The following is a 72089-nucleotide window of genomic DNA, read 5'->3' on the forward strand; positions in this document are numbered from 1 at the left end:
CACACTAATGAATGAATTGTTGTAAAAATTCTATGGTATAGAGTATCACAGTCATATTCATAACACAGTATAGAAAACTGTGTTGTTATTAAAAACAACTTACCTGTGATGATAGGCTGATACGAAGTTTCTACAATTCAATAGAGAAAGAGGCATATAGTACTTGTAATTGTTTGAAAGCAAAGTTATAAAACAACAAGAAAACTAACACATTATTAATTTTACATTAAATATCACTCACTTTATGTTTATGTAAGGACAGGCAATCCACTTCAATACAAATCTTGCACATGATGTTCTACACAATGGACACTTAGGTGATGATGATGAAGATGACACAAAAACATCTCATACAGTTTTTGCCAGACAGTTATTAGATTTCCACATGAGACGCTCACACACAGAAATAACAGATTAAGTGTATGAACTGTGCTTCATGGTGATTATATATTATTTGTTAACCAGAAGTGGATCATCATAAAGGTCTTCAGGTTGAGCAGGCTGGGGAGGAAGGGGAGGGGTTGGTCCAACTGTCTCAGGGATGGTAGAGATGGAAAAAGTAGAGGAGGTGGAAGGGGAGGTAGGACAGGCAGCCTCACTCAGTGTAACTTTACAGAAATATATTGCAATGTCTGTCTTTTCACTTTTTCACTTATCTAAAAATATTTCTATATAGACCAGTTCTCTTTCCCTGTTTACTTTAGTCTCAGTGCTCATGTCACAGAAGGGTCCATGTCATAAAAGAAGTCAAAAGCAGTCGAACAGCCAAAACCTTTGTATCAGACTCTACCGTCAATCTGTTTCCTGGCACTGCTTATTCAACACGTTCATCCTCACTGTCTGGAGCTGGTTCAAAGCACTCATCTCCATCAAACTGTCTTCTGTTAATTCCTCTGGTGTGGTGTCTATTAGCTCTTGAAGTTCTCCAAGATCTGTATCTTGAAACCCTCTACCTTTTCTGACACATCCACAAGTTTCTTCATCATGTCCTTGATTGGTTCTGTAAATCCTGTGAAGTGATGCACAACGTCTGGACACAGTTTTCTGTGAGAGTTTATCTGAGGGGTGTGGTAGGCGAAGGAGTCGATGGCTTTCACAGTTTTCCTTTTTCCTTCACAACAATGATGGCATCTTTAATGGTGTAATCCTTCCAGAATTTCATAATGCCCAAAGTTCTCTCCTAAAGCATTAATCATCCTTTCCACAGAGCCTCAAAGGTGCTTACAAGCTCCTGATCTAGAGGCCGAAGCAGAGACATTGTATTTGGGGGCAAGTAGACCACTATGACTTTGGTGTTGAAGTCATGCAGTTCTGGTGGGCAGAGGCATTGTCTCCACTACCAAAAGAACTTTACAGGCAATGCTTCCCTGGCAAAATACTTCCTGACTTCAGGGACAAAGCATCAGTGGAATCAATCCCCCCCCCCAAAAAAAAAAGAGTTCTCATACTCCAGGCTCTCTTGTTGTCCAATCAAAAGACTGGCACCTGGTGTTTATCTTCTGCCTTAGGTTTTGGAGGTTAGCAGCTTTATAGGAAAGGGCAGTTCTGACCACAACCTTGACTACATTTGCAAAAAACAGAGTTGGTGTTGTTCAGTCACTCAGTCATGTCTTACTCTTTGTGAACCCATGGACTGCAGCATGCCAGTGTTCCCTGTTCTTCACCATCTCCCGGAGTTTGCTCAAACTCATGTCCAGTGAGTCAGTGATGCCATCCAACCATCTCGACCTCTGTTGTCCCCTTCTCCTGCCTTCAATCTTTCCCAGAATCAGGGTTTGTTCCAAAGAGTCCCTTCTTCCCGTCAGATGGCTAAAGTATTGGAGCTTCAATTTCAGCATCAGTCCTTCCAGTGAATATTCAGGAATGATTTCCTTTAGGATTGAATGGTTTTATCTCCTGCAGTCTAAGGGAGTCTCAAGAGTCTTCTCCAACACCACAGTTCAAAAACATCAGTTTCTCAGCGCTCAGCCTTCCTTATGGTCCAACTCTCACAACCATACCTGACTACTGGAAAAGCCATAGCTTTGACTGTACAGACCTTCGTCAGCAATGTAATGTCTCTGTTTTTAATATGCTATCTAGTTTGGGCATAGCTTTTCTTTCCAAGGAGCAAGCGTCTTTTAATTTCATGGCTGCATTCACCATCTGCAGTGATTTTGGAGCCAAAAAAAAAAAAATCTTTCTCTGTTTCCATTGCTTTACCATCTATTTGTCATGAAGTGATCAGACCGGATGCTATGATCTTAGTTTCCTGAATGTTGAGTTTTAAGCCAGCTTTTTCACTCTTCTCTTTCACCTTCATCAAGAGTCCCTTTAATTCCTCTTGACTTACTGACATGAGGGTGGTGTCATCTGCATATCTGAGGTTATTGATATTTCTCCTGACGATCTTGATTCCAGCTTGAGCTTCATCCAGCCCAGAATTTGGCATGATGTAATCTACATATAATTTAAATAAGCAGGGTGACAATATACAGCCTTGATATACTCCTTTCCCAATTTGCAACAAGTCTGTTGTTTCATGTCCAGTTCTAACCATTGCTTCTTGACCTGCAGACAGATTTCTCAGGAGGCAGGTCAGGTGGTCTGGTGTTCCCGTCTCTTTAAGAATTTTCCCCAGTTTGTTCTGATCCACACAAAGACTTTAACATAGTCAATGAAGCAGAAATAGATGTTTTCCTGGAACTCTCTTGCTTTTTTTATGTTCTAACAGATGTCGGCAATTTGATCTCTTGTTCCTCTGACATTTCTAAATATAGCTTGTACATCTGGAAGTTCTCAGTTCATGTACTGTTGAAGTGTAGCTTGGAGGATTTTGAGCATGACCTAGGTAGCATGTGAAATGATCATTCTTTGGCATTGCCCTTCCTTCCCATTGGAATGAAAACTGACCTTTTTCAGTCCTGTGACCACTGCTGAGTTTTCCAAATTTGCTGGCATATTGAGTACAGCACTTTAACAGCATCATCTTTTAGGATTTGAAACAGCTCAGCTGGAATTCCATCACCTCCATTAGCTTTGTTCATAGTGATGCTACCTAAGCACAAAACAGTAGAATTAACCTATCCCTCCTGCCTTAAATCTTAGGGCTCACTTCTCTACTTTACTAATAAATGTCCTTTGTCAACATCTTTTTCCAAAGTAAAGCACTTCTATCTGCATTAAAAGCCTAACAGGCAGATATTCTTTCTCCTCACTGATTTTCTTAATGGCATCTGGAAATTGTCTGCTGTCTCTTGGTCAACAGAAGCTGCTTCTCTTGTCATCTTGATGATTTTTTAGGCTAAGCATCTTTCTGAAATTATCAAACCATCCTTTGTTGGCATTAACTTCTCCAGCTTTAGATTCTTCACATTCCTTTTGCTTTAAGGTGTCATAAAGTGACTTTGATTTTCCTTGAATCATGTTAGAGCCTTTCGATATACCTTTCTTAAAAGAATCCTGCACTCACATAAAAGCTGCATTTTCAATTGAGATAAAAACTTATTTCACAAAGAGTGCCAGGTTCTCATGCTTGCTGGTGTAAGTGCAGCCACAGTTTCACAAATTTCCTTTTCTTTTTCCATTTTAGTAGTCCCTATACTGGATTCATTTATCTTGAAATGGTGGGAATCGCAGCTGCAGACCCCAACCCATCATATATAAAAAGTAGTTCAATGTTTCCTGTAATGTCATGACTTTTCACTGCTTCCTGGGAGCTCTTCCACCGCCACTAGTAGCATTCCATGGGTCCCATGGTGCTATTCAAGGTTTACAATATTACATTAAGCATGATGAAAATTGTGCAAGGATAGCAAGAGGTCACTTTTTACTGTGATACACAGCCTATGGGAGAGATGAACTGCTCATGTGGAGGTGATGAGTATCACATGCATTTCAAGTGGATCCTTACGACAACTGAACTCAGCACACTAGTAACACAGGTGACTAGAAAGTTACTACTGTAGAACAGTGTGCCCCATGTAAATTTAGCGAGGTGTGATTTAATATCACGTCTTTATACTTTTTTTTAATGGAAGCTGAGAAAACTAAAAACTATCTCCAGTTATGAGTGGTTCTGTAAAGAGGCCACTGGGGCAAAAGTTACTTTTAGAAAATGTTTTCTCCATAAAACCATGGATCTGTCATAGTGCATACTCACAGAAGGTGCTCAAAAACATGACTGAATGAAGACTTAAATAGACATTTCTCCAGACATACAGATGGCCAACAGGCACATGAAAAGGTGTTCAACATCACTAATTATTAGAGAAATGTAAATCGGGTTATATATGGTAATATATGATAATAATAAATAGTCATTATTTAAAAGTCTATAAAAAATAAATGCTGGACACAGTGTGGAGAAAAGGGAACCTTCCTACACTGTCAGTGAGAATGTAAATTGATGCAGCCACTATGGAGAACAGCATGGAGGTTCCTTAAGATACTAAAAGTAGAGCTACCATATGATTCAGCAATTCTATTCCTGGGTGCATATCTAGAGAAAACCATAGTTCAAAAGGATACATGTACCAGAGCATCACTGCAGCACTCTTCACGATAGCCATTACATGGGAGCAACATAAATATCCATCAATAGAGAAATGGATAAAGAAGACGTGGTACATTTATACAAAGGAATATTATATTCAGCCATTAAAAAGAATGAAATAACGCCATTTATAGCAACATGGGTGGACCAAAAGATCATCATACTAAGTGAAGTAAGTCAAATAGAAAATGACCAATATCATATGATATTGCTTATATGTGAATTTTTTTTTAAAAAAAATGATACAATTGAACTTATTTACAAAACAGAAACAGAGTCACAAAGTTAGAGAATGAATTTATGGTTTCACCTTCAGCATCAGTCCTTCCAATGAACACCCAGGACTGATCTCCTTTAGGATGGACTGGTTGGATCTCCTTGCAGTCCAAGGGACTCTCAAGTCTTCTCCAGCACCACAGTTCAAAAGCATCAATTCTTCAGCTCTCAGCTTTCTTTCTTTCTTTTTAATATAAATTTATGTGCTTTAATTAGAGGCTAATTATTTTCCAATATTGTGTTGATTTTGCCATACATTGACTTGAATCCTCCATGGGTGTACATGCGTTCCCCATCCTGAACCCCCCTCCCACCTTCCTCCCGATCTCATCCCTCTGGGTCATCCCAGTGCACCAGCCCCGAGCACCCTGATTCATGCATTGGACCTGGACTGGCGATCCATTTCATATATGATAATTTACATGTTTCAATGCCATTCTCCCAAATCGTCCTACCCTCATCTTCTCCCACAGAGTCCAAAAGTCTGTTCTATACATCTGGGTCTCTTTTGCTGTCTCACATACAGGGTTATCGTTACCATCTTTCTAAATTCCATATATATGCATTAGTATACTGTATTGGTGTTTTTCTTTCTGACTTACTTCACTCTGTATAATAGGCTCGTTTTATCCACCTCATTAAAACTGATTCAAATGTGTTCTTTTTAATGGCTGAGTAATATTCCATTGTGTATATATATACCACAGCTTTCTTATCCATTCATCTGCTGATGGACATCTAGGTTGCTTCCATGTCCTAGCTATCATAAACAATGCTGTGATGAACATTGGGGTATACGTGTTTCTTTCAATTCTGGTTTCCCCAGTATGTATGCCCAGCAGTGGGATTGCTGGGTCATATGGCAGTTCTATTTCCAGTTTTTTAAGGAATCTCCACACTGTTCTCCACAGTGGCTGTATTAGTTTGCATTCCCACCAACAGTGTAAGAGGGTTGCCTTTTCTCCACACCCTCTCCAGCATTTATTGCTTGTAGACTTTTGGATAGCAGCCATCCTGATTGGCATGTAATGGTACCTCATTGTGGTTTTGATTTGCATTTCTCTGATAATGAGTGATGTTGAGCATTTTTCATGTGTTTGTTAGCCATCTGTATGTCTTCTTTGGAGAAATGTCTGTTTAGATCTTTTGCCCATTTTTTGATTGGGTCGTTTATTTTTCTGAAATTGAGTTTCAGGAGTTGCTTGTATATTTTTGAGATTAATTCTTTGTCAGTGGCTTTGTTTGCTATTATTTTCTCCCATTCTGAAGGCTGTCTTTTCACCTTGCTTGTAGTTTCCTTTGTTGTGCAGAAGCTTTTAATTTTAATTAGGTCCCATTTATTTATTTTTGCTTTTATTTCCAATATTCTGGGAGGTGGGTCATAGAGGATCCTGATGTGATTTATGTTGGAGAGTGTTTTTCCTATGTTCTCCTCTATGAGTTTTAAAGTTTCTGGTCTTACATTTAGATCTTTAATCCATTTTGAGTTTATTTTTGTGTGTGGTGTTAAAAAGTGTTCTAGTTTCATTCTTTTACAAGTGGTTGACCAGTTTTCACAGCACCACTTCTTAAAAAGACTGTCTTTTCTCCATTGTATATTTTTGCCTCCTTTGTCAAAGATAAGGTGTCCATAGGTGCATGGATTTATCTCTGGGCTTTGTACTTTGTTCCATCGATCTATACTTCTGTCTTTGTGCCAGTACCATACTGTCTTGATGACTGATGACTGTAGAATCTGAAGTCGGGCACGTTAATTCCTCCAGTTCCATTCTTCTTTCTCTAGATTGCTTTGGCTATTCAAGGTTTTTTGTATTTCCATACAAATTGTGAAATTATTTGTTCTAGTTCTGTGAAAAATACCGTTGGTAGCTTGATAGGGATTGCATTGAATCTATAGATTGCTTTGGGTTCAGTTCAGTTCAGTTCAGTCGCTCAGTCGCGTCCGACTCTTTGCGACCCCATGAATCACAGCATGCCAGGCCTCCCTGTCCATCACCAACTCCTGGAGCTTACTCAAACTCATGCCCATCGAGTCAGTGATGCCATCCAGTCATCTCATCCTCTGTCATCCCCTTCTCCTCCTGCTGCCAATCCCTCCCAGCATCAGGGTCTTCTAGTACACTCATTTTCACTATATTGATTCTTCCGATCCATGAACACGGTATATTTCTCCATCTATTTATGTCCTCTTTGATTTCTTTCTCCAGTGTTTTATAGTTTTCTATATACAGGTCTTTTGTTTCTTTAGGTAGATATATTCCTAAGTATTTTATTCTTTTCATTGCAATGGTGAATGGAATTGATTCCCTAATTTCTCTTTCTGTTTTCTTGTTGTTAGTGTATAGGAATGCAAGGGATTTCTGTGTGTTGATTTTATATCCTGCAACTTTACTATATTCATTGATTAGCTCTAGTAATTTTCTGGTGGAGTCTTTAGGGTTTCCTATGTAAAGGATCATGTCATCTGCAAACAGTGAGAGTTTTCTTTATAGTTTATGGTTACCAGAGGAGAAAGCTGGGGTGAGGGAGGAGGATAGATTGGGCGTTTGATATTGACATGTAAACACTGTTATGTTTAAAATAGATAACCAATAAACACCTACTATATAGCACATGGAACTCTGCTCAGTACTCTGTAATAAACTAAATGGGAAAAGAATTTCATAAAGAATAGTTACACATATATGCATAACTGAATCACTTTGCTGTACACTTGAAACTAACCCAACAATGTTTATCAAATATACTCCAATATAAAATAACAATTAAAAAGAATAAAAATCCCTGTGTAAAAATGAAATATATCATGTCTTTATGTGGGCTTATATTTTTCTCAGCTGTGAGTGGTATTATGTACATTCTATGTGTGCTTAAATTTTGATAACTTTTGATACTAGATTTGTGTATATTGATAGTTGATAAAATACACAAGTTTCTACATCCATTTTACACATTCACAACACACAATTTTTCCAATATTTCTAGGTTATATAGTTTTCAAATTTCTTCAAATTATCTCAAAAAACTTTTTCCAATATGTTTACTGAAAAGAAAATCATGTATGTATGGACCCATGAAGTTCAAACCCATATGGTTCAAAGATCAATTGTAATATAAATCAACAATTTCTTACCTTTGGTAATAATTGTTCTTAAAGTCTTCTGGGCCAGTTACTTTTTTTCTTTATTTATTTTTAATTGAAGGATAATTGCTTTACAATATTATGTTGGTTTCTGCCATACATCGACATGAATAACCCATAGGTATATGTATGTCCTTTCCTTCTTCAACCTCCCTTCCACCTCCCATCCCATCCCACCCCTCTAGGTTGTTACAGAGTCCTGGTCTGTGTTCCCTGAGTCATACAGAAAATTCCCACTGGCCATCTATTTTATATATAAAAGTGAAAGTGTTAGCCATCCAGTACTGTCCGATTCTGTGACCCCATGGACTCTAGCCCGCAGGCTCCTCTGGGATCCTGAGAGATCCCCTGAGAGAATCCTCAAGGGATTCTCCAAGCGAGAATACCTAAGTGGGTTGCTATTTCCTTCTGCAGGGGATCTTCCTGACCCAGGGATCAAACCCAGGTCTCCTGTACTGCAGGCAGATTCTTTCTCATCTGAGCCATCATTTTACCTATTGTAGCGCATATGCTTCCATGTCACTCTCTCCACACCTCCCAACTTCACCTTCCTCAACCCTGTGTCCATAAGTTTGTTCCATACGTCTGCCTCTTCACTGCTGCCCTGCAAATGGGCTCATCAGTACCATCCTTCTAGATTCCATATATATGCCATAATACACAACATTTGCTTTCTCTTTCTGACTTACTTCATTCTGTATAATAGGCTTTAGCTTCCTCCACCTCATTAGAACCAACTCAAGTGTGTTTGCCTTTTTGACTGAGCAATATTCCACAGCTTCTTTATCCATTCATCGGTCAGTGGACATCTAGGTTCCTTCCATTTCCTAGCTATTATAAATAGTCCTGCAAAGAACACTGGGGGCACATGGGTCTTTTTAAATTTTGGTTTCCTCAGGGTATATGGCTAGTGGTGGGGTTGCTGGGTCATATGGTAGTTTTATTCCTAGTTTTTTAAGGAATCTCCATAGTGTCTTCCATAGAGATTGTATCCATTTACATTCCCACCAACAGTGCAAGAGGGTTCCCTTTTCTCCACACCATTTCCAGCACTTATTATTTGCAAATTTTTTGATGATGGCCATTCTGACCAATGTGATGTGATATCTCACTGCAGTTTTGATTTATATTTCTCTAATAAGGAGCAATGTTGAGCATCTCTTCATGTATTTATTAGCCATCTGTATGTCTTCTTTAGGGAAATGTCTGTTTAGGTCTTTTGCCCACTTTTTGCTTGGGTTGTTTGTTTTTGTGGTATTGACTTACAGATGCTTGTATATTTTGGAAACTAATCCTTTGTCAGTTGTTTCATTTGCTATTATTTTCTCCCATTCTGAGGGGGTTGCCTTTTCACATTGTTTATAGTTTCCTATGCTGCACAAAAGCTTTTAAATTCAATTCAGTCTCAGTTGTTTATTTTTGTTTTTATTTTCATTACTCTAGAAGGTCTGTCATAGAGGATCTTGCTGTGGTTTATATCAAAGAGTCCTCTGCCTGTTTTCCTCTAAGAGTTATATAGTTTCTGGCCTTACATTTAGGTCTTTAATCCATTTTGACTTTATTTTTGTGTATGGTATTAGGAAGTGTTGTAATTTCATGTTGTTGTTTTTTTTTACACAAAGCTGTCCAGTTCTCCCAGCACCAACTATTGAAGAAACTGTCTTTTCCCCATTGTATATTCTTGCCTCCTTTCTTTGTCAAAGATAAGTTTAGGCCAGGTTCTTTTTACATGGATACAATTAATGACTAACTTCTTTAATATAAAGAACTATTTCTAATAAGAAGTATCAATTCTTCTAAATTCAGTTGGGTAACATTTTTCTTAGAAAATATTCCATTTCATATAGATTTTCTTATTTCTTGGCACAGAATTGTACATAATGGTGGTTGAACAGCTCCGGGGTGGGGGGGGGGTGGTGCTGGGAAGCATTTAATCTATTTAATATGATTTAAAATTTATTAGTTTAAATATATAAAATAGTCTCTCGGTACTGTGATCACCAAGAAACAGAAGAATTAGTGTTTTGATCACATTATGTTAGTATGCTAAAATTACCACAGCAGACTGCAATAAAGATATTGGAAGTATGAATCTAATCACTGAAAACAAGCAAAATAATATATTTAAAATAATACTTTTTCAGAATTACTTTTTTTACAATGCAAACAAGAATATCTTTAATATTCTGAAAAAGGATAAGCATACTGGTTTTTATTTTTAAATGAAAGATGTATATTTTCTAATTAGTATTTTCATATTTAACCACAAGTAATAAAATTTCCATATTGATATCTGCTCCTACACGTCTATTTTTTTGAGATCATGTTTACCAAACTATAAGCATCTTGGTATCAAAGAATATGTCCTAATACCTAGAAAAATGTCCAGAGCATAAGCACATAGGGTCACAGTTTAATGAATGAATGAAAAAATATGTGGAGATCACCAGAGCAAGTGGTATTTATTCATCATTTCACTGTGCCCTACTTGCTTATATCAAATGACAACTGATCTGTGATCCAAAACAAATGGAGAGGGAGCTCTCCAAAGTATGGTCTTTGGTTACTATTTATTGAAGGATACCTTTGGTTAATTCAATTGTGTATTTAAATAAACTATCCCATAAAAAAGTCAAGTTTAAGTGAGATTTAACTTTGTCATTAACTTGCTTCATGAGTTTCAATATGACACAGGTTACTCTTCTATGTAGTTCTTGGAGGCAGGTGAAACTGTTACAAATATTTAGATACATCAGGAAACTAGGCATCTGTTTCCACCCCTGTACTTAGAACTCAGCATTTATATGACATAAGACTTAAGTGTTTTCAGGTAAATGGCATCAGAGTCTATTCTCATCATATCCCACTGAAGACATGATTTCCTAATTTTCTTCTTACCAGTTCAAAAATCCTCAGTTCTGAAGTTTTACATGTAGGGAAGTGCAACCAACTGTCCCTCCTTTTTAGATCTCCCAAGCCCTGTAATCTTCTCTGGCTCCTTCTTTCACTTGCATTGCCTAAACCACAGCATCCCCATCCCTGCGAATGTTACCACAGGCTTCAATCTGATCTAATGCCTGTCATTCCCCCCTAAGTGGATTGTCCAGAAATCAAACTTCTACAATAACTTCCTGCTTAAAACTGTTGGCCATTCCCCTTTGGCAAGATTGAGGTAGGAGAACTCTATAGCCTATCCTACAAGGCATTTTTCAGTCTAGATATGACCCAACTTTCCAGGGTCATCTCCTGCCATCTCCTTGCCATAAATCCACTTCACTGACCTTGTAGCCAGATTCTCAGCTGTCTAAATGCTAAAGTCTCTTCACGCCTGCCTGCCTTAGGAGGCTGTTATTATGCAATCCTGTTTGTCAGACTTTTATCATTCAAGCTCCAAATTTAACTCTTACTTTTTCTGTGACCATGCCTGAATGAACCTCTCTTTCCTCAACCAGAAAACATAATACATTAATATTAGTTTTGTTTATTTATTGCCTTACTCCACCCACTCTCCTATTACACATTGAAATGGAAGCATTTCAAGTTCAGAGACCAGGTCTCACTCATCCTTGTACTTGGCAGCTTATACAATGCCTAATATATAGCGGTGATCCAATAAACACATGCTGCTGAGTACTGTTAACTCTTATTGTGTGTAACAGGGGTAGGGAAAAGAGAAACAACCCAAAGTTGCCATTAAAACAAACAGACATCCTCTGAAATGTCTAGTTTAGATTACCTCTGGTTTCATTAGCCAATCTCTTCCCCAGTGGGGCTCAGCATTGAAAGAGTGGCTCATGGGGAGTCAGAGGAGAACAGCAAGTCTTGAAACCAGGCAACCCCAGAGGACCCGGAGACAAAGCATGCCTGGGGAAGTGTTGGGTGGGGACGGGGAGTAGGGCTGGGCCGGGTCCACCTACACTCTGCCACATCAGCCCCTGGGACCAAATTACTCCTCTCCTCCCAGCCCCCACTGCGCTGAACTCGACTTCAGAGAATCCAAAACTTTGTCAGAGTTGCCCATATGTGAAAACGGTGAGTTCTTCTTCAGCGTCTGAGTCCCCATTATTTTAAAAACAAAAAATTTAAAAACCAGTCTCAATAAGAAGGAGATCCAAGATAAGATAAATGATGGGCATTGATGAAGGAGAGAGCAGGATTCACAGTCTGCTCCTTTGTGAGTCATAATTTGTGTGTGGTGGGAGGTGGAGGTGGGTCCACCTCAACCTGTCATCAGCTGTGACATGGAAGACCGCAAAGGTCGTAATGTAAAAACTGCTACACTTGAGTTTCCCCTCACCATGCCAGGTTCACACACACACACACACACACACATTCTCTCATGGCCCCTGTCCTTGTCAGCTCAGGCTGACATATAAAATACAAAAGCTTGGACAGCCTAAACAACAGAAATTTATTTCTCACAGTTCTGAGGGTTGGGACTCCAAGATCAAGGTGTTGGCAGGGCAGGTGTCATCTTCTCTCAGCTCATAGCTGGGTGCCATCTCGCTATGTGCTCAGATGGCTTCCTTGTGTGCTGATGGAAAGGAGAGGGGGAGAGAGAGAGATAATGGGGGGTGGAAGGGTTGCTCTAGTGTCTGTTGCCAGAGCACCAACCCCATCATGAAGGCTCCACGCTCCTGACCTCCTAACCCTAGTTACCTCCCAAAGGCAGTCTCTCCAAACTACCATCACATTGAGGGAAGGCCCTTCACACGTGAATTTTGAACACAACCATTCAGCCCATAATGGCCCCCAACCCATAAGATAAATAGCATTCAACGCTTTGCAAGCTTTGCATGGCTTGAGCTCTATAAATCATGTCCTCTTCTCTGGAAAGTTCTGTCACTAGTGAGACGACATCCTCACTCTGTGGTTATATAAAAAAAGATTATACATGATCCATAGTTCTTTTCATACTCCTATTGTCTCCCTTCCATTACTACTGCTTGTTAGACTTGTCACACTAATGCACACGGCTCCTTCACATCAGACAATGCCACTTCCAGTATCTAGCTTCCACGCAGTCCATCTGCTGCTGCTGTTTACAATTACCAGCACGCTGGTTCCAGTGATGCTTTTCAGGGGCTATTTTCATCCTTAAAAAAAAAAAAAAGCTCAATGTTTGCAAAAACTCTTCATGCAAATGTAGAAAAAGTCCACCTGAGGCAGGATGCATCCTTTTCTTGGGCATGATACAAATGCACAGTACTCCTAGCTGTTAAAACACAAGACATCAAAGCAACCTTACATGAAACAAAATTGATTGTTACAGAAATTCTACAGGGAACATATTTTTATGGAAGTTTTAAATTCCCTTGAAGCAGAAAGTTAATTTCTGTTTGGTTTATTTTCAGAAAAGGAGAAAAAAACAACTCCTATAACCAGCTTAGAAGAGACAAGATAGAAAGGAAATTATTGAAAACAGGGATGAACAGAAGTGCATCCCTTTGAACTAAGTAAAGGAACAAATCCTATAGTCCTGTGACATGAAAAGAAAAATCCATCATTGACAAAAGAGACTGTCTAAGGACACTGGTCTCCTTTGAAAATCTGGAGAAACAGCTCAGAATAACAATGATGGCCACTGCAATGACTACAATCTGTGCATTATAAATGGTATATTTTTAATAAGTTCTTACACTGATATATATCTTCGTTAGAAAGACCCTATTTCTCCCTAGGTCATTTTTCATGTTCTTCTCCCTGAATAGAGTCTTCTTTTTCTAGCAAAACAACAATGTCCATATTAAGGGTATAAAATGGATCCAAATAAAAAACAAATTATGCAACGTAGCTGTAATAACTCTGTTCCTGTCAATTCAACTACACTTGACTTTGAAGGGAAAGTTAGGTATTATATCCCTGAGGACACTCATTCAAGCTTAAAAAGCTGACTGTGGAGGCAACAGCACAGAGAGGAAGATGGACAGAACGACAGATGTTTGTGCCACCAGTCTGAATGCTGCATGATTCACTGTTCAGAAAGTGCTGCCCACCTCCAAGAGAGTCAGGAGCCATGGAATGGCCTCCCTTTGACAACAAACACCCCTGCTTGGCAAGAAAAGTCACCACCTTTATTTCCAGAAGCTAGGAGTCACTAGAAGTCACTGTGGCTGCCTCTCTAACCTATGACAGGTACATCCAAATGGGGGTCAGCTCTCAGGGGACCCCTGGGAGCTTCACACATTTGTTCTGCTAGAGACATTATTCAAACCACTTTAAGTTCATCCACCTCACTAGAACTCACTCAAATTCATTCTTTTTTATGGTTAAGTAATATTCCACTGTATATATGTACCCAGGGGTGGGATGGATGGAGGGGAGGAAGGCTCAAGAGGGAGATGATATATGTATAATTAATTACGGCTGATTTGTGTTGTAGTAGGACAGAAATCATAAACATTGTCAAGCAATTGTAAAGCAGCATTGTAAAGCAATTTTCCTCCAATTAAAAAATAAATTTAAAAAATTTAGGATAAAATGGGGCAATTTATTTCAAATGAGGGGAAGAACAGATGGGACACACCATCTGGGGGGCATCAAGGCCTATGTGGGTAGCTGGGGGGTGCAGGCAGGAGAGGCTGGCAGTCGGGGGGTGGCACCAGGATGCACTATGGGACCTGAGCAACGTGAAGGAGAGTTTGGAACTTATTCTCAGTTTGATGGGAAAACATTAAAATTTTTTAACCAGAGCAGTGATGAATTTGTAATCTATCTGTGGCAGGAAAGAGAAGGAGCAGTAAGCAGAAAAGAAAAAGCAAAAAGAATGTAAAACAATAGATATTTTGTTACTCTTGCAAACACTGAAGATATGAGATCAGGAGACTCTAACTCCTGCATTTCTCCACAAATAATTGCCTCTACTTTACTTAAAGAAAAATTAAGAAAAATTTAAATGAATAAATATAGTGCTGGTTTAAGCTTATAATATAATTTGGCCCCAGTTTCTCTGCAATTCAGAATATCCATCTGTTCACTTATTCCACCATTATTTACTGACATGTACTGCAAGTATAGTGCCAGGCTAAGTAACAGCAACTCAAAGATGCGTGTACCTACTGTGCCACCTCATGCGAAGAGCTGACTCACTGGAAAAGACCCTGATGCTGGGAGGGATTGGGGGCAGGAGGAGAAGGGGACGACAGAGGATGAGATGGCTGGGTGGCACCACCGACTCGATGAGCATGAGTTTGAGTAAACTCCGGGAGTTGGTGATGGACAGGGAGGCCTGGCGTTCTGTGATTCATGGGGTCGCAAAGAGTCGGACACGACTGAGCAACTGAACTGAACTGAACTGAAGTGTACAGTAGAGTTCAGCAGTGTCAAAACACAAAACTGTCATCCAGGTCACAAATATAAACACTACCTCACAGAGGAATCCACCACCATACGTCAAATTGCACCCCAAATGTGTATTTTTCCCGTGTGATAAATCCATGGACATTGCAGTAGGACAATAATCATGTGAACAATTGGTTTACGTTCAGTCTCATAGTTATATGAAAAAGGGGTAATTGAACTTGAGGTATAACTCAATTTTAAAAGGCAAAATATCTTAATAGACACTTCACCCAAGAAGATACATGGATAGCAAATAAGTACATTCAAAGATGCTCCATGTCACTAGTCATAGGGAAATGAAAACTAAAACTACAACTGGATGATACCACACAGCTATTGGAGCATCTGAAATTAAAGCTTGATCACAAGTGTTGGCATGAGGAGGAGTTAGAACTCACTATATTACTCCACTACTAAGTGGTAACATAAAATGGAACAAACACCCATGAAAGAGCCTAGACTTTATTAGAAAGTTAAATATACACGCACCCTAGAACTCATTGTACACCCACAGCTGTTTTCCCAAGAGGAAAGAACACATATGTGACCACAAAGACTGATACACAAGGGTCATAACAGTTTTATTTGTGATTGCTCATAACCGGAAACAATTCAAATTTCCACCACCAAGAGGATGAATAAACAAAGTGTGGTATATTCTTACCATGGAACACTACTCAGCAATAAAAAAAGAAATGCCATGAAGTGGTTGATTTTCAAAATAATTGTTCTGAGTGAACAAAGACCAAAAGGTCACATGCTATATAATTTCATGTATATAAACCTTATAAAATGCCAACTTATCTCTATAGTGACAGAAAAAAATGGTGGCTTCCTGGGGATGAGGACTGGGTGGGAAAGGAGGGGGATTTTGGGGGGCATAAGGAGACCCCTGATAGTCATAGAAATACTCACTATGCGGGTTGTGTAGATGCTTCCACTGGTGCAAATGCATGTCAAAACATATCAACATATACACTACAAATGCATGCTGTTAACTATATGTCTATTATACTTCCAAACAGTTGTTAATTGTTTTAATATAAAAGCAAACATAAAACTGCCATGTGACCCAGCAATCCCACTGCTGGGCATACACACTGAGGAAACCAGAATTGAAAGAGACACGTGTACCCCAATGTCCACTGCCGCACTGTTTACAATAGCGAGGACACAGAAGCAACCTAGATGTCCATCGGGACATGAATGGATAAGGAAGCTGTGGTACACATACACAATGGAATATCACTCAGTTATAGAAAAGAACGCAAGTCAGTTCTAATCAGGTGGATGAAACTGGAGCCTACTATGCAGAGTGAAGTAAGCCAGAAAGAGAAACACCAATACAGTATACTAATGCATATGCATGGACTTTAGAAAGACGGTAACAACAACCCTATACGCAAGACAGCCAAAGAGACACAGAGGTAAAGAACAGACTTTTGTACTATTTGGAGAAGGCAAGGGTGGGACAATATGGGAGAATAGCATTGAAACATGTATGTTACCATATGTGAAATAGATGATCAGTGAAAGTTCAATGCATGAAGCAGGACACACAAATCTGGTGCTCTGGGACCACCCAGAGGGATGGGGTGGGGAGGGAGGTGGGGGGGGGGCTTTCTGGACGGGGAGCACATGTACACCCATGGCTGATTCTTGTCGATATATGGCAAAAACCACCACAATATTGTAAAGTATTTAGCCTCCAACTAAAATAAATTAGTTAATTTTTTTAATTAAAAAATAAAACAAAAGCAAAAATAAATAAAAGAAACTGAGTTTTTAAAACTAGGATTGTCTTTTTGGAGTAGTTACAGAGTCACAGCAACATTAAGCAGAGGTGCGTACACCCCGTGCCCCTGCGCATGCACAGGCTCCCTCATTATCAATGCCACCCCGAGGTGGCACGTATGTTGCGATCAAAGAACCCACGCTGACATGTCATAATCACCCAAACTCCAGAGCTGATGTTACAGTTCACTCAGTGTTGTCTATTCTATGCCTCTGCACAAATGCATAGTGACAGGCATCCATCATCTTATTATCATAGAAAAATAATTTTGCTGCCCTAACATACTTCTCTTCTCCATCTAGAAAATGAATTTTTATTTAACTTCTTTTAATACTTTAATTTTATGCATATCTTAAGTGGTAATTTTTATCTCTTTGGTTAACTGCCTTTTAGAAAATGAGTTAATGGTCAAAGAATGGCTTCCCCCATGGCTCAGTGGGTAAAGAATCTGCTTGCGATGCAGGAGACACAGGAGATGTGGGTCAAAGAATACATATTTTGCCATACTTGGAAAAGTCATCTTTAGGTGACATATGTTTAAGTGCATTAAATGTAAAACTTTATACACACGAGTTCAGTAGTTCACATGTCTTTTAAGAATCTTGTCATTGCTCAATTGATCTCCTGCATGCTTTAGGCTTTTCGACTCAGTGTTGAAATGAGTCTTGATGTGAAAAGATTTCATACTGAGACTCCCTAGTGAACACAATAATAAAGGTTATTTGGTTGATTTTTTTTTTTTAATTTTATTTTGTTAGTTGGAGGCCAATTACTTCACAACATTTCAGTGGGTTTTGTCATACATTGACACGAATCAGCCATAGAGTTACACGTATTCCCCATCCCGATCCCCCCTCCCACCTCCCTCTCCACCCGACTCCTCTGGGTCCTCCCAGTGCACCAGGCCCGAGCACTTGTCTCATGCATCCCATCTGGGCTGGTGATCTGTTTCACCATAGATAATATACATGCTGTTCTTTCAAAACATCCCACCCTCACCTTCTCCCACAGAGTTCAAAAGTCTGTTCTGTATGTTTATTTTTTCAAACTTTACCAGCACTGACCTCCAAGTATTAAATCTCAGTATGAATATGTTTATAAGTTATACACTGTACAACTTGTATACACTTGTAAGTTATACACTGTAAGTTATAGACTATACACTGTAGTCACCCACAGTACTTTAGGGATGTTATATTGTAGTGCCAAGATCATCTTCTTGTAGCCACTGGAGCTCTTCAAAATCATCAGGTCCTAAGCTATGGCTGCTGCTTATAAAGACAGTGCAGTGTTTTTAAAGATTTCTCTTATCAAGTTCATGCCCCACAAGTATTACTGCAAAAATTTCCTGTACCATTATCGAATAAAAGTCTTTTGTCATCTTATTCTTTCCTGTAGAGTTGGATGTATACATGTGATGTGTTTTTTAGTCCATGGGATTCTTCAAATAGAGCCTTTACTGATTTGAAAATTTGGGGGAAAATATTTTAGAAAAAAATATTCCTCTGATTTTTCAATTTTATTTTGATCAATATATAACCAACTGTTTTCATTGTTGGACTTTATCACACCACTGATAGGCATTAAACAATGATTCTTCATAATTCATTACCCAAAGAAAAAGAAAGGAATGAAAGGCTTATCTAGCAAATATCATACAACAAATTTTTATAAGCACATTTCACATTAATATTCAGACAATACTAGGCTACCTCTCAAAAACAGAAAATCACATTTATAATGTATTTGATTTCCTGTTAGAAATAAGACAACACAAATTTTCAGGAGAACTAAAAATTATTTTGATATCTTCGCTTCAGTGTTCTTGGAATGGCACCATTTTTTAATATTTTGGTATAGGTCACTACAGGTAAATAATCCATGCCTTTTACTCTTTAGTGGGGTGAGGGATTGGGGGTGGCTAGACAAATGTTAGTATAACTAGAGTTACAGTAACAAGAGAATCTGGTGTTGATCATCTTAGTGACATTATTTTATTCTTGTCATGAGAATCCTATTAATTTATACATTGAGATTTCATCCAATGAGCCAAAGAATGCATTTCAACAGGAAACTTCTATTTCACCTTGCAGTAAAATCATGATGGTCCAAATACATGGATAAAGCACATGCAGTTTTAAAGGGGAATTTAAAGAATCCCTGGGCTATGATTAACTAAGGAACAACACAATGGAAAGATAACACCCTTTTATTCAGGCCCAATTGTACATCAAATCCTGGTATTGTCAATTATTATTACAAGATGTCCTCCTTGATGCTGGTTTTCCTGGTGGTACGGAGGCCACAAATATGACCTGAAAGTAGAACAAGGTCAAAGAGAATTTTGTTGTTCAGTCACTCAGTCATGTCCAACTCTTTGCCACCCCATGGACTGCAGCACGCCAAGATTCCATGTCCTTCACTATCTCTGAGTTTGTTCAAACTCGGGTCCATTGAGTTCATGATACCATCCAACCGTCTCATTCTATTTTGCCCCCTTCTCCTCCTGCCTTCAATTCTTCCCAGGATCGGGGTCTTTTCCAGAGGGTCAGCTCTTTGCATCAAGTAGCCAAAGTACTGGAACCTCAGCTTCAGCATCAGTCCTCCCAGTGAATATTCAGGGTTGATTTCCTTTAGGATTGACTGCCTTGATCTCCTTGCATAAGAAATCTAAAAGTCAAAGTAACTACCAAAATTAACCTATAAACGTGGCTATAGGGCTGGTTAAGCAATAGGGGTGTGTGGACACTTTGCAGGACAAGGACACCAAAAATGCTCAAGAAAGCGGCCTTCTCTGGGTGCTGGAAACTTCTCTTCTCCCCAGTAGTTAAAAGGCTGGAGAAGGAAGCATTTGTGAAGTGGACATCTTATCAGAAGAAAACTTGGGGCTGCAATTAAGGAAATGCTTCATCTCTGATCTTACCAGTGTTCAATACACATAAATTATGGGTTTCAGAGTAAATAAGCAAAGACAAAACCAAGGCAGGCAAGAACCACCATACCTAGAGTCCAGGGGACAGGTAACAGCAATATCAGGTATAAGGACATGAGTGTCACAAAGACGTTTGGGCCTTCAGATGTAGCCAGTCATTGTAATGGCTAAAGACTTTGGGTAGCATACATATCAGTCATAAAATAAACACAAATTGTAACTAAAATGAGATACCATGGTTATATCAACTTGGATAAAACTTTTTCCCACTGGTGAAAGAAAAACAAAACATTTTTTTATTGAGGTATTTGTTGTTGTTCAGTCACTTAGTCATGTCCGACACTCTGCAACCCCATGAACTGAGGCACATCAGGCTTCCCTGTCCTTCACTGTTTCCTGGAGTTTGCTCAAACTCATGTCCATTGAGTCGGTGATGTCATCCACCCAGCTCATCCTCTGCTGCTCCCTTCTCCCCCTGCTCTCAATCTTTCCCAGGATCAGGGTCTTTTCCAGAGTTGGCTCTTTACATCAGGAGACCAAAGTACTGGCGCTTCAGTTTCAGCATCAGTCCTTCCAAGGAAGATTCAGGGTTGATTTCCTTTAAGATTGACTGGTTTGATCTCCTTGTAGTCCAAGGAACTCTCAAGAGTCTTCTCCAGCAATTCACAAGCATCACTTCTTTGGCACCCAGCCTTCTTTATGGTCCAACTCTCACATCCGTACACGGCTACTGGAAAACCCATAGCTCTCTCTATATGGACCTTTGTCAGCAAAGTGATGTCTCTGCTTTTTAATGTGTTGTCTATATTTGTCATAGCTTTTCTTCAAAGGAGCATGTGTCTTTTAATTTTGTGGATGTTGAAGTATAGCTGATGTACAATCTTGTGTTAATCTCTGCAACACAGCAGTGACTCAGCTATACACACACATAAATGTGTGTATGTATATATATATAGAGAGAGAGTATATATTCAAGGATATTGCATACACTTCCCTGTGCAATACAATAGGACCCTGCTGTTTATCCATTCTATGTGTGACAGCTTGCCTTCTACGAACCCCAACCTCCCACCACATCCAATCTCACCTTTTTAGCAACCGCCTGTCTGTTCTCTATGTCCGTCATTCTGTTTCTGTTTCATGGATAAGTTTATTTGTGTCATATTTTAGATTCCACATATAAGTGATATGGTGTTTGTCTTTCTCTTTTTGACTGACTTTGTAGGATAATCTCAGGGAAAATTTTAAGCTTGTTTTTGTTGCTACATTGCTGATGGAAGGGTAAATTTCTACAATTTGGAAAAATCGCCAGCACACAAATCCTTTAACATAACAACTCCACTTATAGCAATTTTTCCTACAAAATTACTCATACTTGCAAAATGACCTATTCATTTCATAAGTATACTGAGTGGGCACCAATTGCATACCAGCTACGAGTCTAGCACCAAAAAGGAACAGCAAAGTGTGGAGTCTCTTGAGGCTTATACTGGGTGGGGAGATAGGCTGCCAATAAACCAGTGCAGGGACTTCCCTGATGGTCTAGTAGTTGGGAATTTGCCTTCCAGTGCAGGAAGTACAGGTTTGATCTCCAGTCAGGGAGCTAACATGTCTGCCTCATGGCCAAAAACCGAAATATAAAAAGAAGCACTTTTGTAAGAAATTCAATAAAGGCTTTTAAATGGTCCACATCAAAGAAAAAAGAATTTTTTAAAAGCATAATGTCAAGTGATGCATGAACAAAATTCGAGCAGGGTGAGACGGGTAGGCGGGAAGCGGGGATGGAGGCTGTTTCCATGAGGCAGGTAAGGAGGCGGCATTTAACAGCCCTGAGTGAGATGAGGAAAGAGCCATGCGGATACCCACAGGAAGTGTGTTCTAAATACACAGCTCACAGCTTTGTTCATAGATATCATCAATAGGGGCCTGATTAAATAAATCATAGATAGGATGGATGTAATATAATGTGTGTATTACACATGTGTATAAGCAAAAAGAAGAAAATGATGGGGTGGCTTTGGGGAAGTACTGGCCAGTTGAGGGTATTGATTTAATTTTCACTGACTCTCTCTTTATACCTTCCAGGTTTCGTACCAAATGTATGCACTCTTATATACAAAACACCATAAGACATGGTTTGGACTAAATAAATGTATCCATTTGACCAAGATTAAATATCTATTCTGCTTAAAATTTTCCTGGAAGCTTCCAAAACTCCAAAATAATAGTCTGCAACCTAAAATGCCTGGAGAGATTTCTATATAAATACACATCATGTATGTTATACTAAGACTCTTTCTGAACTTTCTGATAAAGACAGGCCCACAGCAAGAAAACAACAATGTACCTTTGAAAGAGCAGTTCACACAATGCATCATCATCTATGTCACTAAACAGAACAGAATCTCACAGATCCAGTCTTTTGTCAAGTTTTTAAGAATTCATATTATGACCCTCTCTTACATACAAAAAGTATTATATTTTCCATTTCTATGCTTTAATTAAAAAATGGTGGTAAAGTCACAGCCTATATTTGTAAACAGATTAGAGCCAGAAAACTAGTGAACCAAATCAGAAGAAACACATAAACACTGAACTCAGAGCCCTCATGGAAACTAATATTAAATAAACTGAATATATTCAATTTCCCTATCTTTTCCTTGATTTTTTGGATGAATTACCTGGAGTCATAGGTTCACTGCTGACAGATAAGTCACAAGACAGCAGACAGCTTTAGATGGCACACAAGTTTCCAACATGTAACTGGGGAAGCTGAACTGTGCTGACTCACCCACTGCCCAGGCTGCACATCCCCAGAGTGGAACTCGGTCCCCAGCTGGTACCAGAAGCGCTCAGGCAAGACAGTGTCCCTTCAAGCAGATGCTTCCAGGAAGGTGATGGGTCCACCCTCAGTGCCCTTCACAAGATCTGGCCACATCCTCTCCACTGCCAATAACCCCAACTTGAAAAGATGGCATTGAACAGCCACAGTAAACAGATTCCTTGTGATTCTATTCGTTTTACTTATTTTCAAGTTTGGGGAAAAGTATTGTAGGTCATAAGTACGAGGTGGTGGTGGTAGCTGTGGGATCACTTCTCCAAAGCGCCTCTGTGCAGTTTGGGATAACACCCCCCCTCAGCTGTTCCTTGGTTGTCCTCAGGGTGCTTTAAGTTTGGACTCCGAGCAGGAGGCGAGTGTTTGCAGACAAGCTCAGAATTTTCAGTCTCTGCCCTTATGTTCTTGTTATGTATATGTTTGTCTTTCCTGGTGTTTCAGAAACAAAGCATCCCCACTGCACTGTCAAACAAAGACAGAGAGACCTACACCCCAGCTGGCACTTCCTGCTCATTCTCTGAGAACACTCCTTCAGCTACCTCCAGCCCCACCAAGGTCCATCTGAGCTGGGTTCAAGTAGCATCCTTTCCATCTATTTTTCAGAGTGAAGTATAGTTTCAAGGTGTCATTTTCCATGCCCTGGTACAGACCAGGGCCATGAGTGGTATGCTCGTAGATCTAATCCCAAGTCATTTCAGAGGACAGAGAAGTCAGTGAATGCTGAATAGCGTCTCCAACTCTCAGCCTGGACATATGATAAACACTAATTTTTAATAGCTTGAGGTGAATCTACTGTAAGAGTTTTATTTTATTACATTACTAGGTAAATATATATCAGTAAAGAATTTGCATATGAAGACAGGAGAGGGAAGGAAACAGAAAACTGAGAGTAGCAAGGGATAAGTTTGCCCAGAAGCAACAGCTAAAGATTTATAAAGCTCTCTAAAAGCATCTCTATGATTCTGGCAGGCTCAGTGATGAAATCATTTTATTGAACATTTTCACACTCATGTTTTCCCCATCCTGTCCTGCATTGCCAGTCAGTCTGAACCCAAGGGACCAAAGATGGGAGGCCCAGGCCTTGCTCAGCCCTCCCAGAAATGACAGCAGGAAGACCAGGTCCAGCTGGATCTCAAAAACTCCATTGCTTCAGTCCCACAAACGGTTCCAGGATTTGGAAGCTGTGTTGGACCTGGCCTTTTTGTTTCCTGCACAGATGTAGGTATATGTGGTGAATCACATTGATCCCCACACTGTAAAACTTATGCTGTAGCTTTTTTGAGACTGTATTCTGCACAAATTTGTCTCCAAGGCAATTGGAATTTTATGCCTTATAAATAAAAGATCATTGTGGTAGAATCTTACTGATGGAGATTTCATCTTGGGTACAAACTTTGAGGTCCTCAAAAGTGATACAGAATACTTATCAATAAAAGATCAGAGTAAGCTTGTTGGATAAAATTGGAATATCATTGTAAGATCTGAGCATGCTCTCTATTTATATCAAAGACTTTGCAGTGATGATACAGGAAAGGATGAGAAAAAAGGATGTGAGACTCTTAATGACAAAGAACTCTGGCTCTGGGTGAGCCAGGGTTGTAAAGCCAGGTTGCAGAGGCTCTGCCATGCCTATGGCTTCTGTGAATTAAAACAGACACAGTTACTGTCACCAACAATCAAGCATTTGCAAAGAATGCAGTGAAAACTAACTGCATGGAGTGCAAATGTAGCCCTGAAAATTCTGACCATATACCGAACAGCCTGCTTTCACCAAGCAAAGAAAATATGAGGCCAAGGGCAGAGAAGTACTAGACTGGTGGCTGAACGCAGATGTACAAGCCCATCATCAATTCAGAATCAACTTACTTTTCTGTAATTAAAAATGCTTCAGAAATTTTTAACACTCTGGATTCAACTTAAACCATGGTCTCTGGGGATGTGGGTTAATAAAAGCAGATTTTCTTACCTTAAAAGTATATAGTTACAGGAAACGTGGCTCTTGCTTTTCTGGGTTATGAAACCTGGTTTGTGCCAGATTCAACATCAAAATATTTTAAGAGTAATCAGAATAGTAAAATGGTAAATGTCAGTTATTTTACCTTTTACCTTCCCCCAAGTTTGACTTTCCAAATGAGATTCACCTCTCTTAGTGTTCCACACAAGGCCATTTTCACTTAGAGATTTTTCTGAACAGAGGAGCAAAGAGAAACATCTTCAGGGCAAGATGTGCCTCCAACACACCCACCAGGCTTCTCACCTCCCAGTTTTCATCAATCCATCACTGAGTGCTCCCTGGAGTCCTGGAAAGCTCAGAAAATATGACCGTAGCTTTCAGCCATGCTCTTGGCAGGGGAGCTGTTGACACTTTTGTTGTCCAGCCCTCAATATTCTTTGGTGCATTTTATTTCTTAGAGACAGAAGTTATGTTAGAGTGATTGACTGAAGCAGGGCTTCTGGAATTAGAACAGGTGTGATTTGCATACACATCTGTCTGGTCATAAAATATTGGCAGGCAAGTGGGAACTGCAGGTTCACAGCTGCTTTCCAAAAGCTCTGCATGTCTATTAATACCCTTCTAAGACAGCAAGAGTAGAAAATGAAACAGTCTAATCCAGTACAACAAAAATTAAACTATCCATGTTGCATTTACCATTTATCCTATATTTCTGACCTTCTAATAAAATTAAGTCATCTAAATTCATTGATTCAAAGTTATTTCTTTCTTTTAAAATGTCCATTTTGCTTTCTTATGGAACCCATAGAAAAAGGAAAAGGAAAGTTAGTTGCATAGTCGTGTCCAACTCTTTGCGATCCCAGCTACAGCCCCCCAGGTCTTTTGTCTGTGGAATTCTCCAGGCAAGAACACTGAAATGGGTAGCCTTTCCCTTCTCCAGGGGATCTTTGCAACCCAGGAATTGAACCCAGGCCTCCTGCCTTGCAGGTAGATTCTTTACCAACTGAGCTACTAGGGAAGCCCGTAGATGAGGTGTAAATATCTAACAAAATAAACAATTTTAACACACATAATTGTTTCCATTTGCTTTCATTATGTCCTTAGAATAAACTCTGAAGAATAAGTATGATATTTCTTCTTAAGAGGAAAGAGCATTCCCAGAAGATATGCGTGCTCACATATGTGCTAACTCTCTTTAGTCGTGCCCGACTCTGTGCGACCCTGTGGACTGTAGCCTGCCAGGCTGCACTGTCCATGAATTCTCAAGGCAAGAATATTGGAGTGGACTGTGTTTCACTTACCCCTAAGAAAGAAAAAAAAAAAGAACACTGGAGTGGGTTGCCATGCCCTCCTTCAAAGGATCTTCCCAACCCAGGGATCCAACCCACATCTCTTACATTTCCTGCATTGGCAAGCAAATTCTGTACCACCAGTGCCATCTGGGAAGCCCACGCATTCTCATTCTCACTTGGAACCAATTAGGCTATTCCATGGATGTTTGTTTCTCTTCTTTTTTAAAGATATATTTAATAAGTATTGACCAATTTTGTGATGGATATTTTTAGAACTACTTTATTAATGTTTTCAGATGGTGAGGCCTTTGCATTTTTGTAGTATTATAGTAACACATACTCAGAGAAAATAAATTATAGCTTCTGTAATTCTCTCTCTTTTTGTAATTAATTAATTTATTTATTTTACTTTACAATATTGTGTTGGTTTTGCCATACATTGACTTGAATCTTCCATGGGTGTACATGTGTTCCCTATCCTGACCCCACTCCCACCTCCCTCCCCAGCCCATCCCTCTGGGTAATTCTCTTTATACACAAATATTTTCTCAGGTCAGGAAACAAATTACCAGAGGAAAAATCATCCTAATTTTCATATCAACATATAACTTCTCCTTAGTTTCTCTCTCCATGAGGCCAGTATTTCCATTGAGATATATTGCTTAAAGCAAGATTTCATATTCATTAGAAATCATGCCTTGAAGGTTATTTTTATCTGTTTGGCACCTACTAGGGATCTTGATACAAAAACCATTTGATTTTAAGCAACTCAATTCCAAGAGAAATACCTAGCCATCCCTAGTTCCCTCACATGTTATTCTTCCCCAAGACCCACTGTAAACATGCATTCCCCAACTGTCAGTCAACTTTCTAGCCACCATCAAGGCCCTAATTGGAATTACCAGGCATTTCACATAGTAATTTTCTAGCAGTTTTGAAACATGTAAAGCATGGGCACAGGGTCAAATGTCAGTGAAGCCTGGCAGACAGTGTGGCCAACGTCCAGGCTGAACTCGTGGAAGGAAGGCCCTCCCAGCCGTCACCCACAAGCATCTAAGGCTGATGCCTGAGAGAAGCAGAGGAGCTTCCAAACGCTCGAGGGTAAAAAGGCAGGAACATGAAGGCTGGGAGAAGCTAATCTGCTTGAATGCCCAGCTCTGGCTTCAAGAGGGTGTGGGAACCAAGAACCCTCCGAAGAGCCAGGTCAGTTACTAAGAACCTCTCCTTAGGCAATTCCCACAGGTCCTATCAGAATTCTGCCAGGACTGCATTAAATTCACAAACCGGCTCATCGCTTCGTAAACAACTCATTCATCACAAACAGAGCAGTCTTTCTGCCTATTCCTGGTTTCGCTAATCTTCACTTACCTACACCATTCATTTTGGCCATTGATGCATTATCATCCATTCTAAGATACCTGTTTAGGTGTATGAGTCCTATTTCTAGTTACATTGGCTCTTCCTAGACAATAAGGCCTCCTCTTACATCTTCTCCTGAGCGCAGAGCAGAGCCGGTGTGTGTTAAGTACTAACAGAAGGATGAATAAATGCACCAACATGCAGAGTGGTTTTACAAGAAGTAAAGAGCCAGGAAGCAGTCAGAACAGAAGCCCAAGCTGAGAAGGTCCACACTCTTCTTGTTGAACCTGATTGCCACTGCTAAATACCTGTGTCGACTCCAAATTCTTAAATACGTTGTAAAACTCAGTCAAACATAAAATTACTTCTTGGGAGTAAAAAACCCTTGATGTAAAAGTATCACTGAAGCACTAGATTCAATCTAAAATGTTTGGAAAAAAACTCCAGTTCAGTTCAGTTCAGTCGCTCAGTCGTGTCTGACTGTTTGTGACCCCATGGACCACAGCATGCCAGACCTCCCTGTCCATCAACACCTACCCAAGCTTACTCACGCTCGTGTCCATCAAGTCAGTGATGTCATCCAACCATCTCACCCTCTGTCAGCTCCTTCTTCTCCCACCTTCAATCTTTCCCAGCATCATGGTCTTATTCAATCAGTCACTTCTTCTCATCAGATGGCCAAAGTATTGGAGTTTCAGCTTCAGTCCTTCCAATGAATATTCAGGACTGATTACCTTTACAATTGACTGGTTGGATCTCCTTGCAGTCCAAGGGACTCTCAAGAGTCTTCTCCAACACTACAGTTCAAAAGCATCTATTCTTCAATACTCAGCTTTCTTTATGGTCCAACTCTCACATCCATACATGACTACTGGAAAAACCATAACCTTGACTAGACTGACCTTTGCCGGCAAAGTAATGTCTCTGCTTTTTAATATGCTGTCTAGGTTTGTCATAACTTTTCTTCCAAGAAGCAAGTGTCTTTTAATTTCATGGCTGCAGTCACCATCTGCAGTGATTTTGGAGCCCAAGAAAATAAAGTCTGTCACTGTTTCCATTGTTTCCCCATCTATTTGCCATGAAGTATTGGGACTGGATGCTGTGATCTTCCTTTGTTGAATGTTGAGTTTTAAGCCAGCTTTTTCACTCTCCTCTTTCAGTTTCATCAAGTGGCTCTTTAGTTCCTCTTTGTTTTCTGCCATAAGGGTGGTGTCATCTGCATATTTGGAGGTTATCACAAACTTACTTTGGTTTATTTATTTATATGGTTGGTATTTCCTGATATTATATTAATATATAGGGGGAAAAGTAGAAAATGAAAGTCATTCAGTCATGTCCAACTCTTTGCGACCCCATGGACTGTAACCTGTAAGGCTCCTCTGTCCATAGGCTTCCCCAGGCAAGAATACTGGAGTGGGTAGCCGTTCCCTTCTCCAGGGAATCTTCCCAACTCAGGGATCAAACCCAGGTCTCCCTCATTGCAGGCGCACTCTTTACTGTGTGAGCCATGAGGGAATATAGCGGGAATATACATTAAAATTGCATTGACCAAAATAAAAATCCTGGAAGGACAGCAAATATAGAAGTCTTTTTTTTAAATCCACTTTAATGTCAAAAGTTTAGTCTATTTTATACACAACAATTTCTAGTCAAGTCATCATGATATACAAATATGAAACTAGAAAAGTCAATGATATCTGTAAAATATAAATTATTTTAAACTCTGTAGTCATTTGAGAAATATCTAGTGGACAAGGTGGAGCTTAATAAAGAAAAAATAACTATATATTTACTATGCATGAAGTCCTGTGCCATGAGCATTCTCATTTAGTCTTGTCAATAAATCTATGAATCAGATAACATTGTTATTCCCATGTACATTCTGGAGCATCAGAAAAGCAAGAGAGTTCCAGAAAAAACATCTATTTCTGCTTTATTGACTATGTCAAAGCTTTTGACTGTGTGGACCACAACAAGCTGTAGAAAATTCTTCAAGAGATGGGAATACCAGACCACCTGACCTGCCTCTTGAGAAATCTGTATGCAGCTCAGGAAGCAACAGTTAGAACTGGACATGGAACAACAGACTGGTTCCAAATAGAAAAAGGAGTACGTCAAGGCTGTATATTGTCACCCTGTTTATTTAACTTCTATGCAGAGTACATCATGAGAAACGCTGGGCTGGATGAAGCACAAGCTGAAACCAAGATTGCTGGGAGAAATATCAATAACCTCAGATATGCAGATGACACCGCCCTTATGGCAGAAAGTGAAGAAGAACCAAACAGCCTTTTGATGAAAGTGAAAGAGGAGAGTGAAGAAGTTTGCTTTAAGCTCAACCTTCAGAAAACTAAGATCATGGCATCCAGTCCCATCACTTCATGGCGAATAGATGGGAAAATAATGGAAACAGTGGCTGACTTTATTTTTCTTGGCTCCAAAATCACTGTAGATGGTGATTGCAGCCATGAAATTAAAAGACACTTGATCCTTGGAAGGAAAGTTATGTCCAACCTAGACAGCATATTAAAGAGCAGAGACATTACTTTGCCAACAAAGGTCTGTCTAGTCAAGGCTATGGTTTTTCCAGTAGTCATGTATGGAGGGGAGAGTTGGACTATAAAGAAAGCTAAGCACTGAAAAACTGATGCTTTTGAACTGTGGTGGTGGAGAAGACTCTTGAGAGTCCCTTGGACTGCAAGGAGATCCAACCAGTCCATCCTAAAGGAGATCAGTCTTGGGTGTTCATCAGAAGGACTGATGCTGAAGCTGAAACTCCAATACTTTGGCCACCTGATGCAGAAAGCTGACTCATTGGAAAAGCCCCTGATGCTGGGAAAGATTGAAGGCAGGAGGAGAAGGGGACAACAGAGGATGAGATTGTTGGATGGCATCACTGACTCGATGGATATGAGTTTAAGTAGACTCCGGGAGTTGGTGATGAACTGGGAGGCCTTGCATGCTGCGATTCTTGGGGTCACAAAGAGTCAGACGCAACTGAGTGACTGAACTGAATTGAATACATGAGGAAATTGAAGCCAGAGGCTGAGAGACTTGCCCATAGTCACCCAGCCAGTAGGGGACATAGCAGGATCTGTACTCTGCAACACAGGAACACTTGAGGAACAAGCCCTGTATCAGTTTCCTTCTCCAGGCATATGGGACTAACACATGATGGTCCAGGGTTTTAGATGAGTCCTGGCTTAACTCAGAGAAACAGAAAAGATGCTGTACATTTTCAAAATATTAACTCTTGGTTAGAATCTGTTTTAAGATTCTTGATGTATTGTTCGTTTCACCATCGTTATTGTCTTATTCAATAGATCTAATGGACTTCCAACTATGTCACCAGTTAGGGAGAACTGGGTTAAGAAGTAGAAAGCATCCCTACTGATATTTTAATCCCTGTTGAAATGTGAGCAAAAAATAGCAATATATAAAGAATAAAAACAAAATCCTTGAAAGCTCTGTTCTCTCTGATAAAGGCTAATAGAATGAGCTTCATCAAGCCAGCAATCTGGAAAGGACATTTCAAGTATTCAAAAGCCCATATTTGATGTTCAGTTGCTGTATAAAGCTCACAGAAGTGGAATCTTATACACATTAATGGGTGACCTTATGAGAGTTAATTTATTCGTGGATCTACATCTTCATCTGTCAAGTAGAGACAGATGGTTTCTACTAACATCATTTACTCCTTAATATACTTAGATTTTTATTCCTTATATTTGCCTTAATTTATAAGAACTTTGAAGTAATTGCATGATCTATAAATATCCATGTATATATAAATGATGATTTGATGGTGAAATTTTTTGCCTTTATTCCTCTACTTTTTATTTTGAAAAATTGCAAAGCTATGAGATGGTTGCATGGCAACCATCGACTCAATGGACATCAGTTTGAGCAACCTCTGGGAGACGGTGAAGGACAGGGAAGCATGGTATGCTGCAGTCCATGGGTCACAAAGAGTCGGACATGACTGAGTAACTAAACAATGAGAAACTGAAAGAACAGTTCAGTGAACACCACAAATCCTTCATCTAGACCCACCAATTGTTAGCATTTTCCCACCTGCGCTGTATCCAGCTGCCCCCCATCTCTCTCACACACAGAACACACATCTTGCATTTCATGACACCTCACCACTAGTCGTATTCCAAACATCTCTTTGAACCAGGACATTCTCTTACATAAACACACCATTACCATAACCCAGAAATTTAACAGTGGTACAATAATGTTTAATGTACAGTTTATGGTCTACAAAGATGTCCTTTCTAGCTATATTTTTTTTAACAAGATCCAGTCAAGAATTACAAATTTCCTTTAGCAGTCATGTCTCTTTAGTCTCCTTTACCTTAGACATTATCATGTTTTTTGTTTTTCATGACTGAAAGTTTTTGAAGAGTCCAAGTCAATAGTAAAACCAAGCAGGACCCTGAAGGGGCTTTCCCAGAACAGACAGGATCTTTTTTTTTCAGATCTTTTTTTCTTTAGCCTCTTATGCCTTCCCCAAGTTTCAAAGATCAGATTTAATCACAGAAGTGAAAAAATGTATAAACAAAGAAAATAAGTCAAATAAGACAAAATAATAATAGTTTAGCCATAAAACAAAGTCAAAGACTTTTAGTTCCTCCTGAGGGGATGAAAGCAATATCTGGAGCCATATCCATGAGTTGTTTTGCAGAAACCCCCATCAGATGGAGGAAGTTAACTGCATACTGTCCACAAGTGCATAGACCCCAGTCACTTGTGGAACCAGAAGGTTGATGAATGAGATTCCCAAAACATCACGTTACCTCACCATTGACTAGTCAGAGAATAGGGTTTTGTTTCCTTTTAATTTGCTTGTTTTCTTTTAATTTTATTGAAGTATGGTTGATTTATAATGTTTTGTTAATTACTGCTATACATAAAAGTGACTCAGTTATACAAATAAGTACATTTTTTCATATTCTTTTCCATTCCAGTTTATCACAGGATATGTGATATAGTTCCCTATGCTATACAGTAAGACCTTGTTGCTTATCTTTTCTATTTTGTAATACTTGGTATATACGAATCCCAAACTCCCAGTCCATCCCTCCCTCATCCCCTTCCCCTTGGCATCCATAAGTGTGTTCTCTTATCTGTGAGTTTGTTTCTGTTTTGTAGATAAGTTCATTTGTGTTGTAGTTTAGATTCCACGGGTCAGTGATATCATACGATATTTTTCTTTCTCTGACTTCACTTAGTGTGATAATCCGTAAGTCCATCCATGTTGCTGCAAATGGCATTAACCCATTCTTTTTCATGACTGAGTAATATTCCATTGTGTGTGTGTATATATATATATATATATACATATATATACCACTTCTTCTTTATCCATCCATTTGTCGATGGACATTTAAGTTGTTTCTATGTCTTGGCTGTTGTAAATACTGCTGCTGTTAACACAAGGACTCATTTATCTTTTTGAATTATAGTTTTCTCTGGGTGTATGTCCAGGAGTGGGATTGCAAAGAATTATACGTAAACCGTGACCCTCTCACTCACACTGTCTTTAAAAGCCATCGAGGAGTTTGGGTCTTTTGAGCATGAGCTGCCCATTCCCTTCACTTGGCCTTGCAGTGAGAGCTGAACTTTTCTTCACCACACCCCCATGTCAGCAGGCTGGCTTTACCATATGTGAGGCAAGCAAACCCAAGTGTGGGTTGTTCACAAATAGTCTTGAGAAATGTCCCAGGATCTGATTGCGTCTTTGTCATTTTTTTATATTCAATATGCTTTAATCTATTACTGTGCCATTTTTTTCAAAGTTCGTACAATATTATCTGGAATTTGGGCTTCCTGGGTAGCTCAGCTGGTAAAGAATCTGCCTACAATTAGGGAGACCCTGGTTCGATTCCTGGGTCAGGAAGATCCACTGGAGAAGGGACAGGCCACCCACTCCAGTATTCTTGGGCTTCCCTGGTGGCTCAAATGGTAAAAAATCTGCCTGCAATGCAGGAGACCTGGGTTCGATCCCTGGGTTGGGAAGACCCACTGGAGAAGGGAACAGCTACCTACTCCAGTATTTTGGCCTGGAGAATTCCACAGGCTGCATAGTTCATGTGGTCACAAAGAGTCAGACACAACTGGGAATTTAACCCATCAAGCAGTTGTTCTGTGTTCTTTTGACATGTCCTCACTCTTTCAGCTCTTTTCTGGCACAAGATGTACCAGGGTATCTCATGCTATCTCCGTGCAAGTTGTGGAACTATCCCACACTGCAGTGAGCCCTGGTTATGTTTAGTGGGAGTGGGGCTGAGAAACTAAGCTCTCAGCACCTGCCACATGCCACTGCCTCTGAGCCCTTTCTCAGAGCTGGGAAAGAGGACCATTCAAATCACAAGTTCACCAAAATAGATGACACATGTGGAGCTTATTAGGAAGCATGGTTTGAATATAGATGCTATGTTCTCCTTTTCAAAGATTATCCAATTTTTCCAACACCATTTATTTAAAAGTTAGTCTTTTCCATTGTAATTTACTTTATCATATGCCTATTTTCTATGATTTCTTGGAGCCAATTCTTTTACATATTTGGGTCTGTTTCTGAACTTTTTATTATTTTCCAGTGGTCAAGCTATTCATGTGCCAAAATAATTCTTCACTACTTTTTTTTTTTAGGATCTTTGGTCCATGTTTAATTTTTCTTTGTGAATATTTTTACATTCTATTTTTAAGTGATTTCGTGTTTACATAAAAGTTGCTGAAATATGTCCTACATACATTTCATCCATAACAAAATTTATGCACTCCTCAATTTAGCAGCTTCAACCCTTTCATGTACTTTGGTGGCTCTGAGCAGTAAGAACTCTGAATCACAGGTTATTCAACTTCTACTGATTATCAGATCACTACTCAGAGTCTTTGGGTTTTTTTTAATTGATTCTTAGATAAACTTTTTAAATGATTGAAAAATGAGAATACAGTATATCAATAGTAAAAATAATTTTAATTATTCATAGACCACCTTAACAGAAAAATTACCTCCATTTTTGCATATTACATTTCAATCTTTGCTCACATGCTTCTTTCTGTATTTTTTAATGTAGCATAAATATTGAAACTTCTCATTTGTATTGTCTTATTATAATATCAAGATCTTTCTTCAGGTTCATGTATAATCTATATAATTGCTATTTTGGAAGACTGAAAATATTCTGAGCTTTGTTGACATTTTTTATACCATTACTTACCTCTGGACAGTTGTTCCAGTGGTTATATACCTGAAAACACGGAGTTTGTTCCATGTTGTATACCTGACAACAACGCCACCTACTCGTTCCCATAAAAGACAGCTTTTATTCTAAATTTGTGTCTATCATCCTCATATATTTCTTTATATTTATTTTTGCCACAAACATAAAAATACATTGCTGCTGAGCAGTATCCAGTAGTGTTGGCACGTTTATAAAGTTTATAGGAATGGCATCACATTGTAGGCATCCCTCTACAAGTCATACTTTTCATTCAGAATTATGTTGTAGGAGTCACTTGGGTGGGTATATGTTACCCTAGTTCCTTAATTTTCACTGCAAAATGCCAGTCTACTATCTGATTCCACCATAATGTGCTTATACATTGTTCTCTTATTGGATATTTAGGTTATTTCTAACTTTTGCTGTGGCAAATGCTATTATCATTCCTGTAAGTGCATCATGTCCCTGAGTGAGAGCTCCTCAAAGGTGTGCGTGCAGACATGGACTGCTGAACCATAAGAAATGATGTCTTAAAACTGTCCAGTTATTACCACTTTTTTGTCCAAAGCAGTTGTTCCACTTTATTCTCCCATTATAGGTGCTCTCTTTGCGAGGGGCTGAAGTCATAAGCGTGGAGCCCTCATGGGCAGAGCTAGTGTCCATCTCAGAGAGGTCCAGAGAGCTCCCTTGCTCCTTCTGCCACATGAGGACAGAGCGAGAAGGCTGAGACCTGGGCCAGGTCCCTCCCCTGACCATGCTGCACCCTGACCTTGGCCTTCCAGCCTCAAAGACTTGAGAGTAATAAATGTCTCCTGTTTATAAGCCACTCAATCTGTGGCATTTACTGTAACATTGTTTTAACAGCCCACACAGACTAAGACAATAGGTATCCTCTGATTTGTAGTAATTGCCCAGCTGACAGAAGCTCCATTTTTGTTTTACATTGTGATTTTCTAATCACCAGTGCATTTGATCATTTTTTCATATAGTTTCAACTGTTTTTGACTCCTGCAAATTTCATTATTCCCATTTTTCTGTTGATTTGTTTTAGCCCTTTTTGATTTAGGAATTCTTTTACGTTTTTCTCCCAGAGTCCAGTTTGAGACAGACGAGAGTCTTTTTCTTGTCCCTTTGCTATGAGATGTGAATCTCCAGCACACTGTTACCTCAGCGGGGATCCAGCCCCAGGACAGAGCCGCAGGACAGAGCCCCAGCCCCGGCCTTCCTCTCTCCCTGTTTTGAATCGCTGCTGTAAACAAAGTCCTCAGAGCATCCTGTTGTCGTTTTGTCACTAAGTCTGGTCCAACTCTTTTGCGACTCCATGGACGATAACCCACCAGGCTCCTCTGTCCGTGGTATTTTCCAGGCAAGAAAACTGGAGTGGATTGCCATGCCCTGCTCCAGGGGATCTTCCAGACCCAGGTTTGATCTACATCTCTTATATCTCCTGCATTGGCAGACGGCTTCTTTACCACTAGGGCTATCTGGGAAGTCCCTCAGAGCACCCTGGGGCGTGCCTAACATTCAAGTTTTCTAATTCTCTCTATGCTTTCCAATTGATGTTTGCTATATTTATATTGCAGGTGGTTTTTTCACAGTATTTGTTTTCATTTTGCTGGATGTTCAGGCCCTATCTTATATATGGTACCCCATATTGTGAATGCACCAGAATATGGTCAACCATTTCCCCACTGAAGCACATTTAGACCATTTTTGATGTTTCAGTATTAACAGAAAAGCCTCAATAAACATTCCTGTGAACTTATTATTGCGCCTACTTGAAAGTAGTTCTAGTGCGTAAGTTTCTGGAAATACACTTGCTGTTTCCAAATGTATGTGATTTTTAATTTGCTCCCCAAATTTGCATAAACTTGCATTTCCAAGAACATTAGGTGGCAATGATCAGCTTCCATCAATCAGGTTAAACATTAACAATACTAAATCTTGCCCATGTTTGGGTAAGGCTTTTATGTTTCTTCTTTCTGTTCTGAATGGACTATTGGTATGTTTTGCCTGTTTTTCTGTTGCATTTTTTTGTTTTATTACTTTGAATAAAGTGTTTGTGTTACTTTGTATTTTGTTTTATTACTTTGAAAGGATGGTTTTTGTCATTAACTCTTATCTGTATGATTCAAATAATTGTTTCCAGGTTGTTTTTCCCTCATTATTGTTTTTCCCTTCATGATTCATAACGAACATCTTTTTCAAATAGATATTTTAAATTCAATTTAATTCAGATGTGATATCTTTTTCCTTTATTTCTTTTTATTCTTCACAATTATACAAACATCACACTGTATCACAAACATTGAAAGAAATTTTGATACATTTTAGGTTTTAGAAACCCATTCAGGAATTATCCTTGTGTGATAGAAGCAATCAGTAAAGTTTCTTTTAAATCAATGCTAATTTCTCCAAGGTTATTTAATGCTTCCTTCATTGACTTGAAATCATATATATATATGAGTGTTTATTCTAATCTTTAAACTATTTGCCTTTTCCTAAGCCAATACCATGTTGTTTTGATTAGCAGGACATTGTTAACTGCTTTAATATTTGGTGGGACAAAACACTAACCAAAAAAGGAGCCTTCTTTCTAAACTCTTTGGCAATATCCAGATGAATTTTAAATTCATTACTTTGTCAAAATCCTCCAAAATGGATTTTATTTTCTTATTTTCCAAACGCACACTTTCCTTAGCTAAATTGAGTGCTTAAAGGATCTTTTATGATTCAATTAGAAGTCCTGAAAATTGAGTTCTAAAGAAGAAATAAAACAATAACAATAAAACACCCATCACAACAACTTTTCTTTCAAATGCTTAATAAGCATGATCTCATTTCTTCCTTTTAACAACCTGCTGGGGATGTTTTGTTAAACTCATTTTAGTAGCAAAGAAACTGAAGTTTAGGAAGCTTTGTCAGCTGATAGTCCACCCAGCTGGAAAGGGGTTAAAGCAGAGATTGTAACTGACTCTCACAATGGATCCCTTAACTCCTTTAGTTTCTCTTCTTTCTAGAGCAATGGTTCCCAGTAGTATCAGGATCACCTGGGAATTTATTGGAAATACAAATTCCCTGGCTTCACCCCATGCTTACCAAATTGGTAACTTTGAGAATGGAAGTCCAGCAACCTGAGTTATCAAAGCCCTCCCGGTGTTCTGACATAGGCAGTGTGAGAACCACTAGTCTAGAATCTAAAGGCTGAGGAGTCATTAAAAGGGTACAAGAAACATTGAGTGGAAGGGGCAGCAAAAATCACACTCATTAAAATGAGCAAGAAGAAACACTACAGAGACTCCAGCTAGCTATTGAATGACCATTGTGTTGGTGATAACAATCATTTCGTGGCTCAGAGGATAAAGGGCTTAGTAGAGGTCTCCCTTATGCTTTTCAGGTCAGAAAAACTGAGAAACTATTGAACTGGAGCATATAGACATCTAAGATGCATCACCCCAGTTCTCTGAGATCCATAAGCAAGAAATGTATTAGTCACCCTTGGATGAGACACAAATGCCTGTCCATATGAATTTTATCTCCAGATCACAAACAGGTGTGAAACCTGAGTGAGGAAGAAGTTTGGGAGAACACAGAGAGGTAACAAAAAATAAGGGGAGGCTGGGGAGAAAGACCAGCCTAAGGGAGCGGTGCAGCTGGCAGGCCAGGGGTGGGGGGTGGGAGGCATGCCTTCCTGGGAGGACAGGCCATGGCACCATCTGGGGGGTGAGGGTAGCTGGATTCCCTGAATACTCAGGGCCTTCTGCAGCCACCTCTGTGATTTAAAAGGGAAAAAAATAACTTTTTCATGATTGTTTTTACACTGGATCTACTTAGCATCTACATACAGTTTGGCCAAAGTTTCATTTAGTGAAATGAGCATATGAAACGAGCTGGGTTTTCCTGGGCCAAAGAAGACTTGGTGGATTTAGGTATCCAGCCTCTCTGTGAGAATTACCTATTAACTGAGTGATTGAAGATATCAACTCTTTGGTTGGGCATTCTGGCATGATGAGGGATCAGTTCTTGGGGTAAGAGGCTTGACTGTAAGAGGCACAGGCTTGGATCAAACGCATCTTATATTCAGTCGTGAGGTGCCTGCTTGGCTTGGAAAAACTCAGACTTTCAAAATTACCCTATGAGTGGGAAGACTGTTACTGTAGCATATCTTCACCACCCTCTTAGAATTTAGAGTAGCATTTTCAAGTTTTATTATTTGTATTGGTTTTAATAGGATTCTTTTATGAACCAGTTTAATGAGGAGTATTCAATTATTGCTTCTTGAAGCCACTGCTGTAATATCAGACTTCATGCTGTGCAGTCTCTTTCAGAAAAAGCGTATGTGATCTGAATGGAAAATAAAAGAACTATTAAATAGCCATTCCTTTACAGTATTAACCTTTCTGTCTGACAGTGTTGGCGAGTGGTGGGTATACGCAAACATTCCATCATTCTGCATTGTAAGGCCACCACATTTAAAAAGAAAATGTATTTAAATCTTAAAATCTGTATGATGTGACACATCAGATAAGGATTATTTTTCAGACTGAGACCTCTTTTTCCTTCAACAAAGCAGAAAAGACTGGGCTGAGGATTTCTTAACCTGTGGGATGATTAATTAGATAAGGTGCCCCAGGCAAAACTCAAGAATCCAAAACCAAATATTCACACTTAATATATAAAGTTAAATCTGGAATTTTACGCTGGACCTAGCACCTTGGAGCATATGCCCCAAGGCGAGGCTCAGAGACCACTAAAGAAATGTGACTGATACCCCAGGAGGAATAAACCCACTTTTAATCATCAATCAGGAAAACTTTTGCAAATGCTTGGTAAAACAAACCAGCATGCAGCTTGAGCTGAAAGTGTTACTTGCCTTTTATGAATACTTAATTACATCTATGAAAGCTCTCAAGAGCTCATGTACACAGAAGATAATATTTCACTTTTAGGAATGAAGAGAATGTTCAAGACTGGTTTAGGAGGCTCTAGATTCAGACCATCACTGACCGCATGGTTATAATGACCACAGCAGAGAGAACACATTTAACCTGCCCTGATCACTAATGTGTAATACTCAGACTTTGAATGTGTGTATAGATGAAGGGATATTAACCCTCTGTCACCCAAGCATTTGACACTTAATAAAAGATGAGGTCATAGACGATGTGAAGGGCACCTCACAAAAGAACTTCATTGCCTACCATTGGAGTCTTTGTTTAGCATTTCTCTCTTCCACAGGTGGGCATCATCCTGTGAAACAAAGGCATGGAACAGAAATTATAAGATCAATAATACTTCCTTTGGACAAAGACTGCACAAGAATCATGTCTGCAATAGACATACTGATGTGAATAAATTATTTTGAGTTCTGAAAAGGCAAAGCATCACACATCAAGAAGTACCTTGTCACAGGGAACTATATTCAATATTCTGAGATAAACCATAATGAAAAAGAATATTTTTAAAATATATGTATGTATGTATAACTGAATCACTTTGCTGTACTGCAGAACTTAACAGAACATTGTAAATCAACTATTCTTCAATTTTGAAAAGAAAAGCAGCAGTTTGAGGGAGAGAATAAAGAGAGGGAGTGAGGCAGCTTAACACCCTCCTCCTGCCTCCTGGACCTGCCTTTCCCAGACTCCTCCCTCACACACCTCTTCCACCTTTGATTTTAACAGATGCCATTTCCCAGTCTTAGGCAATGCCCTGTATAGATGTAACCACAAGACAAGCCTCTCAGCCTCCTCACCCCCTTCCAATTAGATCACCACCATCCTCCCACAAAGAACTTCTAACTCTAATATCACATAATGGTAAACACTCTTGGGGTTTTTTGCTTTTATTGTTGTTAACATGATCATTATTGTAATTGCTCTCGGGTGGGTTGAGGAATCTCAGAACTTCCTATGACAATTCTCTTCTTCCTCCTGAGCTGGAGATTATTCCAAGTTTTGATTCATCACCAAAGGGATGCACTGGCATGGGAATATTTTATTAAAATATTTTTCATAACAGCCTGATGATTTAGTTAACATGATTATCCTACTTAACTGAACTGGGTCAAAAATGGAGGCAAAAGATGCCCCATATGTATGGCCCTAAAGTTAACATCACTTTCTCACTAGTAGTAAAGGTAGTTATAAATCAAAAACATTGCCACCCAAGGAAGTGTTTAACCTGGGGAAAGGCACATCAGTACAAATAAACTCACCTTATTAGTTCACAGAACACTGCACCTTAGCACTCATTCGTCAGCTATCAGACAATTCTATCGCTATTGAAAAACCTTAACAGGAGGAGAAATGTCCCATCATCAAGGACATGGACAACTTAGCCAGCCTTTACTGAGTAGACACCAGTAAAAATGCACCATGCCCAGAGCCTTACAAGATTTTCAAAGATAAAAAGTTTGTCCTTACCCTTAAAGACGCTGATGTTTTTGCATCATTGCAACAATTCTGACTAACTGCTCACAGATCCTGGTACAAGCACCACCTTGGGCACTAGGCTACGGGCTTCTGGGACACTGATCTTTGTCAAACTTCTATCCTTGAGCTCATCCTTTTCTTTCCTCTCTTCATCTGGCAACAACAGAAGCAACCAGTCAATCTCAATATACTCATTAGTTTGCCAAAAACGCTGAAAAATGTCATATACACAATCCTGTAGATCCTTTTTTTTGTAGAAGTGGTTGGTGAGGAGTACCCAATGTTGATGGTTTTCAAATCTCTACTGCCAAATCAGGGCAGGGACTCAGTGATCTCTTTAGTACCAGAAAGAGTCACTAGTGTCTTTAAAATTAATCAGTGCAGAGAGCCAATTTTCAGAACCAATTCACCTTAAAATTCTGTTTCCCATAAACACTCTTTGTAGCAAAAGTTGTATTAGTCAAGATACTCCAGAGAAAGAGAAACAATAGGAGATAATAGGTAGATAAATAGATCCTCAGACAGAAAGACACTTAGGTAGATGGATACATACATGCATCCATACCTAGTTACAAAGATAGAAACATGGGTATATACACAGATACGTGGAGAGATACATACCAGATCACCTTCCCTGTCTTCTGAGAAACCTGTGTATGAATCAAAAAGTAGCAGTTAGAACCTCACATGGAACAACAGGTTGGTTCCAAATTGGGAAGGGAGAACAAAGTTGTATATTGTCACCTTGCTTATTTAACTTATTTACAGAGTACATTATGTGAAATGCCAAGTTGGGTGAATCACAAGCTGGAATCAAGATTTCCAGGAGAAATATCAACAACCCCAGATAAGCAAGTAGTAGAACCCAAAATGGCAAAATGTGAAGAGGAACTAAAGAGACCCTTGATGAGGGTGAAAGAGTGAAAAAGCTGGTTTAACACTCAACATTCAAAAATCTAAGAGCATGGCATCTGGTCCCATCACTTCATGGCAAGTAAATGGGGAAAAAGTGGAAGCAGTGACAGGTTTTATTTTCTTGGGCTCCAAAATCACTGCACACGGTGACTGCAGCCATGAAATTAAAAGACGCTTGCTCCTTGAAAGGAAAACTATGACAAACATAGACAGCATATTAAAAAGCAAAGACAACACTTCACTGACAAAGATCCATATAATTAAAGCTATGGTTTTTCCAGTAGGTGTGTACAGATGTGAGAGTAGGACCATAAAGAAGGCTGAGCACCAAATAATTGATGCTTTCAAATTGTGGTGCTGGAGAAGACTCTTGAGAGTTCCTTGGACTACAAGGAGACCAAACCAGTCAATCCTAAAAGAAATCAACCCTGAATATTCATTGCAAGGACTGGTGCTGAAGCTTAAGCTCAGGTACTTTGGCCACTTGATTCAAAGAGTCCACTCATTGGAAAAGACCCTGATGCTGGGAAAGATTGAAGGAAAAAGGAAAAGAGGGCGGCAGAGGATGAGATCGTTATATAGCATTATCCAATCAATTGAGGCTATGGTTTTTCCAGTGGTTATGTATGGATATGAGAGTTGGACTATAAAGAAAGCTAAGCACTGAAGAATTGATGCTTTTGAACTGTGGTGTTGGAGAAGACTCTTGAGAGTCCCTTGGACTGCAAGGAGACCCAACCAGTCCATCCTCAAGGAGATCAGTCCTGGGTGTTCATTGTAAGGACTGATACTGAAGCTGAAACTCCAATACTTTGGCCACCTGATGCAGAGAGCTGATTCATTTGAAAAGACCCTGATGCTGGGAAAGATTGAGGGCAGGAGGAGAAGGGGACGACAGAGGATGAGATGGTTGGATGGCATCACTGACTCGATGGACATGGGTTTGGGTGGACTCTGGAAGTTGGTGATGGACAGGGAGGATTGGCGTGCTGCGATTCATGGGGTTGCAAAGAGTCAGACATGACTGAGCGACTGAGCTGAACTGAATTGAACTCAACTGACATGAATTTGAGCATGCTCCAGCAGAGAGTGGAGGATAGAGGAGCCTGGTGTGCTGCAGTCCATGGGTTCACAAAGAGTCAGACACAACCTAGCAACTGAACAACAAAATGGATACATAGATCCATAGATATATGGATAGATATATACATAGAAAGCAAGATGATTGATAGATAGATAATAAGGCTTTGGATCATGTGATTATGAAAGTTGACAAGTCCTAAGACCTGCAGTCAGGGAGCTGGAGCCCCAGTCCAATTTCAAAGGCCTGAGAACCCACGGAGCCAGTAGTTCCAGTCCAAGTTTGAGTCTGAAGGCATCAGTGAACCAGTCTGCTAGTCCAAGACAGTCAGGCATAGGGAACAAATTTTCTCCTACCCCAACTTTGTTCTTTTTTAGGCCTTCAAGGGACTGAATGAGACCCAGCCACATTGGGGAAAGTCATCTACACGACTCTATCAGCATGAATGTTAATCTTATCAAGAAGTACCCTTACAAACACACTGAGAATAATGTTTAATCAGATTATTGCATACACTGGGGCCTAGCTGGCATATCAATTAGCTATCACAAAACTTTTGGGATAATCCAAGCTATCTTAGAGCTTACCAATTTTGCCATCTCAGTGTTCTATTCTCTGAAGACCAGCAGAGCAAAAAGCCCCCAAAAGTTAATATTACCAAAAAAAGTTTTAGGTTGAATTAAAATCAGGTCAAGCAATAATTCTGAATGCCAAATATGCAAGATGCAGTGTCAAAAGCCAACACTTCCTCTGTGCTGATAAAATCATATAACTGTAATTAATACAGTGGCATTTTCCCTTTAACCTGAGATTTAACACAAACTCTGTTCAGCTATACATCTAATCAACACTGAAATAGCATCAGGATGCACCTCTCCCCAGGAAACTGTGTTATACATTTACTACAAATGGGTCTTTACTTTACCTTACTGCTTGCTGGTTCTCTTCCTCACCTTTCTAGGAGTTTCTTGAGTGCCTTACTCAGTTTTAATCATCTTTAAATTTTCAATACCCTAAGCAGAGATGTGTTGTTGTTGTTTAGTTGCTAAGTCATGTCTGACTCTTTTGCAACCTCATGGACTGCAGCCTGCCAGTCTCCTCTGTCCATGGGATTTTCCAGGCAAAAATACTGGAGTAGGTTGCTATTTCCTACTTCAGGGAATCTTCCCAGCTCAGGGATCAAGCCTATGTCTCCCGCATTGGCAAGCAGATTCTTTCCTACCAAGCCACCAGGGATTGGCGTACCCTAAATGTAAAATCAAATAGCTTCACAACTCTTATGTATATAAAGTGTGTGTGTATAAATATACACACCTATATGCATACATGATAATTTAAAGTTTTTTACCTGCACCAGAAACATCTGACTTACGCTTTACAAACATGACTTATATGCAATTTTAGATCATCCACTGCCTTGTAATTGGCTTTCCAATTATTTTAAGGATTTCATGTCTTTTGCACAAGTTAGTAAGTTCTTCAAATGTCAAGAATCACAATTTCCTCTTCTTTTGAATCATGTTTATGAGATAAAATGGTAACTGCTCAAGAAAAGCTGATGAATCATACACCTTTTTATTATTGCTTGAATAAATGAAAGTATAAAATGACTGCCAAGCCCTCTGACATACCTGAAGTATCCAGTCCTCAAAGGGAGGGTAGGGAGGGTTTCTCATGACTAGCAATAAAAAGTTACTCTACATTAATAACCTGAGAAATCCATCTGTTCTTTTCCTAATTTTGTATTTTAGAACAATGTAAATAATAGCATTCTTGGAAATAGTATTCTTTAAAATACTGTATCGCTCAAACCAACTCTCAGCTATTCAGAAACTCATTATTCAAGGGTTTTAACCTAAGAAGTCAATATTTGTCCAAAGGGTCTTTCAATGAATGTGATCAAATACAAGGTCTCTAGAAAGATGCCACTCTTGTATCCTTGAAAAAAATTATTTGCAGATAAGCAGAAAGAAATATAATTAACAGTTCAAGAACAGGAAAGTTGGCATAAAAGAATAGGAGGTGGATGAAACTGGAGCCCATTATACAGAGTGAAGTAAGTCAGAATGAAAAACACCAAAATAGTATACTAACACATATATATGGAATTTAGAAAGATGGTAACGATGGTATGTGAGACAGCAAAAGAGACACAGATGTATAGAACAGTCTTTTGGACTCTGTGGGAGAAGGCAAGGGTGGGATGATTTGAGGGAATAGCAGTGAAACATGTATATTACCATATACGAAACAGATCGCCAGTCCAGGTTGGATGCATGAGACAGGGCGCTCAGGGCCAGTGCACTGGGATGACCCAGAAGGATGGGATGGGGAGGGAGGTGGGAGGGGGATTCAGGATGGGGAACATATGTACACCCATGGCTGACTCAGTTCAATGTATGGCAAAACCCACTACAATATTGTAAAGTAATTAGCCTCCAATTAAAATAAATAATTTTTTTAAAAAGAATAGGAGGTGAACATGGAGACCAATTAAAATATGATATCTAAATAATTGTAAATCTGGTTATGAAACTAGAGGAAAATGTCAAGCACAGAAGGTTTCTTAGTGGAAAAGTTTTTAAAATAATATAAACTCCGAGATTTTATTAACAAAAGCTACTAGATAATGACAAAAAAGTGGAAATCCTCTTAAATAAAAAGTTTTTACCATTAAAATGTCATTTTGACAATTATGGAACATGTCAATGGTACTTTCGAAAAACTTAACCACATATAAGATAAAAAGCAATATATGTAACTTCGAAAGCATTGAAGAAGGTTCAAGTAAATAATTTATTCACTTATTAGAGATCTTGCATACATCTACTCTGCTGGCATTGCTCTGGTTTGTGGGTTTACAGTAGGACTTTTCAATCAAGAGAACAATTGGTAAGTAATGTCTCTCAAACTGGGTGTACAAATGATTTAAAAAGAATATGCTATTTTTGAGAAATAGTCATAAACAAAACAAAACTTAAAAAGTTAATGCAAAGACCTACCAGATCCTGAGGAAGGAAACTGCAACCCTTTAATCCCACTGGGCAGGAGGGGGTTCTGGATGCCCAGGACCAGGCATCTCCTTGGGCGGCCTCCCTGCTACTCCACGGATCAACTCAGTGCTGCTCATGGGTGCACCTACCCTGGGGAGGGCAGCCTCGTTTGTCACACTGATGGGAGCCTACCTTTGACAGCCAGTGAGTGGAGCTAACACAGTAGAGAAGCTTCCTACATTCCCCGTAACTTCAGAATATTCTACCAGGCATCACATAAGTAAAACTATCTTTTTCAAATTTACTATTATCTGAGCCTAATTATATTTTATCTATGAAAACAAATCATTTTGAAGGATTTTGATATAAACAACTTCTGTCAATCAAGGGAAATGACATTTTCTTTTGTTCAGAATTTTCCAAAAGTTGTTTCCCATGTGGGGATACCATGTGGTCAACGGCACCTCAACTCCTAGAATGAGTTACCATCCAACACACTCCTGAATCAGTCTGCACCTGTAACTGTCACACTCATGGAAGTTGGATGTTTGGGTGCAAACATGTGACAACTTTGATTTACCTTCTAGGACACTTATAAGTTCACATCTTAAAATTCTTATTAACTTTCTCTCTCTCTCTCTGTATATATATATATATTTCTTTTTAAATCCTAGTTAGTACATTGTATCAGTTTTTTAAATTATATACACAAGTAAATTATATACATATAAGCAATGTGGCTATTAGAAGGGAGGCTGGGAAAAGTGGTCTTCAGCTGGCTGACCTGGTGGAGGATGCTTGGTGATGCTTCAGAAGCAGGCTTGGCCTCAACCTTCAAAGCAGGTAGCATGATGCCAGATAACCTGTGATGCTCTTAATGTGATTAGGGATTTTCTTTCAAACTTGGTTAATCCAGAATTGTTGTTAATATCTGCTACCCATTTTGAATATCTGGAAATTGACTCTTGGAGATGTTATGTAATTTACCACACAACACACAGCCAGCAAGTAGGAGGTGTGGGGTTTGAACCTTCACCCCCCCAGCCCCTGCGGTGATGAGGGGAGAAGATGGGGCAGAGGAGCCCGGGTGCCCGCCAGGCATCAGCGCTGGCTGGCGACAGTCTTGGGAACGCCAGTTCTTCTACAATTACAAAAAGTGAGTGTTTTCTGCTGGGGTTTCAAGACAAAGATACAGACAACGAGGGAAATTTAGAGAATGTAGGCAGCATGTTCTCTGAAATTACGCAGATGTCTGCTGAAGCAAATTTCTAAGCGACAGGCTGTTGACAATGGAAGCCAATGAATTTGTTGAGCCATTGAAGTTTGTTTTCATAACTGGATGAATATCTCAGTAAATTTGATTTTCTGGTTGCCAATAACAGAAGCCCACTTAACCCAATGAGCAGAAAGAAGAAAGTTTTATGAGGCCCTCGAGGTGTGTCATGAATGGAAGTTCTGCTGTTGGCATCAAGAGGACTGAGACCAGGAGGAGGAGCCCTCAGAGGCCAAGAAAACGCCCTCCTGGCCTCACGCTCACTCTCTGTCCGTGTGGTCTCAACCCTTGGTCTCTCAGCTTGTTGACTTAACTGAAAACAGGTATGATTCAGAATGGCCACCCCACAATAGCAGCTTCTGCTCAGGAATGTGTCACCTCAGGCAAGACAACTGAAGAAATTAACAGCGCTTCCGCAGCCGGGTTCCAAATTTTCAAACAAAGACTCAACTGACCCGGCTCAGCTGGAGGTTAACGCCTAGCGCAGTCTGCTGCGGCCAAGGCAAGAGCCGTGTGCAGACGCGGTAGGTGGGCAGCTCTCAGGGGAGAAGGCTGGGGGCTGGGCAGAACCCTCAGATACCTCCACTAGGGTGGAGTTGGTACTTAAAGGCTATAAAGTCAGAGAGTCAGTCAAACTTATATTCATTTTAATGAAGAAGTAAATGACGATAGAATTTTTTCAAAATTCAGGAATGAAAACCTGCCCTCAACTCCCTTAAAAAAAAAAATCACATTATAAACTGCAACACTAGAGTTATAGAGGGAAGTGTGGAGTCCATATTGACTTTTTCACAAGTGAAAATATCTTATTTATTTATTTATTTATGTTAATTGTTCCTTTTTTGTCATTTTATTTCATTTTACTTCACACTTTTTTTCTGTAATGTAACTGTGGTAAGAACACATGAGGTTTACCCTCCTAACACATTAAGTCTAACAATATTATATTGTTATCTGCAGGTACAATGTTGTACAGCAGATTCAGGAATTTATCTTGCATGACTGGAATTTTATGCTTTGATTAGTAATGCCCTGTCTTCCCCACCCTCAGCCCCTGGCAACTACAATCCTATTATTTGCATCCATGAGTTTAACTATTTTAGATACCTCCTATAATGGAATTTTGCAGTATTTGTCCTTCTGTGACTAGCTTATTTCACTTAGTACAACGTCCCCAAAGTTTACTCATGTTGTTACACAAGATAGGATTTCCTTCCTTTTTATGCCTGAATATTACTCCACTGTATGCATATACCATGTTTTTTTAATCCATTCACCTGTCCATAAACATTTACATTTTTTCCACTTCTTGACTATTGTGAATACTGCTACAGTAAACTTTTAAACACAAATATCATCAGGATCCTGATTTCAATTTAGGAGATAAATGCCTATAAATGGGATTACTGGACCATATAGTAGTTCTATTTTTAATTTTTAATTTTTCTTATTTTTCTAATTATGAAAATATAACACATTTACAGGAGACTTGAAAAACACAGAACAAAGTTACATATAGTTCCACTATATATTACAATTGTTTTAAGTAGATAAATTAAGATTTTTAGTTGGAGTTTTAATATCAAGCTCTCAGAAATTAATAGAATGAACAGAGATGTAGAAGAATATAGTAGACCAGAAAAGCATTATGAACCAATTAGACATAATTAAAGTTTATATAATTATCACACAGCAGTAGGATACAAATTCTATTCAAGTTACCATAGACTATATATAAACTAGGAGACACTGGAACATATCCAGAGATAAGACCAGGTGCAGAAATTTCAAGGTCTAAATGTATTGAAATCATGCAGAGTCTGTTCTCTTATTACTGTGGAATTATGTTAGAGATCAATATAAAAAGATATTTGAAAATAACCCACATATTTTTCCAGAGCAGCATGACATTTACCATGAGAGATTTTTGACTAAGTCATTGAAAGCCTCAGTAAAGTTAGAAGACTGATAAAACACAGATGGTGATTGCAGAGAAGAAAGCATTTAAATAAGAAATTAATATCAAAGATACTTTTAAAAATTTGATGCATTTATAAATTAAATGTGCACTTTTAAGTGAGAGGCAAATCTAAAAGACCATAACAAAGAAAATTAGAAAATATTTGTAATTGAACAAAAATGGAAAGAGAATTTACCAGAATTTGTTGCATGTTGCTGGAGCTGCTCAATGCAATTAAATACAATGTAAAGTCTTGCATAAGATGTGAATACAAATAATGGACACAAGCATAAAATTACATAAGATTTGAACAAAATTTGTACTTCAGTTAATAACAGTACATCACATGTTAATTTCCTGTTTTTTATAATATAATTTTTCTTTATATTCTCAGAATTGGATTAGAAGTTTTGGAACTATATCAAAATTTTTGACTGAATATAAATTATGAGTCTAGCATTCTATTCACACTAAGTCAAAGAAGTGGAATCAAAATTTCATAAAAGTTTTAGCTAGATAAAAATTCATAAGTTTTCTAAAATATACATGCTATACTATGCATACAAAAGGTTTTCTATACAAAAATATTTCTACTACACTTGATAAAGGCTTGAGAAAGAACATTTATTTAAAAGATGGGGAAATTGGAAAGTATAAAATAAATGAAATAGGAGCACTGACTATGAAATAGAAAACGTGAAGCAAACTAAATAAAAGTAAAAGATCATAATACAGTCCAGTTGTTTTTAAACATGGCTGCTCATTAGAAACACATCTGGAGTTTTGCAGGAAAAAAAAGCCAACATCTGAGCGTTAATATTTTTCAAAAACTTCTGAGATAATTCTGATATGCATTTGATTTTAAAAGGTGATTACAGGTTTTTCTACTAAGTGGTAGTTTTAGTGATACAGAATTCTATTATTTTCTGTTGACCAATCATGATCCCATTATTTTATTAAGCAAAATCCAAAATAGTAGAAGATGTTTTCTGGCTATTTTCACAATCAATAGCCAGACAAAAAAATGAAATGGCATTACACTTGCAAGCCATAATGGTTAGCATTAACCTAACAATATAAAATTATTACATACAATTTGGGGAGTTAAGTAGAGTGGTGTGGTAAGTGGAAATGCATGCATACATATCTTTTGCTTGGTGCATTTAATCCATTTGCATTTAAGGTAATTATCCATATGTATGATCCTATTACCATTTTCTGAATTGTTTTGGGTTTATTTCTGTAGGTCTTTACCTTCTTTTATGCTTCCTGCTTAGAGAAGTTCCTTTAGCGTTTGTTGTAAAACTGATTTACGTGCTTGCTCAGTCACTTCAGTCATGTACAACTCTGCTACTCCATGAACTGTAGCCCACCAGGCTCTTCTGTCCATGGGATTTTCCTGGCAAGACTACCGGAGTGGATTGCCATGCCCTCCTCCAGGGGATCTTCCCAACTCAGGGATTGAACCCATGTTTCCTGCATCTCCTGCACTGCAGGCAGACTTTTTACCACTGAGACACTGGAGAAGCCCAAAGCTGGATTCAGTCAGTTCAGTTCAGTCACTCAGTCATATCTGATTCTTTGGGACCCCATGAATCACGCAGCACGCCAGGCCTCCCTGTCCATCACCAACTACCGGAGTTTACGCAAACTCATGCCCATCGAGTCAGTGATGCTATCCAGCCATCTCATCCTCTGTCATCCCCTTCTCCTCCTGCCCCCAATCCCTCCCAGCATCAGGGTCTTTTCCAACGAGTCAACTCTTCACATCAGGTGGCCAAAATATTGTAGCTGCAGCTTCAGCATCAGTCCTTCCAATGAACACCCAGGGCTGATCGCCTTTAGGATGGACTGGTTGGATCTCCTTGCAATCCAAGGGACTCTCAAGAGTCTTCTCCAACACCACAGTTCAAAAGCATCAATTTTTCAGCACTCAGCTTTCTTCACAGTTCAACTCTCACATCCATACATGACCACTGGAAAAACCATAGCCTTGACTAGACAGACCTTTGTTGGCAAAGTAATGTCTCTGCTTTTAATATGCTATGTAGGTTGGTCATAACTTTCCTTCCAAGGAGTAAGCGTCTTTTAATTTCATGGCTGCAATCACCATCTACAGTGATTTTGGAGCCTAAAAAACAAAGTCTGACACTGCTTCCACTGTTTCCCTATCTATTTCCCATGAAGTGATGGGACCAGATACCTGATCTTAGTTTTCTGAATGTTGAGCTTTAAGCCAACTTTTTCAGTCTCCTCTTTCACTGTCATCAAGAGGCTTTTTAGTTCCTCTTCTTTTTCTGCCATAAGTGTGGTGTCATCTGCATATCTGAGTTTATTGATATTTCTCCCAATATTCTTGATTCCAGCTTGTGCTTCATCCAGCCCAGCATTTCTCATGATGTACTCTGCATGCAAGTTAAATAAACAGGGTGACAATATATAGCCTTGACGAACTCCTTTTCCTATTTGGAACCAATCTGTTGTTCCATGTCCAGTTCTAACTGTTGCTTCCTGACCTGCAAATAGGTTTCTCAAGAAGCAGATCAGGTGGTCTGCTATGCCCATCTCTTTCAGAATTTTCCACAGTTTATTGTGATCCACACAGTCAAAGGCTTTGGCATAGTCAATAAAGCAGAAATAGATGTTTTTCTGGAACTCTCTTGCTTTTTCAATGATCCAGCGGATGTTGGCAATTTGATCTCTGGTTAGTAGTGCTCAATTCTCTTAACTTTTGTTTGTCTGGAAAGTTTTATTTCTCGGGCAAATGTGAATGAGAATCTTGCAGAGTAATCTTGGTTGTAGGTTCTTCCCTTTCATCACTTTAAATATATCATGCCATTCTCTTCTGGCTTGTAGAGTTTCTGTTGAGAAATCAGCTAATAACCTGATGGGAGTTCCTTTTTATATTATTTGTCATTTTTCCCTTGTTGCTGTTAATATTTTATCCTTGTCTTTAATTTTTGTCAGTTTGATTACTACCTGTCTTGATGTGTTCCTCCTTGGGTTTATCCTACCTGGAAATCTGTGCTTCCTGGACTTGGTTGACTATTTCCTTTCCCATGTGAGGGAAGTTCCCAGCTGTTATCTCTTCAAATATTTTCTCAGGTCCTCTCTCTCTCCTCTTCTTCAGAGACCACTTTAATGCAAATGTTGATGCATTCAATGTTGTCTCAGAGGTCTCTGATACTGAAGTTGAAGCTCCAATACTTTAGTTACCTAATGCGAAGAGCTGGCGTTTTGGAAAACACCCTGGTGCTAGGACAGATTGAAGGTGGGAGGAGAAGAAGACAACAGAGGATGAGATGATTGGATGGCATCGCCAACTCAACGGGCATGAGTTTGAGCAAACTCCAGGAGATGGTGAAGGACAGGGAAGCCTGGCATGCTGCGGTTCATTAGGTCACAAAGGGTCAAACATGACTTAGCAACTGAACAACAAGAGGCCTACTTAGGCTGTCTTCATGTTTGTTTGTTTTCATTCTTTTTCCTATATTTTGCTCTGTGACAATGATTTCCACCATTCTATCCTCCAGGTCATTTATCCATCCTTGTGCCTCAATTATTCTGCTATCAAGTCCTTCTAATGTAGCATTCATCCTGTTTGTTCTTTAGTTCCTCTAGGTCTTTGGTAAACATTTCTTGCATCTTCTTCATTGTTTTCCTGAGATCGTGGGTTATTTTCACTATCATTATTCTGATTTCTCTTTCTGGAAGATTGCCTATCTCCACTTCATTTAGTTGTTTTTCTGGGGTTTTGTCTTGTCCCTTCATCTGGGACATAACTTTCTGCTTTGTCGTCCTGATTAAATTTCTATAATGTGGTTTTTGTTCTAGCTGCTGTGAGATTGTGGCTCTTCTTGCTTCTTCTGTCTGCCCTCTGAGGGAGGAGGCTAAGAGGCTTGTGTAAGCTCCCTGATGGGAGGGATTGGTGTCAGAAAAACTGGGTCTTGCTCTGGTGGGCGAGGCTGTGTTCAGTAAAGCCTTAATCCAAGTGTCTCCTAATGGTTGGGGCTGTACTTCCTCCCTGTTAGTTGTTTAGCTTGAGGAGACAAGCTCTCAGGTCTATGGGCTCTGCAGTAGGGTTAGTGGTGACCTCCAGGAGGTCTTACAGCAAGGTGCCCTTTCCAGGACTGCTTCTGCCCGTGCCCCCATCCCTGCAGCAAGCCACTGCTGATCCACACCTCCACAGGAGACCCTCTAACACTGGCAGGCAGGTCTGGTTCAGTCTCCTATGGGTTCACTGCTCCTTTCCCCTGGGTCTTGGTGCACGCAGGTCTTGTTTGTGCCTTCCTACAGTGGAGTCTGTTTCCCCCAATCCTGAGGAAGTCCTGTGATCAAATCCCAGTGGCCATCAAAGTTGGATTCCCTGGCGATTCCCAGTCCCTTTATCAGATTCCCAGGCTGAGAAGCCTGACATGGGGCTCAGAACCTTCACGATTGTGGGAGAACTCCTTTAGTATTATGGTTCTCCAGTTTGTGGGTCACCCACCCAGCAAGTTTGAGTTTTTATTTTATTGAGATTGTGCCTCTCCTACCACCTCATTGTGGCTTCTTCCTTGTGTCTGAACATGGGGTATCCTCTTTTTGTGGGTTCCAGTGTCCTCCTGTCAATGGTTGTTCAACAGCTAGTTGCAATTTTGGTGTTCTCACAGAAGGAGATGAGAGCACATCCTCCTACTCTGCCATCTTGAACCAGAGATTTTAAATTTTTTTAAGTGTGGGATCCATATTGATTTTTAACATCCACACAATTTCACTTTCATTTAAGGAATGTTGGCATGTAATTAAAGGATGACCATTTCCAGAAAGCTCAGTATAAACTGCAAAAAGAAAAATAATTCTGTGTCTCTTTTACCCTAGTCTTTGACATTTTTAACAGTAACCAGCTGAGTTCAGCTATGAATATTGTGTCTAGAAATGGCAATAGAGAGAAGCTTTCCAAAATGAGAGAACTTCTCAGGCTCTGAAAGGTGTTTCTTACAGAATTTGTTATCAGCTTCTGAAGAACATGTTAGACTGCTGTCTTGACACTGATTCTGGGATATTGGGCCAAACGAAAAGACCATTCGGGCCCCTGTCCTCAGGTATTAGCTGAGGACAATTAGACCATCACTGGGAATCAAAGTGTGGTCCACAGAATGGAAAAGGTTCTGCCCTCAGTGTCTACCAGTGATTTCAGTCCCGCAAGGATTTGGTAGAGTTTCTGAAATGAGATGTATCTATCAACTTTCACCCACATATGTGAAAGGTAGAGAAATACTTTAGTAGCTAAACCAATATGTTATCCATGGAGGTGGGACCAGGAAATTATCTGATATAACATGGCACTTTACATGTCTCAGTCCTCTGCATAAGCATTATATTAAATAAGTATGATGACTCAGGTCCAACAGAAAACAACTTTATTCTTTTCTCTCACTGCCCATTTAAACCTGCTCTAAGGGCCTGAGTATTTTCTTTCCCTGTCCCTATAAACATGTAAACAGTTGACACATTCTCATGATTTTTTTTTACTAGTCTATAAATTCATATATATATATATATATATACACATATATATATATATATATATATATATATATACACACAGACATAATAATATAATGTGATATAATGCAAACATTATTTTGTTGTTGTTCAGTCACTCGGTAGTGTCTGACTCTTTGTGACCACATGGGCTGCAGCACACAAGACTTCCCTGTCCTTCACCATCTCCCGGAGTTTGCTCAAACTTGTCCATTGAGTCAGTGATGCCATCCAACCATCTCATCCTTTGTTGTCCCCTTCTCCTCCTGCATTCAAACTTTCCCAGCATCAGGGTCTTTCCAACAAGTCAGCTCTTCGCATCAGGTGGTCAAAGTATTAGAGCTTCAGCTTCAGCATCACTCTTTCCAATGAATATTCAGGGTTGATTTCCTGTAAGATTGACTGGTTTGATCTCTTGCCATCTAAGGGATTCTCAAGAGTCTTCTCCAACACCACAGTTCAAAAGCATCAATTCTTTGGTGCTCAGGCTTCTTTATGGTCCATCTCTCACATCCATATGAACCTTTGTTGGGAAAAGTAATATCTCTGCTTTTTTAATACACTGTCTAGGTTTGTCATTGCTTTCCTTCCAAGGAGCAAGCATCTTTTAATTTCATGGCTGCAATCACCATTTGCAGTGATTTTGGAGCCCAAGTCACTGCTTCCATTGTTTCCGCATCTATTTGCCATGAAGTGATGGAACCAGATGCCATGATCTTAGTTTTTTGAATGTTGAGTTTTAAGCCAGTTTTTTCACTCTCCTCTTTCACCTTCATCAAGAGACTTTTTAGTTCCTCTTCACTTTCTGCCATAAGTGTCATCTGCATATCTTATGTTATTGATACATTTCCTGGCAATCTTGATTTCAGCTTGTGATTCATCCAGCCCCACATTTCCCATGATGTACTCTGCATAGAAGTTAAATAAACAGGGTGACAATATGCAGTACTCATCTCCCAACTTGGAACCAGTTCATTGTTCCATGTCAGGTTCTAACTCTTGCTTCTTGACCAGCATACACGTTTCTCAGGAGGAAGATAAGGTGGTCTGGTATTCCCATCCCTTTAAGAATTTTCCACAGTTTGTTGTGATCCACACAGTCAAAGACTTTATGCAAGTGTGTATGTGTACCCCCTAATAAGAAACTTATGACTTCATTTAGAGTAAAAGCTTTTCTCCTGTGTCTCTGACACTAGCAGCTGTTTGTCCTGCATGGTGCTTGCAGCTGCATTGGGAAGGGAGATATTGTGTCACTTCTCTGGCCACTCTTGTCACTTCTCTTCCTCCCAACTACTCTCTGCCTCCTCTGGGTCATGGTACTATAAGCATGGTGCTGTCTGGCTGGGCAGATGTTGAGATCTAGGCTTTTCACTCAGAGCATATTTTGTAGATTCTCTGAAGCCATTTGCACCCCACCATCCCTGGGTCTCTCACTTGAAGTTCTTTCAGCTCCCCACTGACCCCTCAGCCTCTATGCAATCAAGGGGACACCTCAGCCTCCTGCCCTCATAAGTCTCTTGGGCAAAATCCAAGATATCCCACTACTGACTCTTCCATATTGACCTCATCCAGCCCAAGGCAATCACTCTTGCATCCTTAGCCGGGCAAACTCTGGATAAGTGAGTACAAGGGGCTGGCCAGTTACACTCCCAGTCACTGTATCTCCATCTCCTCTCTACAGTCACTGCCAGATGGCCCAGTGGACACTTCTCAGGACCAAGCAGACATCATCTGCCAGGGAAGCCTATCTGTTCCTCCTTGGGGCCCACTGACCATGCGAAGCCTGCCTCCTGCTCTGCTTCTCCAAGGGAAGGCAGACCAAACTATGAAAGCCCTCCCCAAACATCATCTTTAAGACTCCAACTTCACCCATCCCCACCCTGGTAAGGGAGAGGAGTCAACAGCTGCCTGGTAGGTTTTGGAGACCTCCTCAGAAGTCTGTCACAGTGGTTGAGTATCTCCCTCTCAGATGTGGAGACACTTGGGGCTGCAGCTGAAAGTCACATTGAGATGATTTTATTTCAAACTGGGAATGCAGACCACTCAGATCATCTGTTCTCCATGGGAAACACCCTGTGAAAGGACACTTGAGTCTCTTTAGAGTTTTTAGGTATCTGCAGCCATTGTAATATTTGAAATTCCTCTTTAAGGTAGGAAGGATGGGTACTAATTGAGGCTCCCAAAGAAGTAACTTTTTCAAAGTTCTAGAAAGTTCCTCTGACACAAGTCCAGCATCCAACCACAAGCTGAGAAAATTCTGAAGTGAAATCACCTGGTCAAACAGAATCTAAGGTTCAGTTACTAGAGAAGACATTGCTCCCCTATCTACCAAACCATAGAGAGTTGTTGGAAAAACAAGCACCTCCCTGATCTAGGGAGTCTTATTGGAATGTTTAGGTGCATGTGATTTGGAAAAATTACCAGGTCATACTGTTTCCAAAATACACACTGTCTTCTACTGCCCTCTAACTTTGATCCTCCATACCTCCCCTTCCCCACAACCTTCTCAAGAAGCCCCACCCTAACAAGGCTGAGAAAAAAGGTGTCAGCGAATTAAGACAGTTAAAAAAACACCTGTTGCTGAGATAAAACAGTGTTCACAACCCAGAAACAACTACTTGTTTGGACACAGAGCCCACGCTCACCTGATAATCTTTCAGTCTTGCCCATTGATTAGGGTGGAGGATGATCAGAGAATGAAGAACAGGAGCAATAAAGGTCAAAGTCCATGCTGTGGCTAATTGTCATGATATACTTACATATCAGGCTTTTTTTCTCATTTATTATCTAAGTATAGTTGATTTACAATGCTATATTAGTTTCAGGTGTGCTGCATAGTGATTCAGTATTTTTATGGATTATACTCCATTTAAGATTACTACAAAATGTTGGCTATAGTTCCTGTGCTGTACATTAAATTCTTCTATCTTATTTTCTATCTTGCAGTTTGTATCACTTAATCCCCCCTCTATCCTGCCCCTCTACCCACCCTTCTTCCCTGTGGGACCACTAGTTTATTCTCTGTATCTGTGAATCTACTTCTGTTTTGTTATAGTCATTCATTTGTTGTAATTTTTAGACAATGTGAAAATTTACAGTATTTTTCTTTTTCTGTCTGACATTTCACTAACCATGATACCCTCCAGGTCCATCCATGTTGCTGAAAATGGCAAAATCTCATTTTGGGGGCTAATATTTCATATTTTACACATATATGCCATATCTTTGTGCTTTTTATCTATCAATGTACACTGAGGTTGCTTCCATGTCTTGGTTATTGTAAATAATGCTGTTATGAACAGTGAGGTACATACAGTTTTTTTAGATAGGTATTTTCATTTATTTGGATATATACCCAAGAGTGTGATTAGTGGATCATATGTTAACTCTCTTTTTAATTTTTTTGAGGAACCTCCACACTGTTCTCCACCAATTTACATTCCCACCAACTGTGCAGACATTTCTGCATCCTCAACAATACTTGTTACTTGTGGTGTTTTTGGTAATAGTCATTGTTACAGATGTGAGGCTATATCTCCTTGTGGTTTTGATTTGCATTTCCCTAATAATTAGTGGCAATGAGCATCTTTTCATGAGCTTCTTGGTCATTTGTATTTTCTTTAGAAAAATGTCTATTCTTGTCTACTGTGCATTTTTTGTTTGGGATGTTTGATTTTTTTTATATTGAGTTGTATTTTGGATATTAATCCTTTATCAGACATATCTCTTGCAAATATTTTCTTTCATTCAGTAGGTTATCTTTTTGTTTTGTTGATGATGATTTCTTTCACTGTGAAAAATCTTTTAAGTTTAATTAGATCACATTTCTTTAGTATTGTTTTTGTTTCCCATGCTTGAGGAGACAGATACAAAGAATATTGCTGACATGTCAAAGAGTATACTGCCTATGTTTTCTTCTTGGAGTTTTATGCTTTTCAGTGTTTTGTCCATTTTTAGTGTTATTTTATTTATTTATATTTTTGTATAGGGTGTGAGCAAATGTTCCAATTTCATTCTTTTGCATGTAGTTGTCCAGTTTCCCCAAAACCACTTATTGAAGAGACTGTCTTTTCCCCATTGTATATTCTTGCCTACTTTGCCATAGATTAATTGGCTGTAGATGCATGGGTTTACTTCTAGGCTTTCTATTCTGTTCCACTGATCTATATGACTACCAAGCAATTCTTAAAGTATCATATAAACTAAGTCAAAGATAAAGACACTTGTCAGTGACCTGTGGCCTTTCTCTTGTCTTTATATTTAAATTTTTTCTGTTTTTTCCTTTCAATTTTTCCTGTCAAGTTATAGCATTAAAAAGATAGAAGAAAGCAAACCTAAGAAATAATTTTGATGTAAACAATCTTATTTGACTTAAGAATTCTTTAACACAAAACACAAGTCAGTCAGGATATTCAGAACACATGTTCATTAGAGCAGAACACCCAGAGAAAGAAGAAAGGGTAATTTTCAAGTTTTGTGTGTGTGCAGTAGAGAGTATATCAAATTCTAGAAGAAAAAAGGTAAATGGGAAGGATGTCCATGATTCTGCATTTAAATATAGAAGATACGTGAGAATGTAGTACCTGGAAAGCAGATGCTGCCCTTAAAAAATGTAAAATATGTGACACTGACTTTGAAGAGCCCCTTGGTGAGGGTTTGAAGGAGAGGAAGGTGCTATTATGTAGTGGGGAAAAGTCTGAAGGTCAACATCTGTGTTCCTGTGAAAACTAGGAAGGCTACCTAAAGAAATCCAAGATCTGGCATGAAGAATGCGAAAGCTGCCAATTTGCTTCTAGTTTCTTGTGTCAACATATTAGAGAAGATAGATGAACTTTTAACAGAATTAGAGGAAATATGAGAAATCCAGAACTTTCTAGGTTTGGAAATAAAAATTTACATTCTTAGTCTCTCCCAGCAAAATATTCCCAAGGAAATAGATTTAAGATGAAGATCAAACCCAGGGTTCCATCAGCAAAACGTGATTTCAGGCTGAAGATTTCTAGGCATGGCTGCAAGACCACTTGCTAAGACCTCAGAAATATTTAAGAGTGTGCCTAGAGGAACTTCTAAGAATCTTACTGGTTCACTAAATAGACCTTCTCAGTTAAGCAACAGGGCTTTTTCAAATCTTATGGGCATTGTCCTCTAGTGTTCTTAGAGAAGGACCCCCCCAGGAAACGTTGGTATGGTTTTTGTCTAAATAAGTTTATTATAAATTGATACATAGGAAAATTTAAAAGTTTATAAAGCAATGTTATCTTCTTGGACTAAAAGAACAGAAACCACTCAAAAGGAAAAAGCATCCTTGGACCCCAGCCTTCTATGGACAGGAAGTAGTTTGAGATATTCCAGGCTTGCAGGCCACGAGGGCTCAGGCACAGCTGCTCCACCCTGCTGCAGTAGCATGAACGCTGCCACAGGCCAGACCATGTACAGGTTAATGGACGGGGCTCTGTGCCAATAAAACCTGATTTGTGAGAATAGCAGCTGGCCAAAATTTGCCAACCTGTGATGGAAAGGAATGAGATTTTGTGATCTTAGAAGGGAATATTTTGCATATGAGAGGAGCATAATTAATGTGTGGCCCAAGGGTAGACTAAGGCAGACTAAAGATGGCCACAGTTCTTTGCTAAGTCCCTCTGAGACTCCAGGAAGACTCTGCTTTGACAGCAGAAGTGAGGTTCATTTCCTCACCCCTTAGACTGGTACTTCCACTCCTACCTCTGGGAATTTGCTCTTGGAGTAACATTCTAGTTACCCACTGCAGAGACCGGGGGAGACCCTAGGCTGTCTGGTGAGGGAGAAGGATCCAGACTCCTGGAATGTGAGTGAAACTGGCTTGGGGCCTAAAGACAACACCAGCACTACAGGGAAGAATCACCCAGCCAAAATCTACCCAAATTCCCAACCACAAAGTCATGAGAGATGATCAAGCACTTCTCAAGCCACAAATTTATAGGCAGGGGGTGTTGTTGTTTTGTCATAAAGCAATAGGCAGAACACACACATGTCAATATTAGAGATAGTTTAAGGAGTATGGGGATTTAAGTTTTTAGTTTACTCTTAAGTTTCAAGAGTTTTTCTCTTTATTTTGTTTAAGTTTTTAAAACTAAGTTTTAAAATAGTTCTTCCCCTGACCAGAAAACACACACACACACACACACACACACACACACACACACACACAATTGAGAGGCAAATCTGAATAAAAATAAAAAGCAAAGACATGGCCCTTAGGAGAGAATAGCTATCTCTCTGCCCTGATAGGAAGAACATTTAGGAGGGCTGACAAGGAGCTCTGCTAGAGCATGGGGAAAGATGATTAGGATCTGGCTGTGAAAATTGAAAATGGAGGGAAAGAAGCAGGTAGTACTACATGTTACCTAAGAATAGACGCTGCTCTTCTCATCTTCTGTATTTACATTCACAGAGATGTAAGTAAGAATTTCATCATAAGAACTGCACCCAAAGAAGCAAGACTCTATCTCCAGTTTTTTGCTTCCAGTCTCAATTTTATGGCAAGGAATCAGTGAATGGAAGAACAGGAACATTTCTGCATTCCATCAAACTAATGGGGACAATATTTATGTTTGGGGACTTTTTCAAACTGAATTACTTCAACAGTCTTTAAACACTGGTGTTGGTGGTGTTTCAGTCACTAAGTCATGCATGACTCCTGTGACCCCATGAACTGTATCCTGCAAGGCTACTCTGTCCATGGGATTTTCCAGCCAAGAATACAGGAGTGGGTTGCCATTGCCTCCTCCACTTTAAAAACTGGAGTGCCCTGAAAAGTAGGCACTCTTTGATCTACCACCACCCCCACTTAGCCTTTGTTTTCAAATAGACACCAAACTGGAATTGTTACAGAAAGGGGGAGACCCCTTTCAAGACCTGAGACTAGGCTCTTGTGTAACACTTCTAGATGAATTATCTGATGAGACACACATACTGACAAAGCAAGAGACCTCACTGGGAAGGGTACCTGGGCAGAGAGCAGCAGGGTAAGGAATCTAGGAGAGATACTCTGCCGCATGGCTCACCGTCCTGGGTTTTATGGTGGTGGGATTAGATTCCATGTTGTCGCCAGCCAATTCAGCATACTCTGACTCGGGGTCCTTACTTGTGGCCTGTGCATCACTCAGCCAAGATGCATTCCAGTGAGGATGATTCTGGGAGGTTTGTAGGACATATGTACTGGCATCCTCTTTCTCCTTTTGATCTTTCCTGGATTCTTCTGGTTAGTGGTAGCTTGTTAGTTCCACATTCCTTTCCATGACCTCCTATTGTGAGATAACTCAGGTAAGTGGTTACTATCAGGCCTGGCCAGGGTGGACAGTTTTGGTCAATGGTTTCCCTAACAATGTCTCCCTGAGAGATTTCACACTCAAGATACTTCTCGGGAATTGAGGTGGAGGTCTCTTTCTTCTATCACTCCTTCCTGCTGAGAGTGGGCATAGTCAGTCTAGTAGAGTAGAAGTCTCTCTGCACCTGATTTAAACTGAGTTTTATTCTGTGACTGAAACAGCATTTACCCTCATAGTAACAACAATTTTGCCTGAAACTGATGGCCTCTGTTGGAGATGAAACAGACAAGGGCCGAACAGGAGGCCTAACGGGATGATCATCACTGGGTCCAGAAAAGGAAAGCCAAATTTGAAGTGAGGGCTGCAAGATAACTGAATCTTTTCTGATTGGTTGGTGCTGAGGTAACAAGGTGGTGTTCCAGGAACCTTGCACTCAGCCTGAAGTTATCAGCCTCCACTAGGTTGGGGGCCCCAGTTCTTCAGAAGAACTCAAAGATACTGTTTTGTGTTTTGTTTTTCATTTATTTTTATTAGTTGGAGGCTAATTACTTTACAATATTGTAGTGGTTCTTGCCATACATTGACATGAATCAGCCATAGATTTACATATGTTCCCCATCCTGAACACCCCTGCCACCTCCCTCCCCATCCCATCCCTCTGGGTCATCCCAGTGCACGAGCCCTGAGCATTTTTCTCATGCATCCAACCTGGACTGGCTATCTGTTTCACACTTGATAATATATATGTTTCAATGCTATTCTTTCAGGTCATCCCATCCTCACCTTCTCCCACAGAGTCCAAAAGTCTGTTCTATACATCCGTGTCTCTTTTTGTGTCTTGTATATAGGGTTATCATTACCATCTTTCTAAATTCCATATATATGTGTTAGTATACTGTATTGGTCTTTATCTTTCTGGCTTACTTCACTCTGTATAATGGGCTCCAGTTTCATACATCTTATTAGAACTGATTCAAATGAATTCATTTTAATGACTGAGTAATATTCCGTTGTGTATATGTACCATAACTTTCTTACCATTCGTCTGCAGATAAGCAGCTAGGTTGCTTCCATGTCCTGGCTATTATAAACAATGCTGTGATTAACATTGGGGTACATGTGTCTCTTTCAGATCTGGTTTCCTCAGTGTGTATGCCCAGGAGTGGGATTGCTGGGTCATATGGCACTTCTATTTCCAGTTTTTTAAGGAATCTCCACACTGTTCTCCATAGTGAGTGTAGTAGTTTGCATTCCCACCAACAGTGTGGGAGGGTTCCCTTTTCTCCACACCCTCTCCAGCATTTATTGCTTGTAGACTTTGGATAGCAGCCATTCTGACTGGTGTGTAATGGTACCTCACTGTGGTTTTGATTTGCATTTCTCTGATAATGAGTGATGTTGAGCATCTTTTCATGTGTTTGATAGCCATCTGTATGTCTTCTTTGGAGAAATGTCTGTTTAGTTCTTTGGCCCATTTTTTGATTGGGTCGTTTATTTTTCTGGAATTGAGCTTCAGGAGTTCCTAGTATATTTTTGAGATTAATCCTTTGTCTGTTTCCTCATTTGCTATTATTTTCTCCCATTCTGAGGGTTGTCTTTTCACCTTGCTTATAGTTTCCTTTGTTGTGCAAAAGCTTTTGAGTTTACTTAGGTCTCATTTATTTATTTTTGCTTTTATTTCCAATATTCTGGGAGGTGGGTCATAGAGGATCCTGCTGTAGTTTATGTCAGAGAGTGTTTTGCCTATGTTCTCCTCTAGGAGTTTTAGAGTTTCTGGTCTTACATTTAGATCTTTAATTCATTTTGAGTTTATTTTTGTGTATAGTGTTAGAAAGTGTTCTAGTTTCATTCTTTTACAAATGGTTGACCAGTTTTCCTAGCACCATTTGTTAAAGAGATGGTCTTTTCTCCACTGTATAGTCTTGCCTCCCCTGTTGAAGATAGGTGTCCATAGGTACATGGATTTATCTCTGGGCTTTCTATTTTGTTCCATTGATCTATATTTCTGTCTTTGTGCCAGTACCATACTGTCTTGATGACTGTGGCTTTGTAGTAGAGCCTGAAGTCAGGCAGGTTGATTCCTCCAGTTCCATTGTTCTGTCTTAAGATTGCTTTGGCTATTTGAGGTTTTTTGTATTTCCATACAAATTGTGAAATTATTTGTTCTAGTTCTGTGAAAAATACCGTTGATAGTTTGCTAGGGATTGCATTGAATCTATAGATTGCTCTGGGTAGTATAGTCATTTTCACAATATTGATTCTTCTAACCCATGAACACAGTATATTCCTCCATCTATTTGTGTGTGCTTTGATTTTTTTTCATCAGTATTTTATAGTTTTCTATATATAGGTCTTTTGTTTCTTTAGGTAGATATACTCCTAAGTATTTTATTCCTTTTGTTGCAATGGTGAATGGTATTTTTTCCTTGATTTCTCTTTCTGTTTTCTCATTGTTAGTGTATTGGAATGCAAGAGATTCCTGTGTGTTAATTTTATATCCTGCAACTTTACTATATTCATTGATTAGCTCTAGTAATTTTCTGGTGGAGTCTCCAGAGTTTTCTACATCAAAGATACTGTTAAGCATATTCCTTGAGTAGGAACCAGGACCTTGTCCCAGGGCTGTACCATCACTTGACTGCTCCTCCCCTGTTTTCATTTCCTCCCTTCTATGATTAGCAATTGCTTGAATCTGCCCTTTGAAACTCAGAGAAGGTCAAGGAGGCTGATTGAGGCCTAGATCCTACAAACAAGAAACAGGGGACACAAATAACTTGTACTACAAAGCCCCATAGAGTCATTCTGATTTGATTTTAGGAACTGGGCAACAACAGCTCTTCCTGATAAAATGGGGCATAATCCTGCCTCAATTTGAAGAATAGACACTGAATTGCAAACATTTCTAAGTCCCAAGTCCTGGATCTGAGTAATGTATGATTAAAATCTCAATCCCTTGGTCTGCCATTTTGGTGTAACAGACCTAATTAGAAGCAGTTGGAGGAGTGACAACTGGAATTTTAATAGATAAAATAAATCTCATTCCCTGAGGAATTCAGAATAAGCCTGAAATCCAGTCTGGATCTTGCATCTTGGGGAGATGTGTAGCCAGGTAACCAGTTCTTTACTTTCATTTAAGTCGGTTTTATGCTTACTCCTTGGAAGGAAAGTTATGACCACCTAGATAGCATATTAAAAAGCAGAGACATTACTTTGCCAACAAAGGTCCATCTAGTCAAGGCTATGGTTTTTCCAGTGGTCATGTATGGATGTGAGAGTTGAACTGTGAAGAAAGCTGAGTGCCGAAGAATTGATGCTTTTGAACTGTGGTGTTGGAGAAGATTCTTGAGAGTCCCTTGGACTGCAAGGAGATCCAGCCAGTCTATCCTAAAGGAGATCAGTCCTGGGTGTTCATTGCATGGACTGATGCTGAAGCTGAAACTCCAATACTTTGGCCCCCTGATGCGAAGAACCGACTCATTGGAAAAGACCCTGATAATGGGAGGGATTGGGGGCAGGAGGAGAAGGGGATGACAGAGGATGAGATGGCTGGATGGCATCACTGACTCGATGGATATGAGTTTCAGTAGACTCTGAGAGTTGGTAATGGACAGGGAGGCCTGTCTGATGTGCTGCGACTAATGGGGTTGCAAAGAATCGGGCACAACTGAGTGACTGAACTGAACCGAACTGAGGTCAGTTTTAACTTTTAATGTGGTATTAACACAAAGGTAACAGGTTATGTTTGTGTTAATACCACATTAAAAGTTAAAACTGACTTAGACGAAAGTAACAGGTTATATTGGAGAAGGAAATGGCAACCCACTCCAGTGTTCTTGCCTGGAGAATCCCAGGGACTGGGGAGCCTGGTGGGCTGCCAACTATGGGGTCACACAGAGTCGGACACAACTGAAGCGACTTAGCAGCAGCAGCAGCAGCAGCAACAGATTATGTCTATTCTTTCCATTAATGTATGATCTAAAGCAATGTCATTGTCTAAAAATGTTCTAGTTACAAGAAGAAACCTTTAAAAAGTAAAGTTCCAGCTGCTGGCAGACATTGTTTTAAGAACGGCTGGTGGCAGTTAAGTCTGACACAGTTCAGAAAATTCAAGTTCTTAGCAAATAAGACCTTGTCTGAAATCACCCCCATAGTGTCACTTAGTTATTTCCTTGGATGTCTGAACTACAGCTGCTCCATTTCACTTTTAATTGTAGTTTTTCTCCTTAATAACCAAAGCAGATGTCATTGGTAATAATTTAGTGCTGTTCTCGATATGAGAAGATGCAAGAATTTGGGCTTATAAAATCTTTTCCTGAAAGTATCTATCTGAAGGTTTGTTCTGCCATTTTTTACCCAGAGGACAAAGTGCCTCATTCCTGATTTCCATCCTGAACTTCTTTCAGTGGCAGCAGTAGCTGTTAACTTAATCCTAGCAGAGGCAGATGGTAAGTGCTAACTTTCAGTTGGCAGGACCCATTCAAGGTCATAAATTTGACCATGATTTGGGGGCATTTAATGACAATTTTATTCCATGGTGCTAGAAACACTCAGTTCGACGTCTGGCAAAGATTTCACTGATAGGCCACTCAATGTGCTGCTACTGGATTACTAGCCCTTATTAACAGCAGTCAAAAGTCTCTAGACCACCTATCTTACTAGTCTCTCATGGTCTAAGAAAATATTCCCCCTTATTGTTTCTTCCCATATCTAGAGTCATGCTATTAGAATCACTGACCTCATATGGAACTATATATCATCATTTTGTCAAACGTTCAATCACACATTTGGTAATGTAAAAAACAACAGTTTTGTAAAAGACACAATATAAAAAACAGTGGAGCAACAGTATTAGTAAGGTCATAAGTAAGAAGCTGAGTCAAGAGCTGCATTAGGTACAACCTTGTGTACGTATCCCAGGTATTTCATCTTCTCTGTACCAGTCCTTATCTTTAAGGGAAAATATGTATCGGCTTTGTCCATAAGGCACCCAGCCCAATTTCCTAGTATTATTAGCATGGTTACCCCTAAAATGTTTACCTGTCCCCAGTGTAAGAGAAATTTAAATTTAAATAACCATAGCCTGGTGTTAACCTGTTTGCAGATCATGGAGCATCTGACCTTCATCCACAGACAAATTACTAAATTAAGCTTCAGAAAGAAACTTAGAGTGTCATTTTGATGATTCAATTAAATTTTGAAGCAACATAACATAACAGCAAGGAATTATTTGAGAAATAAAGCTTGGTGATAAATAAGCAGAGTTAAAATTTGATGTCCATTGAAACATCTCTTTTTCTTTAAAATCACCCTCATTTTTAATATAGTCAAATCAAGATTAATTTCTGCAAATTAAGTCTGATTAATTTATAGAAGTCCTCCCAGGGCCAGGAAAATCATGCCAAGAGCTTGTTACAGCTATTGTCTTACAGGTTTAAGAGAATTCCTCCCTTTTTAAGATCCACAAAATACCTTCAGATCCCTGCACCTGTTAGGAGGTGATCTTCCTAACTTATCTGATAAAACTGCTGAGAACCTAAGAGTTTTCAGTCTCTGGAGGGAGCAGGTAGAGAGAAAATATAAATGTTTCAAATCTGCTTACAAATTGCTGTAAGCAATTTATAGTAAGCAGATTATAACCATATTCATTAGTTTACTCAGTAACTAATCCTCTTGTTAACAGCTTTATCAAGTCATCAGGTTTCCCACTGTTGTTGTTCAGTCACTAATTTGTGTCCAACTCTTTACAACCCCATGGACTGCAGTATGCCAGGCTCCTCCATACTCCATTATCTCCCAGAGTTTGCTCAAAGTTATGTCAATTGAGTCAGTGATGCTATCCAACCATTTCATCCTCTGCTGCTCCCCTCTCCCTCTGCATCAGTTTTTCCCAGCATCAGGGTCCTTTCCAGTGAGTCATTTCTTCGCATAAAGTGGCCAAAATATTAGAGCTTCAGCTTCAGCATCACTCCTTCCACTGAATATTCAGGACTGATTTCCTTTAGGATTGATTGGTTTCATCCCCTTGCAGTCCAAGGGATTCTCAAGAGTCTCTGCAACATCACAGTTCAAAAGCACCAATTCTTCCAAGCTCAGCCTTCTTTATGATCCTACACTCACATCTATACATGACTACTGGGGAAAAAATAGCTTTAACAGTACATACCTTTGTCAGCAAAGTGACATCTCTGCTTTTTAATATGCTGTATAGGTTTGGCATAGCTTTCCTTCCAAGGAGCAAGTGTCTTTTTAATTTCACAGCTGCAGTCACCGTCCAGAGTGATTTTGGAGCCCAAGAAAGTAAAGTCTGTCACTGCTTCCACTTTTCCCCTTCTACTTGCCATGAAGTGATGGGACCAGATGCCAAGATCTTAGGTCTTTTGAATGTTGAGTATTAAGCCAGCTTTCTCACTCTCCTCTTTCACCCTCATCAACAGGCTCTTCAGTTCTTTGCTTTCTGCTGTGAGGGTGGTGTCATCTGCACATCTGAAGTTATTGATATTTCTCCTGGCAATCTTGATTCCAGCTTGTGCTTCATCTAGCCTGGACTTTCGTGTGATGTACTTTGCATAGAAGTTAAATAAGCAGGGTGACAATATACAACCTTGGTGTACTCCTTTCCCAATTTGGAACCAGTCAGTTGTTCCATGTTCAGTTCTAACTGTTGCTTCTTGACTTGCATACAAGATTTTCAGAAGGAAGGTAAGGTGTTCTGATATGTCCATCTCTTTAAAAATTTCCCACAGTTTTTTGTGATCCATACAGTTAAAAATTGTGTCCAACTCTTTGTGACCCCAAGGGCTGAAGCCTACCATGCTCCTGTATACATAGGGATTTCCAGGCAAGAACACTGGAATAGGTTGCCATTTCCTTCTCCAGGGGATCTTCCTGATGCAGGAATCAAACCCACATCTCCTGTGTCTCCTGAATTGGCAGATTCTTTACCAGTGAGCCACCTGGGAATCCTGGTTTTCCCACTAGAATTCTTTAATCTCTTACCCAGTTCAGCATTATGAAATGAAAGTCAGAAATTTGTATTTATCCAAAAATCTTTTATATAAATCTTCTTGAAGAGGAAACACTTTTGCAAAGGCATTAGAATAAAGCCAGAACCATCTATAATGACAAAAGATTTAGAAAGGAACATCTAAAATCTGATTACAATGCAGTTGACAAAGAAATTTGGTTACTACTCTGACATGCAAAACATTCAGATAATAACTAGAATTATGACTGATAATATTTTGTCAGGACATGCTATATTTTTAGGAATTTCATATAATTTCTAGAATATCTATATTAGTGCCATTTATCATACAATATAATTAAGAAGATTTATTATTCATTTGTTAATTACTTCCCATTGTAATTAGTGTACCAAATGAACCTAATTGGTTTATTTTCTCTCTCTCTTTTTTTTTTCCTAGTTGGTTTAATATATCTCTTTGGGATGTTTCAGGAGCCCATTGAAGGTATAGAAGTCAAAGAAACTTCACTACATTTTTGTAAGTTTTTATTTTATATTGGAGTGAAGCAAATTAACAATGTTGTGACAGTTTTAGGTGAACAGCAAAGGGACTCAGCCAAGCATATCCATGAATCCATTCTCCAGCAAACTCCCCTCCCATCCAGCCTGCCACAGTACATTGAATAGAGTTCCCTGTGCTACTCAGTAGGTCCTTTTTGGTAATACATTTTAAATATAGCAGTGTGTGCATATCAATCCCAAACTCCCCTAACTATCACTTATCCCCGTCCATCCCTCTGGTAAGCATAAATTCATTCTCTAAGTCTGTGAGTCTGTTTCTGTTTTGTAAATAAGTTCATTTCAATAATAATGAAATAAAATGAAATAAAATAATATCATTTCAATTTGATTTGGAAAATTTTGCAAAAACATATGAAAAATTCTTAGCACATTCAGTCAGACCGGTCATTATGAAACAATAGATAATTACATAATCAAAGTGACAAAAGATTTCAAAGACAAATACAGAACAGATCACTTAAAAGGTGAAGGAACTTATTTCTTATCAGAGGCAGCTCATATTTTAAGAAAATTTGTCTGCTTATCAGAGAGAAAAGTCAAATTCAAATTTTGCGCCACCTTATTTTTAAAATTCATTTATTCCATTAAATTTATTTTAAACTTAGTCAGTCCTGATGATGTACTAACCCTCCATCACTTTCTTCAGCCTTATTGGTCTGTTTCATATTATCTTCTCTATCCAGAACCAGCTCTACAACAGATTCACTTTCTTTTTCCTTATTAAAATGTAATTCGTTCTTCACTGAAAATGTATATCCTATTTTCTATGGTATGCTGAAATGTTTCTTTTATTTTTATTGTTATAAACTTTAATTACATCTTTAGAGTCCTCAACTCTTAAAAACTATATGTTCTAGTGAAAACTAAGAACTAAGCAAAATGGAGGGCAAAAAGAGGAAGTTAAGAGATACCTGCAGTAACAGGCAAGTTAAGCCTTGGAGTACAGAATGAAGCAGGGCAGAGGCTAACAGAGTTTTGCCAAGGGAACACACTGGTCAGAGCAAACACCCTCTTCCAACAACACAAGAGAAGACTCTACACATGGACATCACCAGATAGTCAATATTAAAATCAGACTGAATATATCTTTTGCAGTTGAAGGTCTAGAAGCTTATTTGCCCCGGTCTAATAAACTCTAAACCACAGTGTGGTTTAGAGCATGAACTCCTTATTTCAAAATGCAGACTTTAATTGAAGAAAGTAGAGAAAACCACTAGACCATTCAGGTATGACCTAAAACAAATCCGTTAGGATTATACAGTGGAAGTGACAAATAGATTCAAGGTATTAGATCTGACAGAGTGCCTGAAGAACTATGAATCAAAGTTTGTGACATTGTACAGGAGGCAGTGATCAAGACCATTCCCAAAAAAAGAAATGAAAAAAGGAAAAATGATTGCCTGAGGAGGCCTTCCAAATAGCTGAGAAAAGAAGAGAAGCAAAAGGCAAAGGAGAAAAAGAAAGATACACCCATCTGATTGCAGAGTTCCACAGAATGTCAAAGAGTGATATGAAAGCCTTCCTCGGTGATCAATCCAAGGAAATAGAGGAAAACAGTAGAAAGGGAAAGATTAGAGATCTCTTCAAGAAAATTGGAGACACAAAGGCAACATTTCATGCAAAGATAACCAAAATAAAGAACAGAAAAGACATGGACCTAATACAAGCAGAAGGTATGAAGAAAAGGTGGCAAGAATACATAGAAGAACTATAGAAAAAGATCTTCATGACCCAGATAATCACGATGGTGTGATCACTCACCTAGAGCCAGACATCATGGAATGGGAAGTCAAGTGGGCCTTAGGAAGCATCACTATGAACAAAGCTAGTGGAGGTGATGGAATTCCAGCTGAGCTATTCCAAGTCCTAAAAGACAATGCTGTGAAAGTGTTGCCTCAATATGCCAGCAAATTTGAAAAACTCAGCAGTGGCCACAGGACTGGAAAAGGTCAGTTTTCATTCCAACACCAAAGAAAGGCAAGGCCAAAGAATGTTCAAACTACTGCACAATTGCACTCATCTCACATGCTAGCAAAGTAATGTTCAAAATTCTCCAAGCCAGGCTTCAACAGTATGTGAACTGAGAAATTCCAGAAGTTCAAGCTGGATTTAGAAAAGGAAGAGGAACCAGAGATCAACTTGCCAACATCCACTGGATCATCAGAAAAGTAAGAGAGTTCCAGAAAAAACATCTATTTCTGCTTTATTGACTAAGCCAAATCCTTTGATTGTGTGGATCACAACAAACTGTGGAAAATTCTGAAAGAGATGAGAATACCAGACCACCTTACCTGCCCCCTGAGAAATCTGTATGCAGGCCAAGAAGCAACAATTAGAACTGAACATGGAAAAACTGACTGG

This window comes from Muntiacus reevesi, chromosome 20, assembly GCF_963930625.1.
Source record: "Muntiacus reevesi chromosome 20, mMunRee1.1, whole genome shotgun sequence".
Taxonomy (NCBI): Eukaryota; Metazoa; Chordata; class Mammalia; order Artiodactyla; family Cervidae; genus Muntiacus; species Muntiacus reevesi.